Consider the following 72,089-nt stretch of genomic DNA (forward strand, 5'->3'; position numbering starts at 1 on the left):
AGGTTGAATTAAATTGACTCCTGGTATCAATGGAGCTGGACACAGGCGTGAGCCGATCCATGATGAGCAAAAAGACTTTCGATAAATTGTGGTGCAGCAAGGCCTCAAGGCCAGTCCTGACTCCCATTCGCACTAAACTGAGAACTTACACAAAGGAACTGATTCCTGTAATCGGCAGTGCTACTGTAAAGGTCTCCTACGATGGAGCGGTGCACAAGTTACCACTCTGGGTGGTACCGGGCGATGGTCCCACACTGCTCGGCAGGAACTGGCTGGGAAAGATACACTGGAACTGGGACGACGTCCGAGCGCTCTCGCTTGTCGACGACACTTCGCGTGCCCAGGTCTTAAACAAGTTCCCCTTGCTTTTCAAACCAGGCATCAGGAAGTTCCAAGGAGCAAAAGTGCAGATTCACCTAATTCCGGGAGCGCGACCCATCCATCACAAGGTGAGAGCAGTACCATATATGATGAGAGAGAGGGTAGAGATCGAGCTGGACCGGCTGCAACAAGATGGCATAATTTCTCCGGTCGAATTCAATGAGTGGGCCAGTCTGAGTGTTCCAGTCCTCAAGAGAGACGGCACTGTCAGTTACTTTGTAATCACCAGAGATTCTATCAATCGTTTCTCCCTGCAGCATCAATACCCACGACCAAAGGCAGACGACCTTTTTGCGACACTGGCGGGAGGAAAGACGTTCACGAATCTGGACTTGACCTCGGCCTACATGACACAGGAGCTGGAGGAATCATCAAAGGGCCTCACCTGCATCAACACGCACAAAGATCTCTTCATTTGCAACAGATGCCCGTTTGGGATTCGATCAGCCGTGGCGATATTCCAGAGAAACATGGAAAGCTTACTGAAGTCGGTCCCGCGCACCGTGGTCTTCCAGGACGACATCTTGGTTGCAGGTCGGGACACAGTCAAGCATCTGCAGAACCTGGAGGAGGCTCTTAGTCAGCTCAACCGTGTGGGGCTCAGGTTAAAACGATTGAAGTGCGTTTTCCTGGTGCCTGAAGTGGAGTTCCTGGGGAGAAGAATCGCGACAGACAGCATCAGGTCCACCGATTCGAAGACGGAGGCAATCGAGAACATACCGAGGCCACAGAACGTGACGGAGCTACGGTCGTTTCTGGGACTCCTGAACTACTTTGGTAACTTCTTACCGGGTCTCAGCACACTGTTAGAACCACAGCATGTCTTACTGTGTAAAGGAGACGAATGGGTATGGGACAAAAGCCAAGAAATAGAAACATAGAAAATAAGTGCAGGAGTAGGCCATTCGGCCCTTCTAGCCTGCACCGCCATTCAATGAACATGCAACTTCAGTACCCCATTCCTGCTTTCTCACCATACCCCTTGATTCCCCTAGTAGTAAGGACTATATCTAACTCCTTTTTGAATATATTTAGTGAATTGGCCTCAACAACTTTCTGTGGTAGAGAATTCCACAGGTTCACCACTCTCTGGGTGAAGAAGTTTCTTCTCATCTCAGTCCTAAATGGCTTACCGCTTATCCTTAGACTGTGACCCCTGGTTCTGGACTTCCCCAACATTGGGAACATTCTTCCTGCATCTAACCTGTCTAAACCCGTCAGAATTTTAAACGTTTCTATGAGATCCCCTCTCATTCTTCTGAACTCCAGTGAATACAAGCCCAGTTGATCCAGTCTTTCTTGATATGTCAGTCCCGCCATTCTGGGAATCAGTCTGGTGAACCTTTGCTGCACTCCTTCAATAGCAAGAATGTCCTTCCTCAAGTTAGGAGACCAAAACTGTACACAATACTCCAGGTGTGGCCTCAACTGTAGCAATACCTCCCTGCCCCTGTACTCAAATCCCCTCGCTATGAAGGCCAACATGCTTTTGTAAAAGCTAGAAAACTGTTATGCTCAAACAAATTGCTTGTGTTGTATGATCCATGTTAGCGTTTGGTACTAGTATGTGATGCGTCATCATACGGTGTCGGGTGTGTATTGCAACAATCTAATGAATCTGGGAAATTGCAACTGATTGCTTATGTATCCAGAAGTATGTCTAAGGCTGAGAGGGCCTACAGCATCATTGAAAAAGAAGCGTTAGCGCGTGTTTATGGGGTAAAGAAAGTGCATCAATATCTGTTTGGGCTCAAATTTGAATTGGAAACTGACCATAAGCCACTGATATCCCTCTTTTCTGAAAGTAAGGGGATAAATACAAATGCATTGGCCCGCATCCAGAGATGGGCGCTCAAGTTGTCCGTATACAACTATGCCATCCGTCACATTCCAGCTACAAAAAACTGTACCGATGCTCTCAGTAGGCTGCCATTGCCCACCACGGGGGTGGAAATAGCACAGCCCGCAGATTTAGTCATGGTAATGGAAGCATTCGAGTGTGAGCAATCACCTGATACCGCCTGACAGATTAGAACCTGGACCACCCAGGATCCCTTACTCTCCTTAGTAAAAAAAACTGTGTGCTTCACGGGAGCTGGTCCAGTGTCCCATTAGAAATGCAGGAAGAGATAAAGCCGTACCAGTGGCGCAAAGATGAAATGTCTATACAGACAGACTGCTTTCTGTGGGGTAATCGGGTAGTGGTACCAAAAAAGGGCAGGGACACTTTCATCAGTGATCTCCACAGTACCCACCCAGGCATTGTAATGATGAAAGTGATAGCCAGATCCCACGTGTGGTGGCCCGGTATCAATGCGGACTTAGAGTCCTGCGTGCACAAATGTAACACAGTTGAGCAATGCATCCAGGGAGACGCCACTAAGTTTATGGTCTTGGCCCTCCAAACTGTGGTCTAGGGTCCATGTCGACTATGCAGGCCGTTCTTGGGAAAAATGTTCCTAGTGGTTGTAGATGCGTACTCCAAATGGATTGAATGTGAGATAATGTCGGCAAGCACGTCCGCTGCCACCACTGAAAGCCTGCGGGCCATGTTTGCCACGCACGGCCTGCCTGATGTCCTTGTAAGTGACAACGTGCCATGTTTCACCAGTGCCGAGTTCAAAGAGTTCATGACCCGCAATGGGATCAAATATGTTGCATCTGCCCCATTCAAATCAGCATCCAATGGTCAGGCAGAGAGAGCAGTGCAAACTATCAAGGAAAGCTTGAAGAGGGTAACTGAAGGCTCACTGCAGACTGGCCTATCCCGAGTCCTGCTTAGTTACCATACGAGACCCCACTCACTCACTGGGATTCCACCCGCTGAACTGCTCATGAAAAGGGCACTTAAGTCAAGGCTCTTGTTAGTCCACCCTGATCTACATGAACAGGTAGAGAGCAGGCGGCATCAACAAAGTACATATCATGATAGCACAAATGTGTCACGCAAAATTGAAATCAATGATCCTGTATTTGTGTTGAACTATGGACAAGGTCCCAAGTGGATTCCCGGCACTATCATTGCCAAAGAGGGGAGTAGAGTGTTTCGGGTCAATCTTTCAAATGGATTCATTTACAGGAAACACTTGGACCAAAGCAAACTCAGATTCACGGACGATCCAGAGCAACCCACATTAGACCCTACCTTTTGTGACCCCCTAACACATATACCCGTGGCAACCGACACAGCAGTTGACAAAGAAGTAGAACTCATCACCCGCAGCAGCCCAGCAGGACTCACCACACCAGGCAGCCCAGCAAGGCCAGCTGCACAGCAGCCCAACAAACGACTCACTAAAAGCAGCTGTCGCACCGAGACGATCAACCAGGGAAAGGCCCCAGATCGACTCACATTGTAAATGATTACACTATTGACTTTGGGGGGGGCGGTGGGGGGAGTGTGGTTATATATGTAAACATGTAAATACCTTGTGTGACCACCAGAGGGCGCATATCCTGGAGTCCCAAGGGATCCCACAGTCGTGTTTGTAACCTTCATGTAACTGTAACCTTCATGTAACAACACTGTATACTGTATACACCTAAGAAATGCACACCTTGACCACAGGGGGTGAACTTGTGGGAGACACTCCTCACCTGGTCATCCAAGTATATAACGGGAGGTCCCACGCAGGGTCATCACTTCTTGGTCCTGTGAATAAAGGTACAGGTCACAGAGTGACCTTGACTGCAGAATGTGCCTCGTGTTGATTTGCTGCAGGGTGTAAGGACACAACATTTGGCGACGAGAAATGGGAATGAATGACTCACGAGAATGGCCACCGGTAACACAGAGGAATGGTACTGTGTTGGTGAGGACTGGGACGATTTCGTTGAGAGGCTCCAGCAGAGCTTTGTCATGAAGGATTGGCTGGGAGAGGCAGCGGCTGACAAGCGAAGGGCGCATCTACTGACCAGCTGTGGACCTAAGACGTACACGCTGATGAAAGACCTGCTCGCACCCGAGAAGCCGGCGGACAAAACCTTTGAGGAGCTCAGCAAACTGATCAGTGAGCACCTCAAACCGGCGAGCAGTATACACATGGCCCGACACCGATTGTATACGCGCTGACGTCGGGAAGGACAGAGCATACCAGACTTCGTTGCGGACCTTCTGTCATGTTTGTAACCTCACATAACTGTAACCTTTATGTAACAACACTGTACACTGTATACACCTGAGAAATGCACACCTTGACCACAGGGGGTAAACTTGTGGGAGACACTCCTCACCTGGTCATCCAGGTATATAAAGGGAGGTCCCACGCAGGGTCATCACTTCTTGGTCCTGTGAATAAAGGTACAGGTCACAGAGTGACCTTGTCTCCAGTGCCTCGTGTTGATTTGCTGTAGTGTGTAAGGACATATCATTTGGCGACGAGAAACGGGAATCAACGACTCACGAGAATGGCCACTGGTAGCGCGGAGGAACGGTACTGTACTGGTGAGGACTGGGATGATTTCGTTGAGAGGCTCCAGCAGAGCTTTGTCATGAAGGACTGGCTGGGAGCGGCAATGGCTGACAAGTGAAGGGTGCATCTACTGACCAGCTGTGGACCTAATATGTACGCGCTGATGAAAGACCTGCTCGCACCCGAGAAGCCGGTGGACAAGACCTTCGGGGAGCTCAGCAAACTGATCGGTGAGCACCTCAAACCGGCGAGTAGTATACACATGGCCCAGCACCGGTTCTATACGCACCGACGTCGGGAAGGGCAGAGGGCATACCGGACTTCGTTGCGGACCTTCGGCGCTTGGCCAGCCTCAAAGTTCACAGACGCCTGCAGGGGGGAGATGTTACGGGATTTCTTCATTGAGGGCATTGGTCACGCTGGGATTTTTAGGAAGCTAATTGAGACCAAGGACTTGACCTTGGAAGCAGCGGCGTTGATGGCTCAAACCTTCATGGCGGGGAGTGGAGGAAACCAAGATCATATACGCACGCAACTCTGCTCCCAACGTGGCGATGGAGCAGGGAGTTAACATGGTAAACGCGACTCAGAACCCCGCAGGCAGGCAAGGGCAATTCAACACCAACCAGGCAGTAACAGACTCTAGGGTGGGCCCGCAACAGAGACAATGGCAGGTTGAACAGACATTTACACCATCACAAGGGACAATATGTCCGGGGATGGAACCATTGACACCCACAAACACAGTGCTCAAGAGTAATCAAAGAGACAATCAGAGAGGAATGCCTGGTAACAGCTCTACAACAATCTCAGCTCCTGCTGAAGGTGCGGGGGCAAACATGCTGCGAAGACCTGCCGGTTCCAACAACTCATCTGCAGAAATTGTAACGTGAGTGGACGTTTAGCCAGGATGTGCAGGAAGCCCACAGCGAGGCTGGTTTACGAAGTGGATAAACCACAAGAGGGGTCTGCAAGGCAGGGGTATGCCTGGGACACAGCAATGGACGCTGAAGTTTAGCGGGTCCAGGTGGCAAACATCCACAGCTCATACACAAAAATGCTAACTATGACGATGAGAGTACTGTTAAACGGCATCCCGGTACGCATGGAGCTGGACACAGGAGCCAGCCAGTCACTTATGAGTGTCCAACAATTCGAGAAACTGTGGCCACTCAGAGCTAGCAGACCCAAACTAGAACGCATTGACACGCAATTACGGACGTACACCAAAGAGATCATCCCAGTGCTAGGCAGTGCAATGTTGGTGGTCACACAATGGATCTCAGAACCGGCTACCACTCTGGATTGTCCCAGGAAATGGTCCCGCGCTTTTGAGGAGGAGCTGGCTAGCCGAGATGAACTGGAAATGGGGGGTTGTGCACGGCATTTCATCTGTGGAGCGAAGTTCATGCTCACGGGTCCTACTAAAGTTCGAGTCATTATTTCAACCTGGCGTCGGGACTTTCAAAGGCACCAAAGTAAGGATACATATCACCCCGGACGCCACACCAGTGCACCACAAAACCAGAGCTGTGCCGTATGTGATGTGAGAGAAAATTGAGAGTGAGTTGGACAGGTTGCTAAGAGAGGGCATAATTTCGCCCGTTGAATTCAGCGACTGGGCAAGCCCCATCGTCCTTGTTCTAAAAACGGATGGCTCGGTCAGGATCTGTGGCGACTACAAGGCCACCATCAACCAAGTGTCCCTTCAGGACCAATACCCGCTTCCGAGAGTGGAGGATCTTTTTGCCACGCTGGCAGGCGGCGAGCTGATCACCAAGTTGGACCTCACTTCGGCATACGTGACCCAGGAACTGGCCGAAGAATCCAAGCTACTGACCACCATCACCACGCACAAGGGGCTGTTTGTCTACAGTAGGTGTCCGTTTGGCATTCGTTCAGCAGCCGATATCTTTCAGAGGAACATGGAAAGCCAGTTAAAATCCATCCCCGGATCAATTGTATTTCAGGACGACATCCTTATCACGGGTCGAGACACCAAGGAACACCTCCACAACCTGGAGGAGGTGCTACGCCGACTGGACCGGGTAGGCCTGCGACTAAAGCAGCCCAAGTGTGTGTTTTTGGCCCAGAGGTCACGTTTTTGGGCAGGAGGGTTGCCGCAGACGGGATCCGGCCTACCGAATCCAAAAAGGAGGCGATTCGCCGTGCGCCCAGGCCCGGCAACACATCGGAGTTGCGTCCATTTCTGGGACTCTTGAACTATTTCGGGAACTTTCTGCCGAACTTAAGCACATTGTTGGAGCCGCTACACGTGCTCCTGCGTAAGGGTTGCGATTGGTTTTGGGGGGACTGTCAGGAACGGGCTTTCAATCGGGCGCGGAACCTGCTTTGTTCTAATAAGCTGTTGACCCTGTACAATCCCTGTAAGAAATAGGTTTTGACATGCGATGCATCATCCTATGGGGTTGGGAGTGTGTTGCAGCAGAGTAATGATGAGGGCCAACTCCAACTTGTGGCTTTTGCCTCCAGGTCGCTCTCCCAGTCAGAACAGGTATATGGGATGGTCGAAAAGGAAGCACTCGCATGTGTTTACGGGGTGAAAAAGATGCACCAGTACCTCTTTGGCAGAAGGTTCGAGTTAGAAACGGACCACAAGCCGTTAACATCCCTGTTGTCAGACAGCAAAGCTGTCAATGCCAATGCGTCAGCTCGCATACAGCGATGGGCTCTCATGCTGGCTGCATATGACTACACCATATGGCACCGTCCAGGTACCGAAAATTGCGCTGATGCACTCAGCAGGTTTCCACTGGCCACCACTGAGGGGCAGCGGAGCAAAGCGCTGAGATGGTAATGGCTGTCGATGCTTTCAACAGTGCAGGCTCCCCCATCACGGCCCTCAAGATCAAAATCTGGACCAACAGAGATCCCCCTCCTATCCTTGATTAAGAAATGTGTCCTGACTGGGGATTGGGCGCCCGCACACGGAGCATGCCCTGAGGAGGTCAGACCGTTTCACAGATGGATGGATGAGCTCTCCATCAAAGCCGACTGCCTACTGTGGGGCAGCCGGGTAGTCATGCCCCAGAAGGGAAGGGAAGCATTCATCAGGCAACTCCACAGCGAGCACCCAGGCATTGTGCTAATGAAGGCCATTGCATGTATGGTGGCTGGGAATTGACTCAGAACTGGAACACTGTGTTCGCAGGTGCATGACGTGTGCCCAGCTGGGCAATGCCCCCAGGGAGGCCCCACTCAGCCCATGGCCCTGGCCCACCAAGCTATGGTCATGTATTCACGTAGACTACGCGGGCCCGTTCATGGGAAAAATGTTCCTCATTGTGGTTGATGCGTACTCGAAATGGATCGAGTGCATCATATTGAATTCGTGCACGGCATCCACCACTGTGGAGAATCTGCGTGCGTTCTTTGTGACCCACAGCTTGCCGGACATCCTGGTTAGCGACAACGGCCCGTGTTTCACTAGCTATGAATTCCGGGAGTTCATGTCGGGTAATGGCATCAAACATGTCAGGACAGCACCGTTCAAGCCGGCTTTCAATGGTCAGGTGGAACGTGCGGTCCAAATCATAAAACAAGGCATGCTCCGGATTCAAGGACCATCCCTTCAATGCCGCCTATCGCGCCTCCTGCTGGCCTATAGGTCCCGACTGCATTCGCTCATGGGAGTCCCGCCCATGGTACTCATGAAACGCACCCTTAAACTCGGCTGTCCCTCATTCATCCAGTCCGATCAGACATTGTTGAGGGCAGGCGCCAGTCCCAAAATGAGTGCCATGACCATAACTCAAAGGGGAGATGTATAGAAATCGATGACCCTCTATTTGTTCTTAATCAAGCTTTGGGGCCCAAGTGGCTCGAGGGTACTGTAGTTGGCAAAGAGGGGAATAGCGTCATAGTGGTCAGACTTAACAATAGACAGATATGTAGCAAGCATCTGGACCAAGTAAAAAAAAGGTTCAGCATGGACACTGAAGAACCTGAGGAAGATCATGAGATGCTGCCCACACCACCGGCAGTGAACGAGCAATAAGAACTTTCAGCAGCCTGGACAAGCCGGAATCACCACGGGTGACAGAGATGCATGTCAAGGCTCAACAGCCAGAGCTCCATGAGAGAGCATCGACCGCCCGAAAGACTTAATCTTTGACCGCATAAGACGTTGCGGGGGGGGGAGGCGATATGTTTGTAACCTTCATGTAACTATAACCTTCATGTAACAACATTGTACACTGTATACACCTGAGTAATGCACACCTTGACCACGGGGTGAACTTGGGGGAGACATTCCTCATCTGGTCATCCAGGTATATAAAGGGAGGTCCCACGCAGGGTCATCACTTCTTGGTCCTGTGAATAAAGGTACAGGTCACAGAGTGACCTTGTCTGCAGAATGTGTCTCGTGTGAATTTATAGTATAATGTAAGGACACAACATTTGGGGCGGGGGGGGGGGGAGTGTGGTTATATATGTAAACCTGCAAATACCTTGTGTAAGAACATAAGAACATAAGAATTAGGAACAGGAGTAGGCCATCTAGCCCCTCGAGCCTGCTCCGCCATTCAACAAGATCATGGCTGATCTGGCCGTGGACTCAGCTCCACTTACCCGCCCGCTCCCCATAACCTTTAATTCCATTATTAGTTAAAAATCTATCTATCTGTGACTTGAATACATTCAATGAGCTAGCCTCAACTGCTTCCTTGGGAAGAGAATTCCACAGATTCACAACCCTCTGGGAGAAGAAATTCCTTCTCAACTCGGTTTTAAATTGGCTCCCCCGTATTTTGAGGCTGTGCCCCCTAGTTCTAGTCTCCCTGACCAGTGGAAACAACCTCTCTGTCTCTATCTTGTCTATCCCTTTCATTATTTTAAATGTTTCTATAAGATCACCCCTCATCCTTCTGAACTCCAACGAATAAAGACCCAGTCTACTCAATCTATCATCATAAGGTAACCCCCTCATCTCCGAAATCAACCTAGTGAATCGTCTCTGTACCCCCTCCAAAGCCAGTATATCCTTCCTGAAGTAAGGCGACCAAAACTGCACGCAGTACTCCAGGTGCGGCCTCACCAATACCCCATACAGTTGCAGAAGGACCTCCCTGCTTTTGTACTCCATCCCTCTCGCAATGAAAGCCAACATTCCATTCACCTTCCTGATTACCTGCTGCACCTGCAAACTAACTTTTTGGGATTCATGCACAAGGACCCCCAGGTCCTGCTGTACCGCAGCGTGTTGTAATTTCTCCCCATTCAAATAGTATTCCCTTTTTTTGCTTTTTTTCCCAAGGTGGATGACCTCACACTTTCCGACATTGTATTCCATCTGCCAAACCTTAGCCCATTCGCTTAACCTATCTAAATCTCTTTGCGGCCTCTCTGTGTCTTCTACACAACCCGCTTTCCCACTAATCTTTGTGTCATCTGCAAATTTTGTTACACTACACTCTGTCCCCTCTTCCAGGTCATCTATGTATATTGTAAACAGTTGTGGTCCCAGCACCGATCCCTGTGGCACACCACTAACCACCGATTTCCAATCCGAAAAGGACCCATTTATCCCGACTCTCTGCTTTCTGTTAGCCAGCCAATTCTCTATCCATGCTAATACATTTCCACTGACCCCACGTACCTTTATCTTCTGCAGTAACCTTTTGTGTGGCACCTTATCGAATGCCTTTTGAAAATCTAAATACACCACATCCATCGGTACACCTCTATCCACCATGCTCGTTATATCCTCAAAGAATTCCAGTAAATTAGTTAAACATGATTTCCCCTTCATGAATCCATGCTGCGTCTGCTTGATTGCACTATTCCTATCTAGATGTCCCGCTATTTCTTCCTTAATGATAGTTTCAAGCATTTTCCCCACTACAGATGTTAAACTAACCGGCCTATAGTTACCTGCCTTTTGTCTGCCCCCTTTTTTAAACAGAGGCGTTACATTAGCTGCTTTCCAATCCGCTGGTACCTCCCCAGAGTCCAGAGAATTTTGGTAGATTATAACGAATGCATCTGCTATAACTTCCACCATCTCTTTTAATACCCTGGGATGCATTTCATCAGGACCAGGGGACTTGTCTACCTTGAGTCCCATTAGCCTGTCCAGCACTACCCGCCTTGTGATAGTGATTGTCTCCAGGTCCTCCCTTCCCACATTCCTGTGACCAGCAATTTCTGGCATGGTTTCTGTGTCTTCCATTGTGAAGACCGAAGCAAAATAATTGTTTAAGGTCTCAGCCATTTCCACATTTCCCATTATTAAATCCCCCTTCTCATCTTCTAAGGGACCAACATTTACTTTAGTCACTCTTTTCTGTTTTATATATCTGTAAAAGCTTTTACTATCCGTTTTTATGTTTTGCGCAAGTTTACCTTCGTAATCTATCTTTCCTTTCTTTATTGTTTTCTTAGTCATTCTTTGCTGTCGTTTAAAATTTTCCCAATCTTCTATTTTGGCCTTGGCCACCTTATACGCATTGGTTTTTAATTTGATACTCTCCTTAATTTCCCTGGTTACCCACGGCTGGTTATCCCTTCTCTTACCGCCCTTCTTTTTCATTGGAATATATTTTTGTTGCGCACAATGAAAGAGCTCCTTAAAAGTCCTCCACTGTTCCTCAATTGTGCCACCGTTTAGTCTGTGTTTCCAGTCTAATTTAGCCAACTCTGCCCTCATCCCACTGTAGTCCCCTTTGTTTAAGCATAGTATGCTCGTTTGAGACACTACTTCCTCACCCTCAATCTGTATTACAAATTCAACCATACTGTGATCACCCATTCCGAGAGGATCTTTTACTAGGAGATCGTTTATTATTCCTGTCTCATTACACAGGACCAGATCCAAGATAGCTTGCTCCCTTGTCGGTTCTGTATCATACTGTTCTAAGAAACAATCCCGTATGCATTCTATGAATTCCTCCTCCAGGCTACCCTGTGCGATTTGAGTTGACCAATCGATCTATAGGTTAAAATCCCCCATGATTACTGCCGTTCCTTTTTCACATGCCTACATTATTTCCTTGATTATTGCCCGCCCCATCATGAAGTTATTATTTGGGGGCCTATGAACTACGCCCACCAGTGACTTTTTCCCCTTACTATCTCTAATCTCCACCCACAATGATTCAACATTTTGTTCATTAGAGCCAATATCGTCTCTCACAACTGCCCTGATATCATCCTTTATTAACAGAGCTACCCCACCTCCTTTCCCTTCTTGTCTATCTTTCCGAATCGTCAGATACCCCTGTATGTTTAATTCCCAGTCTTGGCCACCCTGCAACCACGTTTCTGTAATGGCCACCAAATCATACCCATTTGTAATGATTTGTGCCGTCAACTCATTTACTTTATTTCGAATGCTGCATGCGTTTAGGTAGAGTGTTTTAATACTAGTTTTTAATCCATGATTTTTAGTTTTGACCCCTCCTGCAGCCCCTTTACATTCAGTGGGCCTTTTTATTTTTTGCCACCAGAGGGCTCATCCCCTGGAGTCCCAAGGGATCCCACAATCCCTTGGGAGCACCTATGCTTAAGGAGGCCTCACAGGCTGGAGAGGCACTCTGAGACCTGTAATAAAAGACTCAGGTCATACTTTACTTTGAGCTCACAGTATCTGGTCAGACTCTTTATTCATACATAATAGCTTGAACCTACAACCTTCTGACTCAGAGGTGAGTGTGCTATTACTGAGCAAAGACTGGCACCTTATAGGAGGTGGAATGGTTCAAGGAAGTAATGCCAAAGTGTGGGCTTCGGTGTAGCGGAGAGTTTGGGGGAAGCTGAGAGGCCATAAAATAAGAACATAACAACATAAGAAATAGGAACAGGAGTAGGCCATAAGGCCCCTGAGCCTGCTCTGCCATTCAATACGATCATGACTGATCTGATCATAGACTCAGCTCCACTTTCCTGCCCGCTCCACATAACCCCTTATTCCCTTATCATTTAAGAAACTGTGTATTTCTAACTTAAATTTATTTTAATGTCCCAGTTTTCACAGCTCTCTGAGGCAGTAAATTCCACAGATTCACAATCCTCTGAGAGAAGAAATTTTTCCTCATCTCAGTTCTAAATAGGCGGCCCCTTATTCTAAGATCATGCCCTCTAGTTCTAGTCTCCCCCATCAGTGGAAACATCCTCTCTGCATCCACCTCTCTGCATGCCCCCTCATAATCTTATACGTTTCGATAAGATCACCTCTCATTTTTCTGAATTCCAATGAGTAGAGGCCCAACCTACTCAACCTTTCCTTTGAAGTCAACCTCCTCATCTCCAGAATCAACCTAGTGAACCTTCTCTGAACTGCCTCCACAGCAAGTATATCCTTTCGTAAATATGGAGACCAAAACTGCACGCAGTATTCCAGGTGTGGTCTCATCAATACTCTGTATAACTGTAGTAAGACTTCTCTGTTTTTATACTCCATCCCCTTTCCAATAAAGGCCAAGATTCCATTGGCCTTCCTGATGACTTGCTGTACCTGCATACTAACTTTTTGTGTTTTATGCACAAGTACCCCCAGGTCCCGCTGTACTGCAGCACTTTGCAATCTTTCTCCATTTAAATAATAACCAAGGAGAAAGCATAAAAATGTAGGTATGGGAGAAATTATTATACACCAAGATTTATTTGTATTTGCATTAAACCTTCTGTTTTTTGTTTTTAATCTTTCGTTGCCAATCTTTCCAATTCTTTGTCAAATCACAAACGCCAGAGGTCACCTTGCACACATCAAGGATCACTCTGCGCCAATGCTCTTAGCCAAAAGGCCGAGAGCCACTGCACCGTTCCTGGAAGTACTGCAATACCAGGTTCGTGCCATGGAGGTGGATGGATCAGGCCCCCCATACACCTACGTGGAGGTGGATGGGTCAAGCCACCCCACCCACCTCACTGTTTTTTTTTTGAAATTCGTAGCCAATCGTTCCAATTCTTTGTCAAATCACAAACGCCAGAGGTCACCTTGCACACGCCAAGGATCACTCTGCGCCAATGCTCTTAGCCAAAAGGCCTAGAGCCACTGCACCGTTCCTGGAAGTACTGCAATACCAGGTTCGTGCCATGGAGGTGGATGGGTCAGGTCCCCCACACACCTCCGTGGAGGTGGATGGGTCAAGCCACCCCACCCACCTCCTGTTTCCAAAAAAGCAAGCATATACCTTCCTGATCCAGGGAGAAACCACCCGGAGGTCATGGTGGCTGGACAGGTCAGTTACGCATGACTGTTGCATCAATGGCACTTGACATTGTGCCCAGGGTCAGCACAGTGAGATTGCTGGCTGAGTTCCAGAGGTGCTGCATTCCCTCTTCACGTGATCATGGTCCCTTCCACCCCGGCTTCATCAGTGCTCCCGGGACACGTGATCAGAGCGTGCGGAAATCCTAGATGCGGACGCACCGATTGGTTGGTCTGACGCGGTTGCTCAGGTAACGACCTGCACATGTGATCGTCGTACTTCCGGTCGTGTGAGAATAACGTAGGTCGGCGGCCATGCTGGTTTTGAGGAAGTGGGTGGGTGAGTGAGTAAGTATGTATGTATGTAAGTGGCAGGCGTTGACCATTGTGATTCTAATGTGAGGTGGGGAGGAGAAGTTGGGCGCGGGTCCGCTACCGCCAACAGCAGGGCAGCTGGGGTTAATTACCCGGGCCTGGGCGGGTGACTGGTGCTTCGTGCTACTGTTAACCGGTGTCCGGCACTCGTCTGCGGGTCAGAGGTCAAGCCCTCCCCCCGGGCATGGCAGCCCCGCCGGTGTCACCGCACCAGCCCCATTGGTGTTCCCAGCCTCTCCTACCCCCTGGCATGGACTGAATCCCCAGTTGTTGTCTCCGGTACTACCAGAATTCCCTTTCCCTGTGAAGGTTAAGTGTATGACAGTCACCAGGAAACAGTGCTTTCCACAAAGTGATCAACAGCTGGTCGGCTGCCAGGTTGAGGCCACGATACTGGATTCATTTGAGACAGTTTGATGCTGTAATGAGAGGGTAGGGATGATATTCTGGAAGGAGATCAAATGGAACGTCGGGTCTGTTTTGCCAAAACCTATTTCAGTTAAAAGTAAACACTACCCCAGCTTAACATGTGCTTAAATAGTTTTACAATTTGCAAATATCATTTATACCATTTCCCCATCAAAACTATCTCTATACCCAGAACTGTGTAGGTTGGAACCATTTGGTATCACAATCAAGAGGATGCTGATGAACACAATTTTTCAAACTGAGGAACAGCGATTTGGTCCAAACAAGTTTGTTCATAATTTTTCATCACCCCCTCAATCCTGTTGCTACATTTTTGGAGTGAACATGAGAACATAAGAAATAGGAGCAAGAATAGGCTATTTAGCTCTTTGAGCCTGCTCTGCCATTTAATACGATCATGGCTGATCTGATCATGCACTCTGTTCCCCTTCCCTCCCCAATCCCCGTAACCCTTTATTCCCTTATCGCTCAAATCTGTCTATCTCAGCCTTAAATATATTCAATGACCCAGCCTCCACAGCTCTCTGGGGCAGAGAATTCTATAGATTTACAATCCTCTGAGAGAAGAAATTCCTCCTCATCTCAGTTTTAAATAGGTGACCCCTTATTCTATGACCCCTAGTTTTAGTTTCCCCCATGAGTGGAAATATCCTCTCTGCTTCCACCTTGTTGAGCCCCCTCATTATCTTATATGTTTTGATAAGATCACCCCTCATTCTTCTGAATTCCAATGAGTAGAGGCCCAACCTATCTTTATAAGTCAACCCCCTCCTCTCTGGAATCAACCCAGTGAACCTTCTCTGAACAGCCTCCAATGCAAGTATATCCTTCCTTAAATACGGAGACCAAAACATCGCTGTAATCTTGGAGTGACCTCACCAGTACTCTGTATATTTGTAACAGGACTTCTCTGCTTTTAAACTCTACCCCCCTTGCAAAAAAAAAAAAGCCAACATTCCATTTGCCTTCCTGATTACTTGCAGTACCTGCATACTATTTGTGTTTCATGTGCAAGGACCCTCAGGTCCCTCTGTCCTGCAGCACTTAGCAATTTTTCTCCATTTAAATTATAATTTGCTTTTCTATTTTTTTCTGCCACAGTGGATGACCTCACATTTTCCCACATTATACTCCATTTGCCAAATTTTTGCCCACTCACCGAGCCTGTCTATATCCCTTTGCAGATTTTTGTGTGTCCTCCTCACAATTTGCTTTCCCATCCATCTTTGAATCATCAGCAAACCTGGCTCCATTGCATTCGGTCCCTTCATCCAAGTCATTAATATAGATTGTAAATAGTTAAGGCCTGAGAGCTGATCCCTGAACTTTTATCTTGTACAGTAACCTTTTATGTGGCACCTTATCGAATGCCTTCTGGAACTCCAAATACACCACATCCACTGGTCCTGCACTTAATCCACCCTGCTCGTTGCATCCTCAAAGAACTCCAGCAAATTTGTTAAACATGATTTCTCTTTCATTATACCATGTTAACTCTGCTTGATTGAATTATGATTTTCCAAATGTCCTGGTACTGCTTCCTTAATAACTGACTCCAGCATTTTCCGATACAAAATATTTGTTCAAAGTCTCTGCCATTTCCCTGTTCTCCTTTTATTAATTCCTGATTGAGGTGTATAAAATTATGAGGAGCTGGATAGAGTAGATAGGAAGGACCTGTTTCCCTTGGCAGAGGGGTCAACAACCAGAGGGTGTCGTTTTAAAGTAATTGGGGGGGGTGGGGGGGCAGGGAGGCTTAGAGGAGATATGAGGGGAAATTTCTTCACCCAGAGGGTGGTGGGGGTCTGAAACTCACTGCCTGAAAGGGGGGTAGAGGCAGAAATCCTCACCACATTTAAAAGATACTTGAATGTGCACTTAAAGTACCATAACCTACAGGGTATGGAACAAGAGCTGGATAGCTCTTAGTCGGCCGGCTCGGACATGATTGGCCGAAATGGCCTCCTTCCGAGCTGTAAATTTCCATGATTCTATGAACCCCAGGTCTCTTTGGTCCTGTACCCACTTTAAAATGATACCATTTAATTCATATTGCCTCTCATACTTCCTACCAAAATGTATCATTTTGCACTTGGAACATAAGGAACAGGAGCAGAAGTTGGTCATATGGCTGCTTGAGCCTGCTCTGCCATTCAGAAAGATCATGGCTGAACTTCTACATCAGCTGTACTTTCCAACCCTATCCCTCAATCCCTTGATTCCCTTAGTGCCCGAAAAGTTATTGATCTCAGCCTTGATTATACTAATCGACTGAGCATCCACAGCCCTCTGGGGTAGAGAATTCAAGAGATTCACTACCCTCTGAGTGAAGAAATTTCTCCTCATCTCAGTCCTAAATGGCCAACCCCACATCCTGAGACTATGACTCCTAGTTCTCGACTTTCCAGCCAGGAGAAACAGTCTTTCAGCATGTAACCTGTCAAGCCGCCTTAGAATTTTATACGTTTCAATTGGATCACCTCTCATTCTTCTTAATTCTAGAGCATATCGGCCCATTCGACTCCATCTCTCCATACTAATACTCTCTCATCCCAAGATTCAATCTAGTGAACCTTTGTTGCACCCCCTCTCAGACAAGTATATCCTGCCATAAGTAAGGGGACCAACATTGTTCACAGTAATCCAGGTGTGGTCTCACCAAAGCCTTATATAATCCTTTTATACTGAAAACCCCTTACAATAAAGGCTAACATACCATTTGCCTTCCTAATTTTGTGCAGTACCTGCATGTTAACTTTCTGTGATTCGTGTTGAAGGACACACAAATCCCTCTGAATCCCAACATTTACTAATCTCTCTCGTTTTAAGAAATATTTGGCTTTTCCATTCTTCCTATTAAAGTGGATAATTTCACACTTCCCACATTATACTCCCATCTGCCACCTCCTTGCCCAAGCACTTCACCAGTCTATATCCCATTGCAGCCTTTTCATGTCCTCCTCACAGCTTACTTTCACAATTAGCTTTGTATCATCGTCAAACTTGGATATATTACATTTGATCCCCTTATCTAAGTCATTGATGCAGATTTCAAATAACTGAGGCCCAAGCACTGGTCCTGGCAACACTCCAGAAGTTACACCCTGCCATCCTGAAAATGACCTGTTTATTCCGATTCTCTGTTTTCTGTCCGTTAACCATTGCTCAATCCATGCTAATATATTACCCCAATCCTTAATCTTATGTAACAACTTCTTATGTGGCACCTTATCAAATGCCTTTTGAAAATCCAAGTATACTACATCCAGTGGATATGGTAGCATTGTGGGTCTGTTACTGGACTAGTAATCCAGAGGCTTGGACTAAAGATCCAGAGATGCGAGTTCAAATCCCACCATGCAACTGTGGAATTTAAATCAGTTAATTAAATAACTGGAATAAAAAGCTGGTGTTGGTTAGCTAATGGTTCCCTGTTATCTACCCTGCTAGTTGCACCCTCAAAAAAACTCTTAATAGATTTCTCAAACATGATTTATCATAATGTCCTTTCGGGAAGGATATCTGCTGTCCTCGATGTGACTCTTAATTGCCCTCTGAAATGGCCTAGTAAGCCACTCCATTGTATCAAATCGCTACAAAGAAGTATGCAGCACTGTGGGAGTGCCTTCACCCCTGGACTGCAGCGGTTCAAGGTGGCTCACCACCATCTTCTCAAGGGTAATTAGGATGGGCAATAAATGCTGGCCTTGCACATCCCGTAATTAAAAAAACATCCTCTGGTTACATATGCTGCCTTCCAATCCACGGGAACCGTTCTAGAATCTCTGGATTCTGGAAGATCAAACTCAATGCATCCACTATCTCTGCAGCCACCTCTTTTAAAACCCTCGAATGTCAGCTATCAGGTTCTGGAGATTTGTTGGCTTTTAGTCGACACTTGTCTGCACTTTTGCTTTAAATTACATCTGCCATGTGACTACTCATTTCATCAGTCTTCCTGCTGCAACGTATTTCTGTGAAACTGTTTTAAGATTGCTTTCCCAAAAATGTTGAGTTCTTATATTATCAGAAATAAATTCTCGTCGTTACTAGGAAATGCACAGCATCTGAAAGACCAATCTGGTCATCAGTCATGTTAATCAAGCTAGCTGCTTTAGCTGTGACATTTGGGGGTCCCGTTCAACCGGCTGGCCGGTTTTTGAATAGAATGGGCCGTGCAGCCCCCCCCCCTCCCCAAAAAAAAAATTAGAGGGAACATTGGCTGTGAACCTTAGCCAACACACCTCCTTTCTTACCTCTTGTTGCTTTTCCATTCAGGGCTTCCTGCACAGAGTGGCACCTTTTCAAAATGCAGTCGTCGTTCAGCTGGGTCCCATTCCTGGAACAAATAGGGGCTATACCAACAGTGCCGGGGGAAAGGGGGAAACCAACAGCACCTATGAATAGGGGTGAGGATACCTACAGCACCGGGGAAGGGGGATGCAGATACCAACAACGCTGGGGGGGGGTGAGGATATCAACAACACCGGGGATGGGGGATACCAGCATACCAGGGGAAGTGTGGGGGGGGAATGGAAAGGAGCTACAAATAATCCTGGACCTGCCATCACAGTGTCCCAACTGATTCCAGGATTATTGCTTCTATGCTGAAATTCATTCAATGTGTTAATCTTCATGTGATGGATAACTTCCTGATAGTGTAGTGGTTGTGTTACTGAACCAGTAGTCCAGAGGCCTGAACTAATGATCCACAGAACATGAGTTCAAAACCCAACATGATAGTTTGAGGACTTGAATCTGTTTAAAACAATATATATAGATGGAGATAAAAAGCTGGTATCAGTAAAATGACCATGAAGCTGAAGAATTGCTGTAAAAACCCAACTGGTTCACTATTGTCTTTTCAGGAAGGAAACCTGCTTGGTCTGGCCGATATGTGATTCCAGTCCCACACCAACATGGGTGACTCTTAACTGCTCTCTGAAGTAGCCTAGCAAGCCACTCAGTTGAAATGAGGGATGGGCAATAAATGCTGCCCTTGCCAATGATGCCCATCTCCTGAGAATGAAAAAAATAACATCAGCCCTTTGAACCTGTACCCTCTTATGCTACAGTCCCAGTGGAAGTGTCCCTTCAGATTGATATATTCAGTTCTGATTATTTTATTCAACTACACAGCACATGTGCAATGGTTATCTCTGTAATGTATTTGCTTCATAGGTTCTTTGCTTAAGAATTCATAGCAACACATTGCTATTAAGAACTAGTTGGTTTATTAACAAAGGTTTAACAATCAAACTACACATTACCAGTTCATCCACTAGGCTCACAACTGCATCATCATGGATGATCTAGACTCAACTGACTGGGCTTGTATTGAGTCTTGTGAATGCAACAACTCTAAACTAAATCAAGTGCCCCCTTTTGTAAGGACACAAATGTCCACAAATGAACTAACAAACACTAAAGGGTACCTTACAAACGGTATTAAATTAAAATTTTGTTCCCTGTTAAAATGATGCACTCCAGTCCCTCTGGTGCCCACCTCTTGCAACAGCTGTACAACTATTTTGTGAACAAAATAAAACATTAAATCAAGTGTCCCCTGGCTAAAAAGGGGGTGGGGGGGAGCACTAAAACCGGCACAATAAACAAATTAAATTTTAGACATTTAAAATCAAATTAAAATTTGGTTGCCGGGGGTGATGATGCACTCCAGTCCCTCCGGCGCCCACCTCTTGCAGCAGCTGTACAACTCTTTTTGGGGACACAAAATAAACATTAAATCAAGTGCCCCCCGATCTGGGGGACACTCAACACTTTTCACATGCCCTTTTTTTTTGGTGATTTTTGTGGGGGGTTTTTTTGGGTAGTAAAACAAGAGATATATATACAAGTGCCCCCTATAAAAGGGGAGGGGGACACTAAAACCCAGCAATTAAAACAAATTAAACTTTAAAACGTATAAAATCAAATTAAAATTTGGTTGCCAGGGGTGACGATGCACTCCAGTCCCTCCGGCACCCACCTCTTGCAACAGCTGTACAACTCTTTTGGAGTAAACAATATTAAACATTAAATCGTGCCCCCCGATCTGGGGGACACTCTAAACATTTCCCAAGGCCGTACAAACCTGTGAGTATACTCACAGGTGCATGCATTACAATCTCAATCATGTCATTCCATTGCTGTACCTGGGCCATCCTATTACTTCACTGTTGCTCACTCCTCAACATTCAGAAGCTTTAATTCATACACCAGTTTGGCTCAGTGGCAGGAACCTGGGTCACATGGTTGCCGTTTCAAGCCTCACTTCAGGATTTGCGCACATAGTCTAGACTGATGCTCCAGTGCAATAGTGAGGGAGTGCTACATTGTTGGAGGTGCTGTCTTTTGGATGAGATGTTAAACTAAGGCCCAATCAACCCTCTCAGGTGGACATTAAAGATCCCATTGTGTTATTCGAAGAAGAACACAGGAGCTCTCCTGGTGTCTTGGCCAACATTGAACCCTTGGCAAAAACAATAAAAAACAAATTAACTGGTCATTAATTTCTACTGTGTGTAGGATCTTGAAGGAGGAAATGGCTGCACACTACTAATGTCCGATTGTATGTTTGTATGAAGCCTTGCTCAGACCCCCTCTGGAGTATTGCATTAGTTTTGGGCACGCACGTCGGGAAAGATATTTGGAGGCAGTACAGCACAAATTCACCAAAATAATAACAGGGCTAAAGGGTTAAATTATGAGGACAGGTTCCATAACACTTGGCTTGTCCTCCCTTGAGTTTAGATGGTAGAGGTGTAATCTAATCGTGGTGTTTAAAATGATAAAATAATTCGATAGGGTGGATACAGGTAAGCTATTTCCTCCAGTGGGGGAATTGAAAACAAGGGGACGTAATCTTAAAATTAGAGCGAGGCCATTTAGGAGGAAAATCAGGAAGCAATTTTTCATGCAAAGGGTAGTGGAAATCTGGAACTCTTTGCCACACCGACCCCTCCCACCTCCCCTCTTAAAAAGGCTGTGGATGCTGGGTCAATTGACATTTTCAAGACTGAGATCAATAGATTTCCATTGTTAAGGGTATCAAGGGATATGGAGCAAACAAGTATAACTGGAGTTGAGGTACAGATCAGTCAGTATCTAATCTGGCAGTATTGGCTTGAAGGCCTGCCTCCTGTTAAGTACTATGAGACATTTTAACACAATAAGCCATCACTGTAAACGCATGTATTCATTTTAATTGTCATGTATTCAACCAGCATTGTAACCCATGTATAATCTGACCTAAGTTGTTCACTGTGAGAACAATGACCCTAGGTGGTGAACTTTTCGGAGACACTCCTAACGAAGCTCCACCCACTTTCATCACTTGAGTGCTAAGGAATAAAGGACAGGTCACAGATTGACACCTCAAGCATGGGCCTCGTGTGCATTTATACTGTATAGTAAGGACGTATCAATATCACAATATCTGTTTTTGCTTTAGGTGTCGTAAGATGTGACTTTAAAGGTGTTTCCATCCAACAAAGATGGCGGCTCGGTTGTTACGCAGATGCACGCGGCATCTAGGTACTTCATTCCTCACCGTGCCAGCTCCTGCCACCGTGCTAACTCCCTGCAGACGGAGCACAACAGAACTATACCAGTCACCGGTACTGCTGGCTGGGGTCCACACGTCTGCTCGCTGTCACCCACCCGACTTGTCTCCCGCCGCCGAGCAGACCTTCACCCACGTGCCAGAGCGTACGAAGGTGGATGAGCTGATTGAGTCGGCCTCGAGCACAGAGGAGCTCCTGCAGATTCCCTCGGGCCGAAACGTCACTGGGAACCAAGCGGCCGCACTGCTCGTCCGCGTGTGCCGCCAGGTGGTGGAACAGAAGCTGGAGACGCAGGATGTCACAGGAGACAGGCGCTTCCAGCATCTGTTGAACACAGTCGACAGCCAGGTTAGTGGCTTTCTTTTCGTGTGAAATTTGTGCTCATCAAGTGTTCAGAGCCATTAACAACGGTAGAATATTATGTAATTTGTTCGGTCCATTGGTTTAGGAACGATGATTGATACAGTATAGTGTTTATGTTACTGGACCAGTAAGCCAGAGAATGTGCGTTCAAATCATGGCAGTTTGAGAATTTGAATTCAGTTTTTCAAAATCTGGAAATAAAAAGCTGGTACAGGGTAGTAAAAGTGACCATGAAGCTGTCAGATTGTCATAAAAATCCAACTGGTTCGCTAATGTCCTTTAGGGATGGAAACTGGCTGGCCTTACCAGGTCTGGTCTATATGTGACTCCAGTCCCACACCTGAGCCCCAGGCCATCGCTGCAGGAGTTCCTCAGCGCACTGCCCTAGGCCCAACCATCTTCAGTTGCTTCATCATTGACCTTTTTTGAGGATGTAACGAGTAGGGTGGATAAGGGGGAACCAGTGGATGTGGTGTATTTGAATTTCCAGAAGGCATTCCATAAGGTGCTACAAGGTTACTCCACAAGATAAAAGTTCACGGGGTTGGGGGGTAATATATTCGTATGGATAGAGGATTGGCTAACTAACAGAAAACAGAGATTCGGGATAAATGGGTAATTTTCCGGTTAGCAAACAATAACGAGTGGGGTGCCACAGGGATCGGTGCTGGGGCTTCAACTATTTACAATCTATATTAATGATTTGGATGAAGGGATCGAGTGTAATGTAGCCAAGTTTGCTGATGTTACAAAAATGGGTGGGTGAGCAAATTGTGAGGAGAACACAACAAATCTGCAAAGGGATATTGACAGGCTAAGTCAGTTGGCAAAAATTTGGCAGATGGAGTATAATGTGAAAAAATGTGAGGTTATCCACTTTGGCAGAAAAAAATAGAAAAGCAAATGATAATTTAAATGGAGAAAAATTTCTAAGTGCTGCAGTACAGAGGGGCGTGGGGGTCCTTGTGCATGAAACACAAAAAGTTAGTATGCAAGTACAGCAAGTAATCAGGAAGGCAAATGGACTGTTGGCCTTTATTGCAAGGGGGATGGAGTATTAAAGCAGAGAAGTCCTGCTACAACTGTACAGGGTATTGGTGAGGCCACATCTAGAGTACTGCGTACAGTTTTGGTCTCCGTATTTAAGGAATGATATTCTTGCCTTGGCGGCTGTTCAGAGAAGGTTCACTAGGTTGATTCTGGAGATGAAGGGGTTGACTTAAGAAGATAGGATGAGTAGGTTGGGCCTATACACATTGGAGTTTAGAAGAATGAGAGGTGATCTTATCGAAACATGTAAGATAATGAGGGGGCTCGACAAGGTGGATTCAGAGAGGATATTTCCACTCATCGGGGAAACTAAAACTAGGGGTCATAGTCTCAGAATAAGAGGTCGTCCATTTAAAACTGAGATGAGAAGGAATTTCTTCTCTCAGAGGGTTGCAAATCTGTGGAATTCTCTGCTGCAGAGAGTTCTGGAGGTTGGGTCATTGAATATATTTAAAGCGGAAATAGACAGATTTTTGAGCGATAAGGGAATAAAGGGTTATGGGGAGCGGGCAGGGAAGTGGACCTGAGTCCATGATCAGATCAGCCGTGATCTTATTAAGTGCCGAATCAGGCTCGAGTGGCTTATGTTCTCATGACCCTCCCTCCATCATAAGGTCAGAAGTGGGGATGTTCACTGATGGTTGCACAGTGTTCAGTTCCATTCGGAACTCCCCAGATAATGAAGCATTTCATGCCCACATGCAGCAAGATCTGACGACATTCAGGCTTGGGCTGATAAATGGCAAGTAACATTCGTGCCACACAAATGCCAGGCAATTACTATCTCCAACAAGAGAGCGAATCCCCCACCATCAACATCCTTGGGGTCACCATTGACCAGAAACTTGACCAGCCATATAAATACTGTGGCTACAAGAGCAGGTCAGAGTCTGGTATTCTGTGGTGAGTAGCTTACCTCCTGACTTCCCAAAGCATTTCCACCATCTACAAGGCATAAGTCAGGAGTGTGATGGAATACTCTCCACTTGCCTGGATGAGTGCAGCACCAACAATACTCAGGAAGCTTGACATCATCCAGGACAAAGCAGCCTGCTTGATCGGCACCCCATCCACCACCTTAAACATTCACTCCCTCCATCACTGGCACAATGTGGCTGCACTGTGTACCATCTACAAGATGCACTGCAACAAATTACCAAGGCTTCTTCAGCAGCACCTCCCAAACCCGTGACTTCTACCACCGAGAAGGACAAGGGCAGCAGGTGTCTGGAGCACCATCACCTGCAAGTTCCCCTTCAAGTCACACACCATCCTGACTTGGAACTATGTCGCTGTTCTTTCATTGTCACTGGGTCAAAATCCTGGAACTCACTCCCTAACAGCACTATGGGAGTACCTTCACTACACGGATTGCAGTGGTTCAAGAAGGCAGCTCACCACCATCTTCTCAAGGGCAATTAGCGATGGGCAATAAATGCTGACCTTGCCATCAATGCCCACATCCCAGGAACAAATACAAAAACTCTCATACACTCCCTTCTCTTGCATTCTCTCCCTTTCGGACTGCCCAGAAGAAAGGGTTAATTAGGAACATGGTCATAAACTATCAGAGATACTTTCTGCTGGACTGGGCTGTGAAATACTTATGTAGGGCAATGACCCAGCCTTGCCTTATCTCTGTGCGGTTAGGACCCTGGAAATTTCCCTGACTCCTCTGAATCTGAGCGACGCTTCCAAATTACCCTGACTCCCAAAGCATGCGGCTGCCAGCTTACTCTTCACTGTACCAATAACCTCTGTGTGTTATTGTATTCTCTTGAAAGTACCATGTAACAAACTGAACAGCAAAGTGTATGTAAGGACTCTGGGGGTTTAAAAAAAAAGCAGCTGGATGCTATGGGTGGTGAGGCTGTAAGTGCTTCCCTCTGGGCTGAAATCGGGTAGTGCAATACAGGTTGAACCTCTCTTATCCGGCACCCTCGGGATCTGGCCTGTGCCGGACAAGAGAATTTGCCGGACGACAGGAGGTCATGCCTCAACTTACCCGGTCCTGATGACAGCGCTTGTGTCCCAGACCTCCTCCACCACGCTCCAGCTCCAAAACTCCCACCACGCTCCTCCGCACTGCTTTATTGAACATTGCCTCACAAGATGGCGACCCGACCCCGAAGCTGGATTTGCGCATGCACTGCGCAGAAAGGTACTGCGCAGCATTGTGCAGAAGCCTAGTGCACAGCATTTCTGGCCCAGTGACCGTTTGTGTGTGTGTGTGTGTGTGTGTGGGGGGGGGGCGGGGGAGGGGAGGGGGGAGCGTTTGGGGACGCCGAAAAGAGAAGGAAAGATTTAAAGAACAGAAAGCGGCTGCTGTATTAAACGTCGACGGAAGGGTATTGCTGACAACGCTGCTGTCAACGACCCGGCTGCATTCTGCGCATGCGCCCCCCGCCCCCTGGGCCGGGAGTGATGGTAGACAATTGAGGTTGCTGATAAATGAATGCAGGTTTTGAGGGGTTCAACCTGTATAACATCAAGCATTTCACAGTTACACTGTCACCAAATGGGGAAATTAAGTACTACAGTATATTCCCAAGGAGGATCTCCTGCTGATCCTGGCCCTTGCATTCAACAGGTTGTATGATCTGTGGTTTAAATGCTTTTCCTTTCAGATTTCTGCAGTGTGGAATGGGAACCTGATCAGCCTGCTGCGGAGCCTCTTTGTGATCAGACTGGATGCCAACAACCACGTCCTACGGTCCGTTGAAAACGAGGTTCACTGGCGGTTGAGGCGTCTGACCTTTAAAAACCTCACCTCTCTGGCCGACTACTACGGCAGCTATGCACGGACAGACGGGCAGAAAGTGTTGCTCAGTGACATAATTAAAAATGTGGAGTTGCGGTGGACGGAGGTCGCAGATGCAAAGACTGTGGCCAAGTTGATGACTAAGCTCGGACCCCTGTCCGATGCACTGATGGACAGATTGGAGGATAAGGTATACACAACCCACGTAGTGCGTTTTATCATCAACACAAGAATGTTGCACCCCAGTAATAGTGTGTTATGTTATACTCAGTAACACACAAGTTATGTATAATTGTGCTATTGTATGATATATGTGTTATATACTGGAGCGTTGCACCCAGGAACACACAGTGTGTTGTATACTGTGTTACATGCATTTAACCTAAGAACATAAACATAAGAAATAGGAGCAGGAGTAGGCCATACGGCCCCTCGAGCCTGCTCCGCCATTTAATACGATCATGGCTGATCCGATCATGGACTCAGGTCCACTTTCCTGCCCGCTCTCCATAACCCCTTATTCCCTTATCGTTTAAGAAACTGTCTATTTCTGACTTAAATATATTCAGTGTCCCAGCTCTCCGAGGCAGCGAATTCCACAGATTTACAACCCTCAGAGAAGAAATTTCTCCTCATCTCCCTTATTCTAAGATTATGCCTTCTGGTTCTAGTCTCCCCTATTAGTGGAAACATCCTCTCTGCATCCACCTTGTCAAGCCCCCTCATAATCTTATACGTTTCAATAAGATCACCTCTCATTCTTCTGAATTCCAGTGAGTAGAGGCCCAACCTACTCAACCTTTCCTCAAGTCAACTCCCTCATCTCTGGAATCAACCTAGTGAACCTTCTCTCAACTGCCTCCAAAGCAAGTAAATCCTTCTTAAATATGGAAACCAAAACTGCACGCTGTATTCCAGGTGTGGCCTCACAACTGTAGCAAGACTTCTCTGCTTTTATACTCCATCCCCTTTGCAATAAAGGCCAAGATTCCATTGGCCTTCCTGATCACTTGCTGTACCTGCATACTTGCCTTTTGTGTTTTATGCACAAGTACCCCCAGGTCCCGCTGCACTGCAGCACTTTGCAATCTTTCTCCATTGAAATAATAACTTGCTCTTTGATTTTTTTTCTGCCAAAGTGTATGACCTCACACTTTCCAACATTATGCTCCATCTGCCAGTTTTTGCTCACTCACTTAGCCTGTCTATGTCCTTTTGCAGATTTTGTGTGTCCTCCTCACATATTGCTTTTCCTCTCATCTTTATATCGTCGGCAAATTTGGCTACGTTACACTCAGTCCCTTCCTCCAAGTTGTTAATGGAGATTGTAAATAGTTGGGGTTCCAGCACTGATCATTGCGGCACCCCACTGGTTACTGATTGCCAACCCGAGAATGAACCATTTATCCTTACTCTCTGTTTTCTGTTCGTTAGCCAATCCTCTATCCATGCTAATATATTACCCCCAACCCCGTGAACTTTTATCTTGTGCAGTAACCTTTTATGTGGCACCTTGTCAAATGCCTTCTGGAAGTTCAAATACACCACATCCACTGGTTCCCCTTTATCCACCCTGTTCGTTACATCCTCAAAGAATTCTAGCAAATTTGTCAAACATGACTTCCCTTTCATAAATCCTTGCTGACTCTGCCTGACCGAATTTTACTTTTCCAAATTTCTTGCTCACTGCTTCTTTAATAATGGACTCCAACATCTTCCCAACCACAGATGTTAGGCTAACTGGTCTATAGTTTCCTGCTTTTTGTCTGCCTCCTTTTTTAAATAGGGGTGTTACATTTGCAGTTTTCCAATCTGCTGGGACCTCCCCAAAATCCAGAGAATTTTGGTAAATTACAACCAATGCATCCACTATCCCTGCCACTACTTCTCTTAAGACCCTAGGATGCAAGCCATCAGATCCAGGGAAGCTAGATAAGTACACGAGGGAGAAAGGAATAGAATAATATGTTGATATGGTGCGATGAAGTAAATAGAGTGGGAGGAGGTTTGTGTGGAGCATTAACACCAGCATAGAGTATTTGGGCCACTGAATTACACTGAAAATTCTTTGTTACACACATTGTGTTATATACTGGAGCGTTACATTCTATAACATGAGGTATGTTATATACTGGAGGGATGCACCCAGTTACACATGTTATATACTGTCTACGTTCACAAATGAAGAGTGTGCACTTAGGCAGCGTACTGCATCACAGATGGCACCTATCTACTAACTCACCAAGAGCATTGAGGATGGGAGAAAATTTATGTAAGGGAGGGAAACGCATACCAAAAAATGGAATTGGAAGAATCTGCAGGAGAGGCACTTGCAAAGGACTCTGAGCCCATGCAAATCCATCAAGCTGGTCCCAAAGTTTGAAAAATATCATGCACTACTCTACCTCTTATATGCAATTGTTCTGCCAAATATCTATCCAGTTTGCTTTTGAATTAGCAGACTGCTCCTACATTCACTGCCATCAGTGTGAAATACTTAAACCTGGCCTACCTGTTCACAGCTCAGCTGTCAGGCTTGGCTCAGTGGTAACAAGTCCCACTCCAGAGACTTGAACAGATAATCTAGGCTGACACCTCAATGCAATACTGAGGGAGTGCTGCACTGCTGGAGATGCCATCTTTTGCATGAGGCTTTATACAGTATTAGGCCCTATCTGCACTCTCAGATGGATGTAAAAGATCCCCAGGCACTATAGGAAGAACAACAGGGGAGTTCTCCTGGTGAATTGGCCAACATTTATCCGTCAGCCAACATTACTAAAACAGATGATCTAGTCATTATCTCGCTGCTGATTCTGGAACCTTGCTGTGCGTAAATTGATTGCCATGTTTCCTACATTACAACAGTGACTGCACTTCAGAAAGTACTTAATTTACTGTAAACCCCTTTGTGATGTCCTGAGATCGTGAAAGGTGCTATATGAATACAAGTTCTTTTCTCTCTTCTGAGTCTGTGTAAAGTGTGCATTTTGACTGTACATTTGTCAACTTTATGTTTCAGGGTTTGGAACTGGCTGAGTATTTCACTCCCGATGACACAAGAAAGGTGGCGCTAGCCTTGGCTATACAGAATCGGCGCTCCATTCCCTTGCTCCGTGCCCTCTCATACCATTTCATGCAGAAGCATTTTGACCTGAAGACTGGAGTACTGATTGACATGGCATTCGCTTACGGTTAGTGAAAGTCCGAAGTCTCTGACTGATGAGAAGCATTGCGATAGTGCAGTGCCACAAACTAGGACCAAAACAAGCAAAACGTTTCTTGTGACGGCGCCTACAAACAGTGTTTAACAGATAGAAAGCATTACAAGTGCTGGAATTCTGAAATAAAACCAAAATGCTGGAGAGACACAGCAGGTCCATCAGCATCTCGGTGAAAACCTTTCGTAAGTAGTTCTGTCGTCCGATGAAAAGAGTACAATCAGAAAGTTACAGCGTCTTTTTTTGCTGAGGGACCTGCAGGCATATTTCCAGCACTTTCTGTTTTAAACACCGTATCGCTGACATCCGAGAGTGAGTTACAGGCTGAAAACTACTCGAGAGGTTCGGGTATTTATATATAGAACAATAGAAGAAAGGAAGAAAGAACTTGCATTTATATAGCGCCTTTCAGAACTCCGGTCATCCCAAAGCGCTTCACATTCAATAAAGTGTAGTTAGTCATTGTTGTAATGTAGGTAAATGCAGCAGATAATTTTTCACACATCAAGGTAACAGAAATAACAGTGAGATAATGACCAGATATTGGCCTAGAAATCACGGCCTCCCCGGGTCTGTACTGTGTGTGTACGGACCCGGGAAGGCATTGCAAAAGCCGGTTTTCAGCGCATAATGCGCATGTGCTGAAAACCAGCTTTTCCGATCTGTCAACAGATCGTCCGTATCTCCACAATCAGGACATTTGCATGGGCAAGATTACAATATTTACCCATATCTTGCCCAGCGGCTGTCTTGAAAACACTTGCACCTGATAAAAGCAGGCGCATAGCCTATTTTTATAGGTGTAAGAGTTTTAAAACATATAAAAACATAGTAAAATAACATTTTTAAAACACATTTTAATGTTTAAAAACCCTGCCCACAAAGGTAAGTTTATTTTTAACCATAATTAAAAAAAAACTTTTTTAAAAATCGGGAAAATATGTATTTTTTAATAAGATATTTATTAACTAATTTAAATTAATCTTAAATATGTGGTGTATTTTTTCTATTTTTTTTATTTGTGTTTGTTGGGGGGTGGGGGAGGTGTTTCTCAATCATAGTGAGAACTACTTACGGAGTTCCCATTATTATGAGTGAGAAAATATTGCACCTGGATTGGCTATCCAGCATACGGATGTCCCGACGTGCACGCGTTCCGATGCGTGGGGAGTGGAGGCCTCGGGCCCGGAATCGCTGGTGGGTGCAGCGGGAACAGATTGGTGCGCATCTTTTTTAACCTTTTTCTGTCGAGCGCCCACGGGAACCAGCCGACTGGGATTTCTAGGCCAATGTGTTTTTATTGATGTTGTTTGAAAAGGCAGACAAGGCTTCAGTTTAGCATCTCATCTGAAAGAAGGCACCTCTGAAAGTGCAGCACTCACTCAGTACTGCACTGAAGAGTCGGCCTTGGTTATGTGTTCTGGAGTTGGGCTTTAGTCCATGGCCTTCTGACTCAGGTGATGGTGCTACCACTGAGACACCCAGGCGGGAAGCAGTTGAGGCTGGCTCATTGAATGTTTTCAAGTCAAAGATAGATAGATTTTTAAGCAATAAGGGAATTAAGGGTTACGGGGAGAGGGCGGGTAAATGGAGCTGAGTCCACGACCAGATCAGCCATGATCTTATTGAATGGCGGAGCAGGCTCGAGGGGCTAGATGGCCTACTCCTGTTCCTAATTCTTATGTTCTTATGAATTACAAAATGGAAACTAATCGAGAGGTTTGGGTGATTCATATGTAGAATAAGGGATACCAGGGAATAAATTATAGGTTGGGATTTAATTGAGGGGTTCAGGTGGTTTATATATAGAATTACAGATATCCAGGAGTGAGTTGCAAGCTGGGATCTAATCGAGGGGTATGGGTAGTTTATATATAGAATAACGGATACCTTGGTGTGAGTTACAGGCTAGAATCTAATTGAGGGATTCAGTTGGTTTTATAATAGGACGCGACTGCTGCCAACGAACCGGAAGCTGCGTAGAAGTGTTTTACGCCTGCGCGCTTCCGGGTAGTTACGGTAGCTGGCTTGTTAAAAAAAAATTAAGTGCCGGAGAAGGAAAGGAACGAGTTCTGGGGGAAAGTGCCGGAGAAGGAGCTGGCTCCTTGAAAAAATGCCGGGGAGGGAGCGGTCTCGTGTAAAAAAAAAAGTCCTCTTCTGCACATCTTCCAGTCTTTGGCAGCAATCACTCCGTTTATTAATAAATGATGATTGATTCCTGGGTATTATTTCTAACCAGGGTCACTAGATAGTGATCAGGAGCAGGAACCTTGGCTGAATTCCTCCTTCCCCCTCCCTACTTACTTGAACTATTCACAACCCAATTTCCCAATTTCTTAGCCTATTATTTGAGCTTTGGCTCCAGCCAGACTGCCCACAGTCCTGCTTGCCCCTCCATTCTTAACTCTTTTTAAATGTGACTGTGTATTTTCTCTGCACCTAGCTTGTTCTTTCAAGGCTTTCCTGGGCCAGGCTCCACTCGCAGCCCAATAAAGAGAATGCAGAAGTTGTGAGCGAGCTGCTACAGTGTCTCTGCTAATGACGTTGGGAAGCTATACAGTTTGACTCTGTCATGTTTCTTCACCCACCCTGTTAGGAAGTGCCTTGGCCCTGATTGGCAGCTCCCCATAGCGATGCAGCAACATTGAGAACTATGAAGAGCCCTGAAGTAAACAGAACTGCCTGGTCGGGGTCTGGAGTACATCATCATATTGGAACATTTAAAAAAAAAGTTTTATCTGCTTTCCAAAAAAAGATTCCTTCATTAAATAAAACATAGGATCTACGGAAAAGTTTTCATTTGCTTTCTGATGTTCCTGCAGGGAAGCTGAATTTCCAGCAGACGCAGGTTTTCCAGCGGTTAGCAGCCGAGCTTCTCCCCAGGGTACCGGAGCTGAGCCCCATTGACGTCATGCGATGCACAAAGTCATTTGCTTATCTGAAGTGGCTCAATCTGCCTCTGTTTGAGGCTTTGGCACAGGTGAGGTAGCAAAGATTAACATAGATTTTGGAGCTTGCTTTTTAAAGCCAAGTTCCACCCCCTATATGTGTTATGTTAGCTGGTCATATCCCAAGTTCCTGTTCACGTGGTGGGAGAAGAGTATGGTGAGGTGATTGGAGGCTAAATAGCCTATTGAGAAGGCCTTTGAAGGTGGGAGAGATATAGTGAGGAGAATTCCAGAGGGAAGTGACAGGGCTAAAGGTTATGAAGGTGGAACAAAGAGTGCAGGGATATATGGTGGGCCAGAGCTGGAAGAGTGGGAGCTGGACCTTGGGTTGGAGGGTGTTGCAGAAGTCAAGTTGAATGAGCCCCTGGAAGGGATTGTAAACAAGGTCCAAAAAGGAGGAGGTCAAAGAGGACAGGGGTGATAGGCGAACGGAATTTCATGCAGGCGGTGGAGGTTGGAATTTGTGTAGCATACAGTTCAGGAACCCGATGAGAACAGAAATTAGCTGAGATTCCTACTAGAAAGTGCATGTGTTTGGACAATGGGTGGTGAGTATAGGATAAGCCTTCACCGTTAGCTTGAGTGAAGAATGGTGGCTTGGGAGGAATTACCCCAGATTGACAGTGCCTGCAGGAGAAGTGGGTAACCAGATAGAAGTTGGATGACACAAAAAATACTGGTAATGCATAGCAGCTCAGATGGCGAAAGGGAAAAGACTCCATCAGAACCATACATTACATTCAGCAAGCATTTTATTCGTACACTGCAGCTGAAACACAACAATCTTAAAAAAGGAAACAAACAAGTCATTTAATGCTAGGTGCTTCTGAGCTGCAGTTTGAAACTGACAATCATCTTCCAACCTACATATCGCTCGCCAAACAATTAAACTGATTGACCTGATCCTTTGTTTATTTTATGACCTTAACAGGGCACAGCTCCATCTTTAGCAGCTAATAATATGTTGTACGTTACCTAGTCTAACATTCCTCTCCTTATAAAAGTGTTTTGTCTGATTTACTGTGAGCAAGGAGTTTAACTCTGCATCTAACCCGTGCTGTACTTGATGTGGGAGTGCTTGGGTGCCAAAATAAAAATAGTGGGAATAGGGCATTAGTTCAGCTCCCAGCAATGCTGAAATTAAACTGAGGAAGGAAAATATAAGCTGACACTTTGAATTACAACTCCATTCATAATCCTGTGTTGATTTGCCGAGAAAACTTAAAGCCACTAATTCCTGTCTTTGTTTAAACTGCTTTAGTTAATAGAACTTAATCTAAAAAATAAATTCTGTCACTCTTCAATCACGTAAGAACATAAGAAATAGGAGCAGGAGTAGGCCATTTGGCCCCTCGAGCCTGCTCCGCCATTCAATAAGATCATGGCTAATCTGACCATGGACGCAGCTCCACTTCCCTGTCCGCTCCCCATACCCCTTTATCGCTCAAAAATGTCCATCTCCGCCTTAAATATATTCAATGACCCAGCCTCCACAGCTCTCTGGGGCAGAGAATTCCATAGTTTTACAACATTCTGAGAGAAGAAATTTCCCCTCATCTCAGTTTTAAATGGACAGCCCCTTATTCTAAGACTATGTTCCCTGGTATTAGTTCTCCCTGAGTGGAAATATCCTCTCTGCATCTACCTTGTCGAGCCCCCTCATTATCTCATAAGTTTCAATAAGATCACCTCTCATTCTTCTGCACTCCAATGTGTATAGGCTCAACCTATCCTCATAAGTCAACCCCCTCATCTCCGGAATCAACCTCGTGAACCTTCTCTGAACAGCCTCCAATGCAAGTATATCTTTCCTTAAATAAGGAGACCAAAACTGTACGCAGTATTCCAGGTGTGATCTCATCAATACCCTGTACAGTTGTAGCAGGACTTCTCTGCTTTTCTACTCTATCCCCCTTGCAATAAAGGCCAACATTCCATTTGCCTTCCTGATTACTTGCTGTACCTGCATACTAACTTTTTGTGTTTCATGCACAAGGACCCCCAGGCCTCTCTGTACTGCAGCACTTTGCAATTTTTCTCCATTTAAATTATAATTTGCTTTTCTGTTATTTCTGCCACAGTGGATAACCTCACATTTTCCCACATTATACTCCATCTGCCAATTTTTTGCCCTCTCACTTAGCCTGTTTATATCCCTTTGCAGATTTTGTGTGTCCTCTTCCATAATTTGCTTTCCCACCCATCTTTGTATCATCAGCAAACTTGGCTACATTACACTCGGTCCCTTCATCCAAGTCATTAATATAGATTGTAAATAGTTGAGGATCCAGCACTGATCCCTGCGGCACCCCACTAGTCACTGTTTGCCAACCGGAAAATTACCCATTTATTCCGACTCTGTTTTATGTTAATTAACCAATTCTCTATCCATGCCAGAAAATCTCCCAGCCCCGTGAACTTTTATCTTGTGCAGTAGTCTTTTATGTGGCACCTTATCGAATACCTTCTGGAAATCCAAATACACCATATCCAATGGTTCCACCTTATCCATCCTGCTCATTACATCCTCAAAGAACTCCAGCAAATTTGTCAAACATGATTTCCCTTTCATAAAACCATCCTGCCTCTGCTTGATTCAATTCTGCTTTTCCAAATGTCCTGCTACTGCTTCCTTAATAATGGACTCCAGCATTTTCCCAACGACAGATGTTAGGCTAACTGGAAGGGAACGGTTTTCCGATCTGCTGGGACTGCCCCAGAATCCAGGGAATTTTGGTAGATTACAACCAATGCATCCACTTCTCTTAAGATCCTAGGATGTAAGTCATCAGGTCCAGGGGACTAGTCCGCCTTTAGTCCCATTATTTTACCGAGTACTACTTCATTAGTGATAGTGATTGTATTAAGTTCTTCCCTCCCTATAGCCCCTTGATTATCCACTATTGGGATATGTTTAGTGTCTTCTACCATAAAGACTGATAGAAAATATTTGCTCAACGTCTCTGCCATTTCCCTGTTCTCCATTATTAATTCCCCAGTCTCATCCTCCAGGGGACCAACATTTACTTTAGCCACTCTTTTCCTTTTTATGTACCTGTAGAAACTCTTACTATCTGTTTTTATATTTTGTGCTAGTTTACTTTCATAATCTATCTTCCCTCCATTAATTTTTTAGTCGTTCTCTACTGGCTTTTAAACATTTCCCAATCCTCTGGCCTCCCACTAGTCTTGGCCACATTGTATGCCTTTGTTTTCAGTTTGATACCCTCCCTTATTTCCTTAGTTAGCCACGGATGGTTATCCCTTCTCTTACAGTCTTTCCTCCTCATTAGGATATATTTTTGTTGCGAGTTATGAAATGTCTCCTTAAATGTCTGCCACTGCTCATCATCCCCTCCCCTCGACCCCCGCCCCTCCCCCTGCCTCCTTCCCCCCTCGGCCCTCTCGCCTCTCCCCCCGGCCACCTCCTATTACTTTCAATTTAGTAAACTGTATTCACTGATTACAATGCCGGCTTCTCCACATTGGAGAGACCAAATGCAGATTGGGTCATCCATTCAGTCCACAAGCTTGAGCCTGAGCTTTCGTCGCCTATCATTTTAATTCTCCGCCCCACTCCGACTCTGACCTCTCTGCCCTCAGCCTCTTACACTGTTCTAATGAAGCTCAAGAGAAGCCTTCTGGATGCAACTTCGACAATTTCAGATCATAACCACTGCTCCCATTTTTCAGACAGATGGTTCTGTTGTTGTCATTTACACCTTCTCTAGACCCATCTTTTGTTTCTTTACTTGCCCCATTACCGTCCTCTTTTTGCCTGCACAATCATCCCTTTTGTCATTTAATCTCTGCTGCCTTCCATCCCATCACAGACTTTTCCTTTTGTTCTTTGCTCCCCTCTCGCCCCCCCCCCCCCTTCTCAGTCTCTGTACTTCTTACATTTGTAACTTTTTATAGTTCTGATGAAAAGACATCGACCTGAAACTCTGTTTCTCTTTCCACAGATGCTGCCTGACCTGCTGAGTATTTCCAGCATTTTCTGTTTTTTATTTCAGATTTCCTGCATTCGCACTATTTTGCTTCTGTAAATTTCGCCTTACATCTGCTCCTGTCAATCAGCAAGGGAGATTGGGAAGGGAAAGTGCATCCTGTGGAATGGTTTCTCCACTCGCGCACGCACACACACTGGGGGGTGGGGGTGGGGCGGTGACTGATTGGACAAGCTCATCCGTAGTCAGTTTTCTCCTTGTTCTTGCGGCCACCTTGTTGCTTTACTGGTTTGCGCAACATCTCTCTCTGAAATCTGAATATGGTCATCACTAGTTAATTCAGGGACTGAGGAGAATTAAACTAATGCTTGCATAGAGTGAAGCTTTATATTTTAAAAAGGGCAGATTACTCAAATCAGATTAAGGTATGGAGGGGAAACTGCTTAGTGATTTTATTTTTTAGAGTAAGTGTCTCTGTTTTAATCAAGGCAATTCACTGATGTCAGATTAAGGCACAGAATGTGATGTAACCCAAGTGCTTTGGTAATTATTGCTAAAGCTCCTTTATCTCTTTTTAAAAAAAAACAAGCTGCTACATATAACAAACTGAGGTACAAATGGTTCATATAGAATATATTGTACACAAGAGTGAGTTATAGATGGTATCGAATCAAGGGATTCAGATGGTTTATATGTAGAATAATGGATACCTGGGAATGAGCTACAGGCTGGAATCTAATTGAGGGGGTTCAGATGGTTTATATATTTTTTTAAATGGCTACTCTGGAGTGAGTTACAGGTTGGAAGCTAATAGAGAGTTTAGATGGTTTATAAATATATATAGACTGACAGATTCTATTTACAATAGTGAGATTCTGTGTGTTGAACTGTTTTGAAGAAGGCAAACAATCCAGGTGGATTAATGTATTGTGTTATCTCATACAGTATGTACTTGAGCACTGTGACAAGATGACTGATGTGCAGCTCTGTAACATTATCATGGCCTTCGCTCGTCTCAATTATCAGCCAACCACAGGAAAGGCCTTCTACACAAAGGTAGGGATGGTGGTGATTGGTCGCAGAGTATGTGGGATATTTGTGTCAACCTTAGCTCAGTGGTAGCACGCTCATCTCCGAGTCAGAAAGTTGTGACTTTAATGGAGAGTAGAATAGGGTAGGGTGTAACACTAGCATTGCACACAACGGGCAGATACGGTTAAAATTGACCCCATAATGTTAGCACAAATGCTACAATTAGTTTCCTAGGAACAGGAGCAGGGTATTCAATCTTTTGAGCCCGCTGCACCATTCAGTTATATCATGGCCAATCTATACCTCAACTCCATCTGCCTTAGCTCCATATCCCTTGATACCCTTACCTAACATAAATGTAGCGATCTGAGTCTTGAATGCTCCACACCCTTTTTGGGGGGGAGAATTCCAGATTTCTATTAGCCTTTGTGTGAAAAAATGCTTTCTGATTTTGGTCTGAAATGGCCGAGCGCAAATTTTAAAATTGTGTCCCCTTGTTCTTGATTCCCAAGGGAAATAGTTTCTCTGTATCTACCCTATTGAATTATTTTAACATTTTAAACATCTCGATCAGATATCCCCTCAAACTTCTATACTCAAGGGAATACAAACCAAGTTTATGCAACCTGTCCTCAACCTTTAAGCCCAGTATTATTCTGATGAATCTGTGTTGCACTCCTTCTAAGGCCAATATATTCTTCCTGAGGTGTGGTACCAAAACTAAACACAGTGATGGAGTCTGAGCAAGATTCTGTATAACTAAAACATAACTTTCTCCCCTTTGTATTCCAGCCCGCTTAAGGTAAAGTTTAATATTCCATTAGCCTTTTTGATTACTTTTTGTACCTGTTGACTAACTTTAAATGATTTGTGTACTTAGACTCCCAAATCAATTTGCTCCTCTACAGTTCCTAGTTTCTCATCATTTAGAAAATATTCCAATTTATCTTTGTTTGGTCCAAAGTGGATGACCTCACACTTGACCACATTGTCTCATCCTTTCCCTGGCTTTGGAACAAAGAAATTGGCTCTTCATTGCTATACACTAAGCCCCCGAAGTGTGTGTTTGTGTGAGAGCAGGTCCAGGATGCAGCTGTGATGACCACCCTCACGGTCAAATATCGTCTTGGTGCCTGCTGTCTGTACTCGCCCACCAAGAACGACCACTTTGGTGAGGTAACAGGGCAGCTGGCACCAGGGAGAGGGTGGAGGAAAAAGAGAAGGGGAAGAAAGTAACTGATCCAAAACTCAAGACCTTGGGCCCACTGGCCTTGTATTAGAAGCAGTTGGGATGATCAGCGGGTGTTGTCAGTAAATGTATCCTTTTTATTTAAACAATCTTTTTTTTTCTGTAGATTCATGAAAAACTAAATAGTACCCTGATGGAGATGGAGCCGTTCCTGCTGGTTGATTTGGTCTGGTCTCTCTGTATATTACAAGAAGTTAACCCTTTTTACCTCAATCAAGTACTTAAGCCCCATTTCTTCCAAACAATTACAGGTATGTCTTATATTTTGTTTTTAAAAAAACTGTTATGGTACAGTGTGGTTATGGTACTGGTTAGCTAACCAGAGGTCATGAGTTCACAACCCAGCATAGGAAATTATGAAGTTAAATAAGTCTGCTAATTTGTGGGCCGGCACCAGAAAAATAACCATGGAAATTGCCACATTGTAATAAATACCCAACTGATTCACTAATGTCCTTCAGGGGACTTGCCATGGGCGTGCATGTGACTCCAGTCCCACACCAACATCACCAAAACAGATTAACTGGTCACTGCTGTTTGTGGGAACTTGCTGTGTTTGTCTACAAAACAACAATGACTACACTTCAAAAGTAATTCATCGGCTGTGAAGCATTTTTGGGGCATCTCAAGCATGTGAATAGTGACAAATGACGCAAGCGCTTTTGTTTCTGCATGGTTTTATGAAAGGGAAATCATGTTTGACAAATTTACTGGAGTTCTTTGAGGATGTAATGTGCAGGGTGGATAAAGGGGAACCAGTGGATGTGGTGTATTTGGATTTCCAGAAGGCATTCAACAAGGTGTCACAAAAAGGTTACTGCACAAGATAAAAGTTCACGGGGTTGGGGGTAATATATTAGCATGGATAGAGGATTGGCTAACTAACAGAGAGTTGGGATAAATGGGTCATTTTCAGGTTGGCAAACTGTAACTAGTGGGGTGCTGCAGGGATCAGTGCTGGAGACTCAACTATTTACAATCTATATTAACGACTTGGAAGAAGGGACCGAGTGTAATGTAGCTACATTTGCTGATGATACAAAGGTAGGTGGGAAAGCAAGATAAGAACGTAAGAAATAGGAGCAGGAGTAGACTATTTGGCCCCTCGAGCCTGCTCCGCCATTTAATAAGATCAAGGCTGATCTGATCTTTGGCTCAGCTCCATTTCCCTGCCCGCTCCCCATAACCCTTCACTCCCTTATCGCTCAAAAATCTGCCCATCTCCTTAAATATATTCAATGACCCAGCAGAGAATTCCACAGATTTATAACTTTCTGAGTGAACAAATTCCTCCTCATCTCAGTTCCAAATGAGCGACCCCTTATTCTTAAACTATGCCCCCTAGTTCTAGATTCCCCGACGAGTGGAAACATCCTACCTTGTCGAGCCCCCTCAGTCTCTTATGTTTCAATAAGATAACCCCTCATTTTTCTAAACTCCAATGAATATAGACCCAACCTACTCAACATTTCTTCAAAAGTCAAACCCTTCATCTCGAGAATCAATCGAGTGAACCTTCTCTGAACTGCCTCCAATACAAGTATATCCTTTCTTAAATAAGCAGACCAAAACAGTATGCAGTACTCTAGGTGTGGCCTCACCAGTATCCTGCATAGTTGTAGCAGGACTTTTGCGCTTTTATACTCCATCCCCCTTGCAATAAAGGCCAACATTCTATTTGCCTTCCTGATTACTTGCTGTACCTGCATATTAACTTTTTGTGTTTCATGCACAAGGACCCCAGGTCCTTCTGTACTGCAGCATTTTGTAGTTTCTCTCCATTTAAATACTCATTTGCTTTTTTATTTTTATTGCCAAAATGGATCAAATCACACTTTCCCACATTATAGTCCATCTGCCAAATGTTTGCCCACACACTTAGCCCGTCTATATCCCTTTGCAGATATTCTGAATCCTCCTCACAACTTGCTTTCCCACCCATTTTTGTATCATCAGCAAACTTGGCTCCATTACACTCGGTCCCTTCATCCAAGTCATTAATATAGATTGTAAATAGTTGAGGCCCCAGCACCGATCCCTGTGGCACCCCACTCGTTACCGTTTGCCAACCAGAAAATGACACATTTATCCCTACTCTCTGTTTTCTGTTAGTTAGCCAATGCTGACTTTGCTTGACTGCATTACGCTTTTCCAAATGTCTTGCTACTGCTTCCTTAATAATGGATTCCAGCGTTTTACCAACGACAGATGTTAGGCTAACTGGTCTATAGTTTCCTGCTTTCTGTCTGCCTCCTTTTTTAACTAGGGCCGTTACATTTGCGGTTTTCCAATCTACTGGGACTGCTCCAGAATCCAGGGAATTTTGGTAGATTACAACCATTATCTCTGCAGCCACTTCTTATAAGACCCTAGGATGCAGGCCATCAGGTCTAGGGGACGTGTCCACCTTTAGTCCCATTATTTTACAGAGTACTTTTTCTTTAATGACAGTGATTGTTTTAAGTTCCTCCCTCCCTATAGCCCCATGATTATCTATTATTGGGTGTTTTTGGTGTCTTCTACCGTGAAGACCGATACAAAATATTGGTTCAAAGTCTCCGCCATTTCCCTGTTCCCCATTATTATTATTTGTGAGGAGGACGCAAAGAATCTGCAAAGTGATATAGATAGGCTAAGTGAGTGGGCAAACATTTGGCAGATGGAGTATAATGTGGGAAACTGTGAGGTTATCCACTTTGGTAGGAAAAATAAAAGAGCAAATTATTATTTAAATGGGGGGAGATTATAAAATGCTGAGGTACAGGGGGATCTGGGGGTTCTTGTACATGAAACACAGAGTTAGCATGCAGGTACAGCAAGTAATTAGGAAGGCAAATGGAATATTGGCCTTTATTGCAAGAGAGATGGAGTATAAAAGTAGAGAAGTCTTGCTACAATGTACTTGGCGTTGGTGAGACCACACCTGGAGTACTGCGTACAGTTTTGCTCTTCTTATTTAAGGAGGGATATACTTGCGTTGGAGGCAGTTCAGAGAAGGTTCACGAGGTTGATTCCTGACATGAAAGGGTTGTCATGAGGATAGGTTGAGCAGATTGAGCCTATACCCATGGAGTTTAGAAGAATGAAAGGTGATCTTAGTGAAACGTATAAGATTCTGTGAGGGCTTGACAGGGTAGATGCAGTGAGGATGTTTCCCCTCGTGGGGGAATCTAGAACTAGGGGGCATAGTTTCAGAATAAGGGATCGCCCATTTAAAACGGAAATGAGGAAGAATTTCTTCTCTGAGGGCGGTGAATCTTTGGAATTCTCGACCCCAGAGAGCTGTGGAGGCTGGGTCATTGAATATATTTAAGGTGGCGATAGACAGATTTTTGAATGCTAAGGGAGTCGAGGGTTATGGGGAGTGGGCAGGGAAGTGGAGTTGAGGCCAAGATCAGATTAGCCATGATATTAAATGGTGGAGTCTAGAGAGGCCAAATGGCTTACTCCTATTTCTTATGTTTTACATAGTTGAATTGACCTAGCAAGCTGTTTCGTCATACAATCGCTTACCACTTTCCCAAGGTAACTAGTGATGGGAATTAAAGCAGCCTTACTGGTTTTGCACATATCTTGAGAACAAATAAAAGTATCGTCTCCAGCTGTCTTGATGGCCCAAGCTAAAAATAACTTGAGCTTGTACAGAGGATGTCCTCCATTACCATTGATACCTTCAGATGAGACGTTAAACCGAGGCCCCATCTGGTCCCAGCCTCCATTATAGAGCAGGGTGTTTTCTTGGTGTCTGGGCCAACATTGTTCCCTCAACCAACAGCACCAAAAACATGAAATCATTGCGGTCTGTGGCATGTTGCTGGTTGAACACAGGTTGTCGTATTTGCCTACTTAATATCAGTGACTGCACTACAAAAGTAATTTGCTGTGTGCATCACCTTGTGACGGATATTGGATGTGTATCAGCTACATGTGGAAATCAGATCTCAAAGTAGAGAAGCAGTTCCTCGGTGGGATTGGTGCAGTGGTCTTCGCTAATGTCTTTCTTTGTTTCTGTTTCCGCTGTTACCAGAAGGGACCAAGCCTCAGAAAGTGGAGAACTACAAGCTGAAGTTGGTCCATATCAATGCTGCAGCCCAACTCGAGTGCTCCGACTATAGTGGTCCCTTTTTGCCAAGTCATTGCCTGGATTCCTGGACCTCATTAGTCAGGAAGAAGCCGAGTCAGCTGGGTAGTGGCGTGCGCGAGGCGTTGCAAACGGCCCTCGGAGACCAGGAAAAATATCGCTGCGGAGTTGACACTGTGTACGGTTGGGTGATCGGTGAGTCAGTAGAATTAGTTACCTTTTTCCCCTGCTAGTTTTAACCCCTCCTGTTCTTCTCTTGAACTGTTTTCGGGCTACACTGGTGCCAGTTGCTGTCTCACCCTCACCCAAATGGCAATTCTTCACGTGTCTAGTAAGTGAATGCCAGCAAGCTATTCGGTCTTGCTGGGCATTGCAATCGAGCCTGATCCTGTCCTCGACCAGAAGCTACCACAAGCACAAACTCAGCAGGAGTCACTGAATAATGTGCAGAGATTCAGTGCCTGACTGACTTTCCCCTTCCAAACCCCACATATGTACAGGATAAACTGTCCAAGCATACACTTAAGTGCACTACTGAGGGGACGTGCATTGCTGGAGGTGTTGTCCTTTTGAAAAAACATTAAAGCAGGTGCTGTTTGTTGGTGATCCTGGGTGCTCATCAAGCAGGCAGTTGACCTAGTTCACCAAAAACAGATTAACTGGCTATTCATCTCATTGCTGCTTGTTATGCAGAGTGTAGCTTTTTGTAGGGGGATCGTTAATGAGTGAATAATTCTGAAAGTAAAGTTGATTAATGACCCCATGTGTTCAGTCCCACTCTCAGAAATCAGAGTATTGACTGGGTACAGCACAGATCACATCAATATCATAGAGGTTTACAGCACAGAAGGTGGTCATTCAAGTCATTGAGCCTGTGCCAACTCTTTGCTCAAGCAATTGAAATTTAATCCCACATAAACTTGAGCACATATTTGAGGCTGACACCCCAGTGCAGTACTGATGGAGTTCTGCATTGTTGGTGGTGCCCTCCTTTGACTGAGATATTAAACCAAAGACCAGTTCAGATGGATGTAACTAGAGGGGCTTCAACTAAAGATTAGCATCAAAAGAATTAGGGAAAGGTCAGGAGAAGTTTGGCACAAGATGGTTGCTAGTATATGGGATGCCTTACGAGAAACATGGTGAAAGCACAATCCATCATAGGTTTTAAAAGGGAAGTTATAATTATTTGGAGGGGGGATTAAAAGTTTCTGGGGAACGGGACTAAGTGGAGAGCATTTTCAGAGATCCGTGGGCTGAAATATTGCCTTCTGTGCTGTTAAGGTCTGATTCTGTGACATTAAAGATCCCATGACACTATTCAAAGAAGTGCAAGGAGTTCTCCCAATAAACTGGCCAACATTCTCCCTCACCAACATTAAAATAGCTGCCCATTCATTGCTGTTTGTGGAGCGTTGCTACTGCAGGATGTCTGCTGAGTTTGTTTACAGAACAACAAGTCCCTGTGCTTTTAAGCCATTTCAACATGGTAAGATGCTATTTAAATATTTTTCTCTCAAATACCCTGACTGAGCATGGCTAACGCAGGCAATCATTAATCTTCAGTGCTGAGTACCTGAAAGATCCTTTTGATTTAATGCTGGTTTTCTTTTCTTCCCGGTAGCCTGTCTGTATTTAAAGTAGTGGGCATGCCCAAGAGAGGGAACTCGTGACTTTGGGTGGGGATTGTGACCAGCACTCGCCCGTGTCATGTTGGTCCATGGCACTGCGATTAGAACTCTACTCTTGTGGATGGTTAATGTGTCTTTTCTTTGTGTATAGATGGAGAGGTTGTGATTGACTCTGAGAATAAGCCTCTTGCACTGCAGGAGTACGCTGCTTCACACATACCTCAGCCAGAGGGGACAAAGCCACTGCCCTTTGGAGCCAAGAGGTAAGGAGGGAACATGCACTGGATAGTAGGAGTCGACAATGAAAATGATTATCTCTGTATTGAGTGGAATTTACTAAGACTCCCCTAAATCTAATTGGAAGAACTGTGTGCGTTCCAAACTACCGTTAATTTAACACTTTGCAGACACCCTCCCCATCAGTAATATATGGCTTGGTCAGCGATTCTCCAGAAAAACGTGCAAGAAAATAAGACTTTTCTGTTTTGGGTACTATGCAGGGCAAAGCAGTCTGTTTGATCGACTCTTCGTCCACTAGCCTAAATTCCAACTCCTCCTCCTTCATGGGCGAGCCGAGATATTCAGTATTGATTCAGACTGCTTGCCCTTGGTGCGGGTAGGGAATGGTAAGTATCACCACAATGAGTGTCTCCTCACCTGACATCCGCACAAAGACATGCACTTTACAGCAGCGACCAGATAAGGACCAGGAGCAGGGACATTAGCTTTTTGCCTGTTACATTTGTTTTCAGTTTTTCCGCTTTGTAGAATCTCACAGCTTGGGATTACTCAGATCGTGAACTGAATTTGGCAGGTGTGTTCATAAGAACATAAGAAATAGGAGCAGGAGTAGGCCATACGACTCCTCGAGCCTGCTCCGCCATTTAATACGATCATGGCTGATCCGATCATGGACTCGGGTCCACTTCCCTGCCCACTCCCCAGAACTCCTTATTCCCTTATCGGTTAAGCAACTGTCTATCTGTCTTAAATGTATTCAATGACGCAGCTTCCACAGCTCTCTCAAGCAGTGAATTCCACAGATTTACAACCCTCTAAGAGAAGAAATTCCTCCTCATCTCAGTTTTAAATGGGCGGCCCCTTATTCTAAGATTATGCCTTCTAGTTCGAGTCTCCCCTATCAGTGGAGACATCCTCTCGGTAAATATTAGAATGTTCCAACCAGCAGAACATCACAGGAAATCATTTAAAGAGTACTGTTTTCAGAACAAAATAAGATGGTGTTAAAGGGGCCTCATCATTGCCAGTGTATTAAGAAAGCTTTTGCTTTTGTCGCGGGACTGCCTATGTTGATGATCATGATGATGACGACAACTTTACAACGATTGGTAGTGGGGGTAATATCGCCCCTCAGTGGCTCAAGGGGAAAATTATACAGCTCAGTACTGAGCTATGTCTTGTTGTGTGCAAAATGGATGCCATGAGTACGGTAGCATAGCGGTTATGTTAGTGGACTAGTAATCCAGAGAGCCTGGACTAATGATCCAGAGACGCGAGTTCAAATCCCACCATGGTAGCAAGGGGAATTTAAATTCAGTTCATGAAATAAATCTGGAATTTTTTTTTTAAAAAAAGCTCAGTACTGATCTCTACTCGGAACTCCTTCACAGCAAACGAGCCAAAGTTGGGCAGAGGAAACGTTACAAGGACACCCTCAAAGCCTCCCTAAGTGGAGGAAGTGCATCCGGGGGGGCGCTGAGCACCTCGAGTCTCATTGCCGAGAGCATGCAGAAATCAAGCACAGGCAACAGAAAGAGCGTGCGGGCAAACAAGTCCCACCCTCCCTTACCCTCAATGACTATCTGTCCCACCTGTGACAGGGACTGTGGCTCTCATATTGGACTGCTCAGCCACCTAAGGACTCATGTTAACAGTGGAAGCAAGTCTTCCTCGATTCCGCGGGACTGCCTATGATGATGATTTACACCGAACACACCAAAAGTTCGATCTCTGGTGTGGTATGGGCAACTGATTTCAGACCTGGTAGTGAATTGGTCTCAATGCCCTGAGATGGGGTGGTGGTGGAGGAGCAATCAGCCAGGGTTTCCCTGCTATTATTTAACAAGACCTGCTGGCAAGCGCACACTTGTAGATTTCAGCCGAGGGTCGGAGTAGGCTTAATTGCCCTGCCCACTACAGTTGAACACTCAATGTCTAGAATCTCACACGAACAATGACCAGTTGAGTGAGAGGGCTGCTGCTTGTGGTTACTCACAACAGCATGAGTTAGCACCACCGTAAGAGGAGAGGGAAGGCTAAATAACAGAAATATAACTTGGGTGTGCATACTACGCCATTCCCTCCTCCCCCTCCAAAAATAAGCATTTATCTTAGCCTTCCCTGTAATGCAGTTTCAGAACATAAGAACTAGGAGCAGGAGTAGAACATACGCCCCTCGAGCCTGCTCCGCCATTTAATACGATCATGGCTGATCTAATCATGGACTCAGGTCCACTTCCCTGCCCGCTCCCCATAGCCCCTTATTCCCTTATCGTTCGGTCTTAAACTTATTCAATGTCCCAGCTTCCACAGCTTTGAGTCAGCTAATTCCACAGATCCACAACCCTCAGAAGAAATTTCTTCTCATCTCAGTTTTAAATGGGCGGCCCCTTATTCCAAGATAATGCCCTCTAGTTCGAGTCTCCCCTATCAGTGGAAACATCCTCTCTGCATCCACCTTGTCAAGCCCTCATAATCTTATACGTTTTGATAAGATTACCTCTCATTCTTCTGAATTCCAATGAGTAGAGGCCCAACCCACTCAACCTTTCCTCAGAAGTCAACCCCCTCATCCCTGGAATCAACCTTGTGAACCGCCTCCATATCCTTTCTTAAATATGGAAACCAAAACTGCACGCAGTATTCCAGGTGAGGTCTCACCAATACCCTGAACAACTGTAGCAAGACTTCCCTGCTTTTATACTCCATTCCCTTTGCAATAAAGGCCAAGATTCCATTAGCCTTCCTGATCACTTGCTGTACCTGCATTCTAACCTTTTGTGTTTCATGCACAAGTATCCCCAGGTCCTGCTGCACTGCAGCACTTTGCAATCTTTCTCCATTTAAATAATAACTTGCTCTTTGATTTTTCCTGCCAAAGTGCATGACCTCACACTTTCCAACATTATACTCCATCTGCCAAATTTTTGCCGACTCACGAGCCTGTCTATGTCCTTTTGCAGATTTTGTGTGTTCTCCTCACACATTGCTTTTCCTCCCATCTTTGTATCGTCGGCAAACTTGGCTACGTTACATTCAGTCCCTTCCTCCAAGTCGTTAATATAGATTGTAAATAGTTGAGGCCCAGCACTGATCGCTGCGGCACCCCACTGGTTACTGATTGCCAACCCGAGAATGAACCATTTATCCCTACTCTCTGTTTTCTGTTTGTTAGCCAATCCTCTATCCATGCTAATATATTACCCCCAACCCCGTGAACTTTTATCTTGTGCAGTAACCTTTTATGTGGTACCTTGTCAAATGTCTTCTGAAAGTCCAAATACACCACATCCACTTGTTCCCCTTTATCCACCCTGTTCATTACATCCTCAAAGAATTCTAGCAAATTTGTCAAACATGACTTCCCCTTCATAAATCCAAGCTGACTCTGCCTGATTGAATTTTGCCTTGCCAAATGTCCCGCTACTGCTTCTTCAATAATGGACTCCAACATCTTCCCAACCACAGATGTTAGGCTAACTGGTCTATAGTTTCCTGCTTTTTGTCTGCCTCCTTTTTTTTTTTAAATAGGGGCATTACATTTGTAGTTTTCCAATCTGCTGGGACCTCCCAGAATCCAGGGAATTTTGGTAAATTGCAACCAATGCATCCACTATCCTTGCCGCTACTTCTCAAGACCCTAGGATGCAAGCCAGGGGATTTATCTGCCTTTAATCCCATTATCTTACTGAGTACCACCTCCTTAGTGATTATGATTATGTTAAGTTCCTCCCCCCTATAGCCCCTTGACTATCCACTGTTGGAATATTATTAATGTCCTCTATCGTAAAGACTGATACAAAATATTTGTTCAGCGTTTCTGCCAATTCCATGTTCCCCATTACTAATTTCCCGGTCTCGTCCTCTAATGGACCAATTAGCCACTAATTAGCCACTCTTTTCCTTTTTATAAACCTATAGAAACTCTTGCTATCTGTTTTTATATTTCGTGCTAGTTTGCTAGAACTAGGAATATACTCTTTGTCTCAACATCAATGGAAAACTGGCCTGCTCCCTTGCCACAGTATATAAATAGGGGCTTTTCCTTCACTGAAGCCAGACTATCCACACTGGGAATTCGGTTGGCAATGACCCTTCTTAAAAGGGGACTGCAACTATTTATTTCCACTGTGAGGACTGAAGTTAATGGTGCAGGAATGAGCATGCAACTCTCTATACCATGTAGACACAGCCCCAGTTGGGATGTTTTTGAGGAATTTGAAATGGTGAGGGGTGAAGGATTTTCCACAGATCCAGTAACGGGAATTTCCCCAACTTCTGATGCAGTTGGCTCAAGTTAGTATATGATGCCACAGGTGCCAACAGGCCACGAGAACACAAGACACTAGGACCACTTATGAGGGTGACCACTATTGCTGTACACAGGAGAATATCAAAGGCAGACCTGAAACTTGCATCAGGGACTGTGGAGGAGGAATGGACTTCGCTGAACTGATGTTCTGCTTCCAGCCCAGCTGTGTCTCTTTGATCGGGCAAGACTAAAAACGCACTGGCACACAGTGCTTCGAGGTTGGAACTGGGTTTGCTGGTTCAAGCTTCACTGTGAAATTTTAGCTCATCAAAACCAAATGGAAGATAATGATTGCCTGTACACGTGCAAATAGTGCCATTCTTCCCTCATCCTCTCAAAGGAAAATTTCCCAAACTACAATTTTTCAACACACTTCAATTTTTCTCGCACCCATTCATAGAAACATAGAAAATAGGTGCAGGAGTAGGCCATTCAGCCCTTCTAGCCTGCACCGCCATTCAATGAGTTCATGGCTGAACATGCAACTTCAGTACCCCCTTCCTGCTTTCTCGCCATACCCCTTGATCCCCCTAGTAGTAAGGACTTCATCTAACTCCCTTTTGAATATATTTAGTGAATTGGCCTCAACTACTTTCTGTGGAAGAGAATTCCACAGGTTCACCACTCTCTGGGTGAAGAAGTTTCTCCTCATCTCGGTCCTAAATGGCTTATCCCTTATCCTGAGACTGTGACCCCTGGTTCTGGACTTCCCCAACATTGGGAACATTCTTCCTGCATCGAACCTGTCCAAACCCGTCAGAATTTTAAACGTTTCTATGAGGGCCCCTCTCATTCTTCTGAACTCCTGTGAATACAAGCCCAGTTGATCCAGTCTTTCTTGATATGCCAGTCCCACCATTCCGGGAATCAGTCTGGTGAATCTTCGCTGCACTCCCTCAATAGCAAGAATGTCCTTCCTCAAGTTAGGAGACCAAAACTGTACACAATACTCCAGGTGTGGCCTCACCAAGGCCCTGAACAACTGTAGCAACACCTCCCTGCCCCTGTACTCAAATCCCCTCGCTATGAAGGCCAACATGCCATTTGCTTTCTTAACCGCCTGCTGTACCTGCATGCCAAACTTCAATGACTGATGTACCATGACACCCAGGTCTCGTTGCACCTCCCCTTTTCCTAATCTGTCACCATTCAGATAATAGTCTGTCTCTCTGTTTCTACCACCAAAGTGGATAACCTCACATTTATCCACATTGTGGGCCCAAGTTTCCACAAGGAAAAAAAAACGAGCACCCCTCCGAGCTGGGCGCCCGTTTTTCGCGCCTAAAAGAATCCTCAGTATTCTCCACCTACTTACAGGTCCTGTGGCACTCGGCGCAGCCAGCACGAGCTGTGGGGGGCGGAGCCAGGTCCCGGCGCTGAAAACAGTGCCGGGACCTCTGCACATGCGCGCTACAGTGGGCACGCAAGTGCAGTAGCTCCAGGTGCCGAACTGTGTGGGAGGGGCCCAAAGCACGCAGCCCCTAGCCCTGGCCCGATGGCCTCACTGGGGCTGCGTGAATGAGGCTCCTCCCACGGCCAGCTCCTGCTTCCCCCCGCCCGACCAGACCCGACACCCGCTACCCCCCCCCCCGCCCCGACCCGAGACCCGCTTCCTCCCCCACCCCGACCCGAGACCTACTCCACCCCCGCCCCGACCCGACACCCGCTCCCCCGACCCGACCCACGCTCTTCCCCCCCACCCCCGACCTGACACCCGCGCCCCCCCCCCCCCCGACCCGACACCCGCTCCGCCCCCCCGACCCGGTCCCCCCCCACCCCCCCCCCCTCCCGGCCCGCGCTCCTGTTCCCCGACCCGACCCCCACCCGCGCCGCCCTTTCTCTCTCTCTCAGCGACACGAACGGCTTTCGTGCGCTCCGCGCCTCCGCCCCGCTCCCCCCCACCTCGCCTCCCGCCTCCCGCTCAGCGGCACGAACGGCTGCAGAATTCTCCCTGGTTGAAGCACTTTCACACAGGTAGGAAGATGGTTTGTTTAATCTTTTCTTGGCTTATAAATGTTTATTCAGGTTGGATTTATTTGTATAATATTTGTAGAAGTATAAATAAGGATTTATTGTCGAATTTAATGAGTTCCCTTCCCCCCCCCCCCCCCCCCACCACCTCGTTCTGGACGCCTAATTTGTAACCTGCGCCTGATTTTTTAATGTGTAGAACAGGTTTTTTCAGTTCTACAAAAATCTTTACTGGCTCCATTCTACTTTAGTTTGGAGTACATTTTCACTGTGGAAACTTTCAAATCAGGCGTCAGTGGCCGGACACGCCCCCTTTTGAAGAAAAAATTCTGTTCTAAACTAGAACGGTTCTACCTGACTAGAACTGCAGAAAAAAAAATGTGGAGAATTGCGATTTCTAAAATAGTCTGTTCTCCACCAGTTGCTCCTAAAAATCAGGCGCGAATCATGTGGAAACTTGGGCCCTATACTTCATCTGCCATGCATTTGCCCACTCACCTAACCTATCCAAGTCACTCTGCAGCCTCATAGCATCCTCCTCGCAGCTCGCACTGCCACCCAACTTTGTGTCATCCGCAAATTTGGAGATACTACATTTAATCCCCTCGTCTCAATCATTAATGTACAATGTAAACAGCTGGGGCCCCAGCACAGAACCTTGCGGTACCCCACTAGTCACTGCCTGCCATTCTGAAAAGTACCCATTTACTCCTACTCTTTGCTTCCTGTCTGACAACCAGTTCTCAATCCACGTCAGCACACTACCCCCAATCCAATGTGCTTTAACTTTGCACATTAATCTCTTGTGTGGGACCTTGTCGAAAGCCTTCTGAAAGTCCAAATATACCACATCAACTGGTTCTCCCTTGTCCACTTTACTGGAAACATCCTCAAAAAATTCCAGAAGATTTGTCAAGCATGATTTCCCTTTCACAAATCCATGCTGACTTGGATCTATCATGTCACCTCTTTCCAAATGCGCTGCTATGACATCCTTAATAATTGATTCCATCATTTTACCCACTACTGAGGTCAGGCTGACCGGTCTATAATTCCCTGTTTTCTCTCTCCCTCCTTTTTTAAAAAGTGGAGTTACATTGGCTACCCTCCACTCGATAGGAACTGATCCAGAGTCAATGGAATGTTGGAAAATGGCTGTCAATGCATCCGCTATTTCCAAGGCCACCTCCTTAAGTATTCTGGGATGCAGTACATCAGGCCCTGGGGATTTATCGGCCTTCAATCCCATCAATTTCCCCAACACAATTTCCCGACTAATAAGGATTTCCCTCAGTTCCTCCTTCTTACTAGACCCTCTGACCCCTTTTATATCCGGAAGGTTGTTTGTGTCCTCCTTAGTGAATACTGAACCAAAGTACTTGTTCAATTGATCCACCATTTCTTTGTTCCCCGTTATGACTTCCCCTGATTCTGACTGCAGGGGACCTACGTTTGTCTTTACTAATCTTTTTCTCTTTACATATCTATAGAAACTTTTGCAATCCGTCTTAATGTTCCCTACAAGCTTCTTCTCGTACTCCATTTTCCCTGCCCCAATCAAACCCTTTGTCCTTCTCTGCTGAGTTCTAAATTTCTCCCAGTCTCTGGGTTCGTTGCTATTTCTGGCCAATTTGTATGCCACTTCCTTGGCTTTAATACTATCCCTGATATCCCTTGATAGCCACGGTTGAGCCACCTTCCCTTTTTTATTTTTACGCCAGACAGGAATGTACAATTGTTGTAGTTCATCCATGCGGTCTCTAAATGTCTGCCATTGCCCATCCACAGTCAACCCCTTAAGTATCATTCGCCAATCTATCCTAGCCAATTCACGCCTCATACCTTCAAAGTTAGCCTTCTTTAAGTTCTGGACCATGGTCTCTGAATTAACTGTTTCATTCTCCATCCTAATGCAGAATTCCACTATATTATGGTCATTCTTCCCCAAGGGGCCTCGCACAACGAGATTGCTAATTAATCCTCTCTCATTGCACAACACCCAGTCTAAGATGGCCTCCCCCCTAGTTGGTTCCTTGACATATTGGTCTAGAAAACCATCCCTTATGCACTCCAGGAAATCCTCCTCCACCGTGTTGCTTCCAGTTTGGTTAGCCCAATCTATGTGCATATTAAAGTCACCCATTATAACTGCTGCACCCTTATTGCATGCACACCTAATTTCCTGTTTGATGCCCTCCCCAACATCACTACTACTGTTTGGAGGTCTGTACACAACTCCCACTAACGTTTTTTGCCCTTTGGTGTTCTGCAGCTCTACCCATATAGATTCCACATCATCCAAGCTAATGTCCTTCCTAACTATTGCATTAATCTCCTCTTTAACCAGCAATGCTACCCCACCTCCTTTTCCTTTCATTCTATCCTTCCTGAATGTTGAATACCCCTGGATGTTGAGTTCCCAGCCCTGATCATCCTGGAGCCACGTCTCCGTAATCCCAATCACATCATATTTGTTAACATCTATTTGCACAGTTAATTCATCCACCTTATTACGGATACTCCTTGCATTAAGACACAAAGCCTTCAGGCTTGTTTTTTTTAGCACCCTTTGTTCTTTTAGAATTTTTCTGTACAGTGGCCCTTTTTGTTCTTTGCCTTGGGTTTCTCTGCCCTCCACTTTTCCTCATCTCCTTTCTGTCTTTTGCTTTTGTCTACTTTTTGTTTCCCTCTGTCTCCCTGCATTGGTTCCCATCCCCCTGCCATATTAGTTTAACTCCTCCCCAACAGCACTAGCAAACACTCCCCCTCGGACATTGGTTCCAGTCCTGCCCAGGTGCAGACCGTCCGGTTTGTACTGGTCCCACCTCCCCCAGAACAGGTTCCAATGCCCCAGCAATTTGAATCCCTCCCTGCTGCACCACTGCTCAATCCACATATTCATCTGCGCTATCCTGCGATTCCTGGTAGCAATCCCGATATTACTACTTTTGAGGTCCTTTTCAATTTAGCTCCTAGCTCCTTAAATTCGTCTCTTAGGACCTCATCCCTTTTTTTTACCTATGTCGTTGGTACCAATGTGCACCATGACAACTGGCTGATCTCCCTCCCTTTTTAGAATGTCCTGCACCCGCTCCGAGACATCCTTGACCCTTGATTTATTTTTTTCTGCCAAAGTGCATAACCTCACACTTCAACATTATACTCCTTCAGCCAAATTTTTGCCCATTCACTTAGCCTGTGTATGTCCTTTTGCAGGCTTTTTGTGTCCTCACACATTGCTTTCCTTCCCATCTTTGTATCGTCAGCAAACTTGGCAACGTTACACTCGGCCCCTTCATCCAAATCGTTAATGTAGATGGTAAATAGTTGGGGTCCCAACACTGATCCCTGCGGCACCCCACTAGTTACTGATTGCCAACCCGAGAATGAACCATTTATCCCGACTCTGTTTTCTGTTCGTTAGCCAATCCTTTATCCATGCTAATATATTACCCCCAACCCCGTGAACCTTTATCTTGTGCAGTAACCTTTTATGTGGCACCTTGTCAAATGCCTTCTGGAAGTCCAAATACACCACATCCACTGGCTCCCCTTTATGCGCCCTGTTCGTTACATCTGTTCAGTCTGTCTCGCTGTAGTGCTGAGCATTGGAGTACTGATGTTGCAAAAACACACTATCCTCGCTCGTATTAGCTAAACATGCCTCTAATTAACCTGTTACAACTGGCATGTATCATTGGTTGCTGCATGTAACGTTAGGATTACGGACTCCTGGGTCAGGTACAGTCCCCAAGCGTTTGATACAGATCAGTCAACTGACCCCTTGCTGGGAAGTGCGTTTGTGGGGCTGTTGGTGAGGTCAGAATTGGGTTGTGATGTTCTCCACGTAAGCATTTAGAAATGCATGCATTAGTCAAGGTAAGCCAGCAAGGATTTTCTAAATGAAAACAGAAAATGCTAGAAATCTCAGCGGGTCAGGCAGCATCTGTGGCGAGAAACAAATTTAACTTTTCAGGATTTTATAAAGGCAAATCATATTCGACAAATCTGAAAGTCTGTTTCTTTGAAGAAGTGACTGATAGGATAGATAAAGCAAATACAATACAGGTACAACGTCCAGAATCTTGGGACCAAGTCCGTATCAGTTTTTATTTTGTTCTGGATTTTAAACAAAAATAATCAGTCGTCTGAAATCCGGAATCCTTGACCGAATCCATTCCGGATTTCAGGTTTTGACTCAAAAATGTCTGGTTTTCGGACAATAATTCAGGATTCCAAACGACTCCATCAGCCACGCGCAAAATGTAAAATTTTTTGACAATTCTGGTTTTCGGAGTTCTGGATTCGGGACGTTGCACCTGTAGATGTAGTTTATATGGATTTTCAGACTGTGTCTGATGCGGTGTCTCGCTCGGGAAGGTGGTATGAAAAGGAAATGTAGCAGCGTGGATAGAATGTTGATTGACAGATGGGAAGTAAAAGCTTTGGTTTAATGAATGGTGCTCAGACTGGAGGTGGTGTACCCCAGAGCTCAGTGCTGGGTCCACTTTTTTTCTCGGTAATTATAGATGATTTGGATTTGAACATTGGAACACAATATTGAAATTTGCTACCGATACATAAGTAGGAGGTTTAAGCAAACAATGAGGAGGGGTGTAAAAAACCTCAGTAGCACAAAGATTGGTGTTATATGCAAGTTAATGTAGAATAGTTCGAGGTGATATATTCTGGGAAGACTTTATTTCGCCTTCTCTCCTGTTCGCTTGGTGGTTTCCTTGTACCATGGGCCTTGGTTCGTCTACGTTTCTCAGTTCCATTCTCGATCTGAACATCCCTTAACTCTACAGGTTGGCGTTTGTGGCTCGAGAGTTCCCAAACTACAACTCACGGAGCCGGGACCTGCTTGGACGCTTCGCTATGGCTCGTCGGCATTTGCAAGCCGCTGGATTCTTGGTCGTGGATGTAAGTTTCTGACTCTTTTTGTGAAGTGGCAGGGGTCAAGCTTTCTAAAAGTCCAGAAGTTTGCTGGGTCAGATCCGTATCAGTGCCGTGACCAAGAGTGTGTAGCATGTAGATTCTGACTTGAGAGAGAGGTGCAAAAATGCATTTAAGCCAGAATACCTAAATGCCCTCTTAATTGCAGCTCAAGTTTCGCAGGGACAGCATCCAGAATTGTACTGGAAACACACAGCAGGTCAGTCAGCATCTGTGGAGAGTAATAGACAAATTAATGTTTCAGGGCCAACCCTTCATCAGCATTGGAAAAGTCAACTGCATTTAAAAAGGGTCAGAACCCCAAAACTCAAGGGACAGTCACTGTATTTCTTTGCAGCACTCTACACACCTTAATTATAACTTCTCCTTTCTTCATAATGTGGGATAGCTGTTTCGGCATAGGTACTTGGGTTGGAGACCCTCCATTGTCACACTGCTAGCAGGTGAATCTGTGTCCTTACTGTTGGCCTGTTTGCCTTCTCTTTGCTGCATTCGGTTGTTTTGCCAGCTTCCCCTGTATAAATTTCGGATCTCACTTGCCCCTCACTGCCTCTGCTATTCACACCTTTCGTGTCTCCCTCATGTCTTTCATTTCTTTTATTATGCTTCTTCCCATCATCTTATGTAAATATCACTTAAGCCACTTAACTATCTTGATCCTTTTACCCACACTCCTCACCCCTATACGTGCATTATTTTTACCTGCCCATTCCTTGTTCTGATCCTATTTAAATGCTTTTTATTTTCTCAGTCCTGATGATGGGTTACAATCGATTGTTAACTTGTCTGTTCTCTCCACAGACAAACTGTGTGTTTATGTTTCCAGAATTCTCGGTTTCAGAATTTCAGCATTTGCCTACACTTGGCTGTATACTTTCTTTTGTGATTCCTTCCCTGAGATTCCAGCGTGTAACAAATTCCCGGGTATCAATTATTCTATGTGTAAACCATCTGAACACCTTAGATTCCAGCCCGAAACTCATCCCTGGGTATCTATTGTGTATACATAAAGAATCCAAACTCCTCTATTAGATTCTGGCCTTTAACTCATCCTGGGTATCCATTATTCTATATATAAATTACCTGAATCCCTTGATTAGGTTCCAGACTGTAGCTCACTCCCAGGTATCCATTATTTGATATATAAATCACCCAAATCCCTCAATTAGATTCCAGCGTAAGTTATGTATGTATAAAGGATTTTTTATGTGAAAACCTTGACTATTGAGAAAATGATCTTCACTTACTGTTCCCGCCCCGGGAACTCTCCCACTGCAGGTTCCGTATTATGATTGGCTGGAGTTGAAGTCTGAGTGGCAGAAGGTCGCGTACTTAAAGGACAAGATGAGTAAAGCCGTAGCCGAAGAAATGGCACGATGAAGCACAGAGACCCGCCTCAGTCCACCACTATACTGCTCTTGAAGAGATGGGATGAGAAACCTGAATGTTCCCCCCCCCCTCCAAAATCTGTGTGACAAAACAAAGTCAGTGGAGTCAGTGCTTGGTGAGATTTGTACTGTACAGAACATATTTTAAATTAAAAAGAACATGCTGGTTCCACAGCTAACGTTTGGGAGGTTCAGGCATTTTCTTTGCCAGCTAAACGCATCATATGCAGTCCTGTTTCACTATTTAAAGCCTTCTTCCAATCCCCTCCCGCTCCCCCACTTCACTTTTTTATCCACTTGCAAAGAGGTGAGATTCCTTTTATACAGGACTCAAACAAATGATGGGAGTGGAGACCAGCGGTCAGGAAGATTTTGAAAACCAGCTCAATGGAGCTCGAGTGCAGTTTGTTAATTAATTCCAAGTTTGAATTTTGTTTTTACTTGTGGAGCAGTAAACATTTTCCTCTGTAAGACCAGAAACTCTGAGTGAAGATTTCTCCTTTCCCCACCCCAGCCTGGGTTAGGAAGCTGGAATTGAATATGTCTGAGCATCAGACGAGGGCAGAATCAGGCACATCAGTGATTGCCTTCCATCCCCGGTTGAATAACCTGTCTGATTCATGAAAAGTGGCCACTGGGCTGAATTAAGAGCGGATGACCAATGGCTGTGGATTGGTACCCAGGAAGAATGAGCCTGTTCAGGAGAGGTGAAAATTTATGTACATAACAAATATACTGTAATAATTTTAATGACAATGTTTACTGCCTGAGTCATTCCATCAAGATCACTCTTAAACATCCCACCCCCACTTTCCTATAAGATGAATGAATGTAAATCCATAAAATCGGAGTTGACCAGTGTTATAGACACAACATTTACACTTGTACACTTTCATTGCAGAGAATTGATTGGGAGGTTTGACGCTTGCATCTGAAGTGTCAAACTTAGTCACCTTTGACTCTATTTACATAACCTAGACCAAAGCCCATTAACAATTACTCAAGCTCAGACTAATCACAACTGGCATGCAGCACTCAAGTGCAGTACTCCCATGTGCCAGCCCATAGGTCCCTATTACAGTCCCACCTCAGTGGCTGTATCACTCAATCTCATGGGGGTGGGTGGGAGTGGGGTGGGGGGGGGTTGCTGCGAATAGGATTATCTAAAGCAATTTGTCAACAAGACCCAGAGATTTACATTAAGATGGACACTTACCCTGCATTCCAGTTTCCCCTTTAAATCAGTGGGACTGATCCTGCTTTTTGAATGCTGGTTAAGTTGCTTCTTCAGATGTATTGTCATGTGAGCATTAAACTACCTCGGGGTGACAAAAAGTCACAATAAATTTGAGTTATGGTGCTGAGATTGTTACTGATACCTTAAGAAACTGGGTGGCACAGTGGAAATGTGCCAAGTGACGTTAACCCATACAGAGCAGGAAAGTACCAGGTTCAGTCTCCAGTCTGTGCTGAGTTGGATGATCTCGGATAGGGCAGTGGTGGGGATGTGATGGCTGGCCTTCATGCTCCCTCCCTGGGCATTGGCCAGAGTTTCTGCTCCTGATACTTTTGCAGTGGCACCAAGGAAAATATGTGAGAGTGGGTGCTCTAATTGAGGGCAGGATTAAGCTTAGCAGTGATGCTCTTGTATAGTGGAATAGCTCACTGGCATTCACTCACTAGCCTTGCAATCTGGTGTGGTACCAGAGGGCTGCCGTCACAGGAGCCCGTGACTAGGGGGTGGGGAAAGGAAAAACCGGGTCACATGACATCAAGAGCCGACCTCTCGCACAGGTCAGAAGGTTGTGGACTCAAGTCCCACTGCAGGGACATGAGCACAAAATCTATGACACACCAGTGCAGTACTGAGGGAGTGCTGCACTGTCGGAGGCGCTTCTTACAGATGAGATGTTAAACCAAGGCTCCATCTACCCCCTTAGGTGGATGTAAACGAGCCCATGGCACAATTCTAAGACGAGCAGGGGAGTTCTGTCCAATATTTAGCCTTCAACCAATACCTAAAAACAGATTATTTGGTCAATATTACTTTGCTGTTTGTGGGTCCTTGCTGTCTACAAATTGGATGCCACATTTCCTACATTACAACAGTAACTATAGTTCAAAAGTACTTCATTGGTTTTGGGAAGTTCTGAGGTTATGAAAGTCTTTTACTTGCACTTAACAATGTTTACACTATTGTAAATAACTGAATGTAAGCCCTTTGAGACATCTTGATGTTGAAGTGCTGTATAAATGCACCTGCTTTCTTTTACTCATAGATACAGCAGGTAAGTGAACTGAAGGGATTGTGTTGCCGTAACAGATTTTGTTTTTATACTATATGTTTTGCAGCCCCATTGCATGTCTGGATGAAATAAATTGAGACGAGGCTTACACAAAACGCGTTGTTGCTCTTGTAGTAATCCCATTTTCCTGATGGCTTCTTTGCTAGGGCCGGCAATTAGATCAGCTTTTTCTGCGATGACGCCAGTCAGAATGAGCAGGTGCTTGGATTTGCGACTCTGCCTGGCTACCCACGGGTGCAGGGCACACATGGCAATTAAGGCACCTATAGATCACCCAGGAGTGTTCTTCAAGCCCAAGGGTTTCCACTCCATCAATGTGCAGCTGGTGTGTAACCACAAAAAGATGTAATACAGACAGGTGTGCACAAGTTTGTCGGGCAGCTTGCCAAGATGATTTTATCCTGCATTAGTCCACCTTCCCTGATCTGTTTGTACCTCGAAGCAGAGTTACCGGCTGGCCTCTGAGATTAGGGATACCCACTTCAAACATGGCTGATGAAACCTCTGAGGAATGAGGCCAGGAGCAATACAATGAATATCAGATGTGTCATCAGCATGCTGAAGATGTGCTTCAGACGTGGCTGGACAGATCTAGCGACACCCTTCAGTAAGCACCAGCCAGTGTCTTGAGGATGGTTGTGGTGTGCTGCGCTCTGCACACATTGCACAGCAGCGAAGTTTGGACCTGCAGGAGGACCAGAGCACAGAGTCTCTTCGGACAATTTAGAGGAGGAAGGTGGCGATGTGGGCAATGCACCACCAGTGGCACACAAAGCTGCTCAGGATGCTCTCATTATTGCGAGGTTCACTTAGGTTCCACCAGTGGACCCATCTAACAACCACATGCAAAAGCCACTTTTGCACTCCCCACTTCCCAATACCACGAACACAAAGCTGTCCTGCAACAACCAGGCCTCCCTTTCACAGCTCCACCCCCCCACCCCCATTGCTCAGCGTGAATTCATGTCTTCCCATTCATCATCAAACAACTGAAAAGGCTGCTTGCCAGGCAATAGAATGCTATTTATGTGGCTCAAATATAAAACAGAAACAACATTATAACAATGTGTAACACACCCATGTGCATACAATTGTGCAACTGCAAATCTTTATTTTCCTAGCACTTTTACGTGGTGCAACCCCTGTGGCTTCAGCAGAGGTAGAAGCAGGCTGCTCAGATCTCTACTCTAACTGTTGAGATGCTATTGGCTGACATCCTCTGGGTTTTTGAGCCTGTCAGGGCCTTGCCATAGACTGCTCCACCTGTGCAGACTCTACCATCGGGACTTGAGGCAACATGTGAGGTGCTGATTGGGTGGGGCGGGTAATCAATGGCAGTGCTTTGAGCCAAGTTCCCATTTCCATGTCCACTTTCACCATCGTCCCTCTCATGGTCCAACTGCACTTCCCTGCTAGCCATCGTTTCCACGAAGCTGCGCTAAGGCAGCGGGGCGGCCCCGACCAGCGAGATACCATCAGCGGCCCTGTCAGCGGCAGGTTGGGGCCATAAAAGGAGCGGCGACCATGGCAGCATGGCGGCGTACCGCTGCAAGGTACAGTGCGAGCTGGTGTAGGAGGGCGACGGCAGCGAAGAGGGACGTCATCAAGTTCCAGGTCGGTGACTGGAGTGTGGGCAGATACAGCAGGAGCGGCGAGGTCGGGGCGAAGGAGCGGTGAGAGATTGTAGAGGCATGTGATCGGAGCCCAGGAGAGGTGCAAGTTTGGGGCCAGAAGAGGCGTGGGCCCAGGGGCAGCACGGGCGAGCGATATGTGTGCGCACTAGGCCCATACAGCAGAGCAGGTCTCCAGTAGTCTTGGTTAATCCTTGCCATTGGATCAAGACCAAGCTGTGTCAAGCCCATGTGGTGGCTGGTGTGTAACGGCCACCACACATTAAAAAAATACACACACAGGCAGCTTCCACCCTTCAATATGTAGTTCAGGACCTGGAATATTAGGTCCTTCATTGAAACACCTGTGAACTCATCCTTTTTTGGCGTGGAAGCAAGTCATCCTTGTTTCGAGGGACTGCCTATGACTGCCTAGGACCTCAAAAGTAGTAATCTCGGGATTGCTACCAGTGCCACGTGCTAGTCAGAGTAGGAATTGCAGGATATTGCAGATGAATACGTGGCTTGAGCAGTGGTGCAGCAGGGAGGGATTCAAATTCCTGGGGCATTGGAACTGGTTCTGGAGGAGGTGGGACCAGTACAAACCGGACGGTCTGCACCTGGGCAGGACCGGAACCAATGTCCGAGGGGGAGTGTTTGCTAGTGCTGTTGGGGAGGAGTTAAACTAATATGGCAGGGGGATGGGAACCAATGCAGGGAGACAGAGGGAAACAAAAGCAAAAGACAGAAAGGAGATGAGGAAAAGTGGAGGGCAGAGAAACCCAAGGCAAAGAACAAAAAGGGCCACTGTACAGCAAAATTCTAAAAGGACAAAGGGTGTTAAAAAAACAAGCCTGAAGGCTTTGTGTCTTAATGCAAGGAGTATCCATAATAAGGAGGATGAATTAACTGTGCAAATTGATGTTAACAAATATGATGTGATTGGGATTACAGAGACGTGGCTCCAGGATGATCAGGGCTGGGAACTCAACATTCAGGGGTATTCAACATTCAGGAAGGATAGAATAAAAGGAAAAGGAGGTGGGGTAGCATTGCTGGTTAAGGAGGAGATTAATGCAATAGTTGGGAAGGACATCACCTTGGATGATGTGGAATCTATATGGGTAGAGCTGCAGAACACCAAAGGGCAAAAAACGTTAGTGGGAGTTGTGTACAGACCTCCAATGAGAGAGGATTAATTAGCAATCTCGTTGTGCGAGGCCCCTTGGGGAAGAGTGACCATAATATGGTGGAATTCTGCATTCGGATGGAGAATGAAACAGTTAATTCAGAGACCATGGTCCAGAAGTTAAAGAAGGGTAACTTTGAAGGTATGAGGTGTGAATTGGCTAGGATAGATTGGCGAATGATACTTAAGGGGTTGACTGTGGATGGGCAATGGCAGACAGTTAGAGACCGCATGGATGAACTACAACAATTGTACATTCCTGTCTGGCGTAAAAATAAAAAATGGAAGGTGGCTCAACCGTGGCTATCAAAGGAAATCAGGGATAGTATTAAAGCCAAGGAAGTGGCACACAAATTGGCCAGAAATAGCAGCGAACCCGGGGACTGGGAGAAATTTAGAACTCAGCAGAGGAGGATAAAGAGTTTGATCAGGGCAGGGAAAATGGAGTACGAGAAGAAGCTTGCAGGGAACATTAAGACGGATTGCAAAAGTTTCTATAGATATGTAAAGAGAAAAAGGTTAGTAAAGACAAACGTAGGTCCCCTGCAGTCAGAATCAGGGGAAGTCATAACGGGGAACAAAGAAATGGCGGACCAATTGAACAAGTACTTTGGTTCGGTATTCACTAAGGAGGACACAAACAACCTTCCGGATATAAAAGGGGTCAGAGGGTCTAGTAAGGAGGAGGAACTGAGGGAATCCTTATTAGTCGGGAAATTGTGTTGGGGAAATTGATGGGATTGAAGACCGATAAATCCCCAGGACCTGATGGACTGCATCCCAGAGTACTTAAGGAGGTGCCCTTGGAAATAGCAGATGCATTGACAGTCATTTTCCAACATTCCATTGACTCTGGATCAGTTCCTATGGAGTGGAGGGTAGCCAATGTCACCCCACTTTTTAAAAAAGGAGGGAGAGAGAAAACAGGGAATTATAGACCGGTCGGCCTGACATCGGTAGTGGGTAAAACGATGGAATCAATTATTAAGGATGTCATAGCAGTGCATTTGGAAAGAGGTGACATGATAGGTCCAAGTCAGCATGGATTTGTGAAAGGGAAATCATGCTTGACAAATCTTCTGGAATTTTTTGAGGATGTTTCCAGTAGAGTGGACAAGGGGGAACCCAGTTGATGTGGTATATTTGGACTTTCATAAGGCTTCGATAAGGTCCCACACAAGAGATTAATGTGCAAAGTTAAAGCACATGAGATTGGGGGTAGTGTGCTGACATGGATTGAGAACTGGTTGTCAGACAGGAAGCAAAGAGTAGGAGTAAATGGGGACTTTTCAGTATGGCAGGCAGTGACTAGTGGGGTACCGCAAGGTTCTGTGCTGGGGCCCCAGCTGTTTGCACTGTACATTAATGATTTAGACGAGGGGATTAAATGTAGTATCTCCAAATTTGCGGTTGGGTGGCAGTGTGAGCTGCGAGGAGGATGCTATGAGGCTGCAGAGTGACTTGGATAGGTTAGGTGAATGGGCAAATGCATGGCAGATGAAGTATAATGTGGATAAATGTGAGGTTATCCACTTTGGTGGTAAAAACAGAGAGACAGACTATTATCTGAATGGTGACAGATTAGGAAAAGGGGAGGTGCAACGAGACCTGGGTGTCATGGTACATCAGTCATTGAAGGTTGGCATGCAGGTACAGCAGGCGGTTAAGAAAGCAAATGGCATGTTGGCCTTCATAGCGAGGGGATTTGAGTACAGGGGCAGGGAGGTATTGCTGCAGTTGTACAGGGCCTTGGTGAGGCCACACCTGGAGTATTGTGTACAGTTTTTGTCTCCTAACCTGAGGAAGGACATTCTTGCTATTGAGGGAGTGCAGCGAAGGTTCACCAGACTGATTCCCGGGATGGCGGGACTGACCTATCAAGAAAGACTGGATCAACTGGGCTTGTATTCACTGGAATTCAGAAGAATGAGAGGGGACCTCATAGAAACGTTTAAAATTCTGACGGGGTTAGACAGGTTAGATGCAAGAAGAATGTTCCCAATGTTGGGGAAGTCCAGAACCAGGTGACACAGTCTAAGGATAAGGGGTAAGCCATTTCGGACTGCGATGAGGAGAAACTTCTTCACCCAGAGAGTGGTGAACCTGTGGAATTATCTACCACAGAAAGTTGTTGAGGCCAATTCACTAAATATATTCAAAAAGGAGTTAGATGAAGTCCTTACTACTAGGGGGATCAAGGGGTGTGGCGAGAAAGCAGGAATGGGGTACTGAAGTTGCATGTTCAGCCATGAACTCATTGAATGGCGGTGCAGGCTAGAAGGGCCGAATGGCCTACTCCTGCACCTATTTTCTATGTTTCTATGCCTATGTTTCTATAATGATGATAAGCTGCATGGCATATGTACGCGCAGCTCTCTGCCGGTCCTGCACAGTCCAGGATCAGCTATTCCAATGTTCAATTTTGCGCGAAACTGAATGGGTCATGCACCTAAAAAATAATGAAGGGGAACATTGCTGCCAGCAATGTGCTGGAGAACACTTTTTGCTGCAGATCAGTCCGGCGATGAAAAGCCAAGGCTATGGTCATTCAGCTTATTTAAGATGGCATTCTATGGGCTGGATTTTCGGCATTGCTGTTTTCGGGCGATAACAGAGATGGGGTGGACAAGTTACCGCCCGGGTAACGTTTGCACTGTGTGAAGTAATTTTTGCCATCTGGGCCCTGTGTCAGTGCAAATAGAGGCATTGTACGACTTTCGCAGTGCAAAAATGGGATCCTTGCCAACTAAAGTGCGGGGCCGGGAGCAGTCCAAGAGAGGCCTGAGGCGGGGGCGGGGAGAAAAACCAAAAAACGAATTCAGAATAACATTCAACAAACATTGCCCACACTACATCACAAATCGCTACAAAAAAATAAAAGAATAAACACACGAACTTGCCTTTTTTGCAGTTTATCTATCTCACCACCACCGGCAGGGCTGGACAGCTGTGTTTTCCCTGGCGGTCATCACGGGGCGCATTTCGGGGCATACGGGTCAGGTTTGAGTGCAAACTACTGTCGGTGTCGCAATGAAAGCCATTGCACACCCGGCGCAGCTCTTCTCATCGGTACTTCTAAACACCGCCGCAAAACCCGACCGGAGGATCGCGACCGGACGCAAAAGATCTCGCCGCCCCATTTTCCGCCACGTAGAGTCAAAACCTGGAGTGCAAACAACCCGAAAATCCAGCCCATAGTATGCAAGCCATTGGGGAAGACCTACATGCAATCATGGGATTGATGCATTTGATGCTCCGTGCAGTTGGCCACTCTTTCCATGGAAGAAGACATTGCAAAGGCCTGCAACATCATTGCTGCTCATGCTTGAGACATTCTTCTCCAATCTTTCTGCAATCATGCACAGTGCGGCTGGATGCCTGCTAGTACATCGCACGTTTTCTGATGCTACTCAAGAAGTATCCTGTTCATTGATGGACCCCGAGGTACAGCAACCATGTCTAGCTGAACAGAGCTTGGAGCAGCGGATTCTCTACTGCTATTCCTGACTCTACCATCTACTCTTGCTCAGTCGTGAAATACGAGTCACCATGCGAAAACCCAACAATCTTTCTAAGTTCTCCCACTGAAGTTCGAGTATCTGAGCTGGTGCATAAGACCATAAGAACATAAGAAATAGGAGGAGGAGAAGGCCATACGGCCCCTCGAGCCTGCTCCGCCATTTAATACGATCATGGCTGATCCAATCATGGACACAGGTCCACTTCCCTGCCCACTCTCCATAACCTCTTATTCCCTTGACGTTCAAGAAACTGTCTATTTCTGTCTTAAATGTATTCAATGTCCCAGCCTCCACAGTTCTCTGAGGCAGCGAATTCCACAGATCCACAACCTTCTGAGAGAAATTTCTCCTCATCTCAGTTTTAAATGGGCGGCCCCTTATTCTAAGATCATGCCCCCTAGTTCTAGTCTCCCCTATCAGTGGAAACATCCTCTCTACATCCACCTTGTAAAGCCTCCTCATAACCTTATACGTTTCGATAAGATCACCTCTCATTCTTCTGAATTCCAATGAGTAGAGGCCCATCCTACTCCAGCTTTCCTCATAAGTCAACCCACTCATCTCTGGAATCAACCTTGTGAACCTTCTCTGAACTGCCTCCAAAGCAAGTATACCCTTTCGTAACTGTATGTCTCACCAATACCCTGTACAACTTTAGCAAGACTTCCCTGGTTTTATACTCCACCCTCTTTGCAATAAAAGCCAAGATTCCATTGGCCTTCCTGATCACTTGCTGTACCGGCATACTAACCTTTTGTGTTTCATGCACAAGTACCCCCGGGTCCCGCTATACTGCAGCACTTTGCAATCTTTTTCCATTTAAATAATAACTTGCTCTTTGATTTTTTTTTCTGCCAAAGTGCATGACCTCACGCTTTCTAACATTATACTCCATCTGCCAAATTTTTGCCCACTCACTTAGCCTGTCTATGTCCTTTTGCAGATTTTGTGTGTCCTCCTCACACATTGCTTTTCCTCCCATCTTTGTATCGTCGGCAAACTTGGCTACATAAGTCCTGTGACGGTGCCTCCTCAGATGGAGTGAGCTCTGAGGAGTCATCGTCATCCTGAGTGATCTGGACCACCTCCTGGTAGACGCGTGAAGGCCCTGTGAGAGATAAAAGACATGAATGACTACTGTGAAGGGTAAAAGTTATTATGCACATGATTGTGATGTATGAAATGATACAATGAACTCCGTACAGTGAGCCAGTGACTTGGTGTAACCTGGTCAGTCTTTAATGGCTTCCAGAAGTAGGGATACAAAGGTGAAGTTCAGGTTATATACCGGGCCCAGCACGAGTGTACCTGTGACCCTAGGATTTCCGACGGTAGTGTCCCCTGGTGGTGGGCAGACCCTGCGTACATACATTACATCATTTCCCCCCCCCCCCCCCCCCAGTTCTTGGCACAAGTCCATATTACAAGTTCAGACAATCCGGAGCCCTTTGCTCCCTGGTTGACCGTCTCAGTACAATCCCAGTGCTTTCCGAGTCTCTCACGACTTGGGGCTGGGCATTGACCACAGTGGGTTCTTCTGATGGCTGGACGTGAGTTGGTTGGTTGTCTAAGCTCGCGGTATCTTCTTCCAACTGTTCCGGTTCGTCAGTGTGTCTTAGCTTGATTTGATCAATGTGTTTCCTGCATATCTGCCCATTCTTGAGCTTAACCATATACACCCGGTTACTCTCCTTATCCGTAACATTGCCCGGGAGCCACTTGGGCCCTTGACCATGGCTAAGTACATACTCTGGGTCATTTACAGATATGTCGCGTGAAACTGCGGTGCATTCGTGATACCACTGCTAGCGTTGACGTCAGATTTCGACATGATCGTTACTATTGTGTTCCTAACACAGATGGAGCTGCACACAGGGAATTAAAGTAACAGTGACCAGAGTGAGGAACAGGCCTTAGTGGCCGGCTTCCATACAGTGCTCCCAAGGGATGCTGAGATCCCTTGGGACTTCAGGGGATGAGTTCCCTGGTGACAGAACATGGGAGTGCATGCTTTACAGATATGCAACATCACTCCCCCCCCCAAAGTCAAAGTGAAAACTATTTACAAGGTGAGGCGGTCGGGAGCCTTTCTTTCTGTGGTGGACCGCCTCAGTACAAATGTCTGTTCTGGTGTGTTGGCTGTGTCCTCGCTGGGCTGGCATGTTGTTGGCCCTGCAGGGCTGCCAGGTGAGCCTGGCCTTGCTGTGCTGTTGGGCGTGATGGGTTTGATTACCTGGTCCGGCGTGGTGTCGTTGATCCTTTGGGTGTGTGTTGTGGGCTCGAAAAAGGTGGTGTCTGCTGTGGGTTGTTCAGAGCAGTCTGTGAACCGCAGCCTCGTTTGGTCCAGGTGCTTTCTACAAATTTGTACATTGTCTAGTTTGACTACAAACACCCTATTCCCTTCTTGAGCTATCACCATGCCCGTGATCCACTTGGGACCATGTCCATAGTTTAGCACATACAAAGGGTCATTCAGATCAATTTCCCGTGACACAGTGGCACGACCATCGTTTACATTTTGTTGCTGCCGCCTGCTCGCTACCTGATCATGCAGGTTGGGGTGAACCAGTGAGAGTCTGGTTTTAAGTGTCCTTTTCATGAGTAGCTCAGCCGGGAGCACCCCTGTGAGCAAGTGGGATCTCGTGCGGTAGCTGAGCAGTACTTGGGACAGGCGGGTTTGGAGTGAGCCTTCTGTGACTCGTTTAAGGCTCTGTTTGATGGTTTGTACTGCCCGCTCTGCCTGCCCATTGGAGGCTGGTTAAAATGGGGCCGAGGTGACATGTTTGATCCCATTGCGGGTCATGAATTCTTTAAATTCGGCACTGGTGAAGCATGGCCCGTTGTCACTGACCAGTATGTCAGGCAGACCGTGGGTGGCAAACATGGCCCTCAGGCTTTCAATGGTGGCGGTGGCGGTGCTTCTCGACATTATTTCACATTCAATCCATTTTGAAAAAGCATCCACCACCACCAGGAACATTTTACCGAGAAACGGGCCCGCATAGTCGACATGGATCCTCGACCATGGTCTGGAGGGCCAGGACCACAAACTTAGTGGTGCCTCTCTGGGCGCGTTGCTCAATTGAGCACATACGCTGCATTGCCGTACACAGGACTGTAAGTCAGAGTCGATACCGGGCCACTACACGTTGGATCTGGCTATCGCTTTCATCATTACGATACCTGGGTGTGTGCTGTGGAGATCCGAGATGAACGTCTCCCTGCCCTTTTTTGGTAGCACTACGCAGTTACCCCACAACAGGCAGTCTGCCTGAATGGACAGCTCGTCCTTTCGCCGCTGGAATGGCTTGATTAGCTCTTGCATTTCAACGGGGATGCTGGCCCAGCTCCCATGTAGTACACAGTTTTTTTACTAGGGACAGCAGAGGATCTTGGCTGGTCCAAGTCCTAATCTGGTAGGCCGTGACAGGTGATTTATCATTTTCAAATGCTTCCATGACCATCAACAAGTCTGCGGGCTGCGCCACCATCAACAAGTTTGCAGGCTGCGCCATTTCAACCCCTGTGGTGGGCAATGGTAGCCGACTGAGAGCATCCGCACAGTTCTCGGTGCCTGGCCTGTGGCAGATGGTATAGTTATATGGTGATAGCGCGAGTGCCCACCTTTGTATGCGGGCTGAGGCATTAGTATTTATCCCCTTGTTTTCAGCAAACAGGGATGTGAGGAGCTTGTGATCAGTTTTCAGCTCAAATTTGAGGCCAAACAGGTACTGGTGCATTTTCTTTACCCCGAACACACACGCGAATGCCTCTTTCTCAATCATGCTGTAGGCCCTCTCGGCCTTAGACAAGCTCCTGGAAGCATAGGCGACAGGTTGCAACTTCCCCGCAACGTTAGCTTGTTGTAATACACACCTGACTCCGTACGACAACGCGTCACATGCTAGCACAAGTCTTTTCCACGGGTTATACAATACAAGCAGCTTGTTGGAGCATAAAATGTTTCTGGCTTTCTCAAAAGCAATTACTTGTTTTTTTTCCCCATACCCAGTTCTCACCTTTGCGCAATAACACATGTAGGGGCTCTAAGAGGGTGCTTAACCCCGGTAAGAAGTTACAAAAATAGTTGAGGAGTCCCAGGAACGACCGCAACTGTGTGACATTCTGTGGCCTGGGCGCGTTCCTGATAGCCTCTGTCTTGGTGTCTGTGGGCCGAATGCCGACCGCCGCGATCTTTCTCCCCAAAAACTCCCCTTCTGTTGCCATGAAGATGCATTTCGACCTCTTCAGCCGCAGCCCGACGTGATCCAGTCGCTGGAGGACCTCCTCCAGGTTTTGTAGGTGCTCGGCTGTGTCCCGACCCGTGACCAATATGTCGTCCTGAAAGACCACCGTGTGTGATACCGACTTGAGTAGGCTCTCCATGTTTCTCTGGAAGATTGCTGCAGCCGACCGAATTCCAAACCGGCATCTGTTGCAGATGAACAGTCCCTTGTGCATGTTGATGCAGGTGAGGCCCTTCGAAGACTCCTCCAGCTCCTGCGCCATGTAGGCCAAAGTCCGGTCGAGCTTCGTGAACGTCTTGCCTCCTGCCAGCGTCGCAAATAGGTCGTCTGCCTTAGGTAGCGGGTATTGGTCCTGTAGCGAGAAACAATTAATAGTTACTTTATAATCGCCGCAAATCCTGACCGTGCCATCACTTTTGAGTACTGGAACAATTGGGCTGGCCCACTCGCTGAATTCCACTGCGGAGATGATTCCCTCGCATTGCAGCCTGTCCAGCTCGATTTCCACTCTCTCCCTCATCATGTGAGGTACCACTCGCACCTTGTGGTGACTGGGTCGTGCCTCTGGGACCAAGTGGATCCGCACCTTCGCCCCGGAAAAGTTTCCAATGCCTGACTCCTTCTCCGTCCAGCTCCATGGCTACACAGTACTGGTCTAGCCTTCGACATAGGCTTCCCAGTTCTCACCCTCCGAGAACTTCTCCAGGATGGCCACAGTTTGCTGCATCTTTGCGTTGGATTCATATTCTCGTCGCCAGTTATTGTGTTCCTAACACAGATGAGGCTGCACACAGGGAGGTTAAAGTAACAGTGACCTCAGTCTTTAATGAGACACTCCAGAGTGAGGAACAGGCCTTAGTGGCCGGCTTATATACAGTGCTCCCAAGGGATGCTGGGATCACTTGGGACTTCAGGGGATGAGCCCCCTGGTGGCATAAGAACATACATAAGAATTAGGAACAGGAGTCGGCCATCTAGCCCCTCGAGCCTGCTCCGCCATTCAACAAGATCATGGCTGATCTGGCCGTGGACTCGGCTCCACTTACCCGCCCGCTCCCCGTAACCCTTAATTCCCTTATTGGTTAAAAATCTATCTATCTGTGACTTGAATACATTCAATGAGCTAGCCTCAACTGCTTCCATGACAAGAGAATTCCACAGATTCACAACCCTCTGGGAGAAGAAATTCCTTCTCAACTCGGTTTTAAATTGGCTCCCCCGTATTTTGAGGCTGTGCCCCCGAGTTCTAGTCTTCCCAACCAGTGGAAACAACCTCTCTGCCTCGATCTTGTCTATCCCTTTCATGATTTTAAATATCTCTATAAGATCACCCCTCATCCTTCTGAACTCCAACGAGTAAAGACCCAGTCTACTCAATCTATCATCATAAGGTAACCCCCTCATCTCCGGAATCAGCCTAGTGAATTGTCTCTGTGCCCCCTCCAAAGCCAGTATATCCTTCCTTAAGTAAGGTGACCAAAACTGCACTCCAGGTGCGGCCTTACCAATACCCTGCACAGTTGCAGCAGGACCTCCCTGCTTTTGTACTCCATCCCTCTCGCAATGAAGGCCAACATTCCATTCGCCTTCCTGATTACCCGCTGCACCAGCAAACTAACTTTTTGGGATTTATGCGTTTCCGTCTCCAAAAGAGTTTCATGCGTTTCCGTAGTGCAGTGGTTATCACGTTCGCCTCCCACACGAATAGTTTCTGGTTCGAAACCGGACA

General features: G+C 46.0%; 1 protein-coding gene across 3 annotated transcripts; it reads left to right on the forward strand.

The window, feature by feature from the left end:
• The first annotated feature begins 14,233 nt into the window (after positions 1–14,233).
• Positions 14,234–58,237, forward strand: tbrg4 (transforming growth factor beta regulator 4). Of its 3 annotated transcripts, none has more exons than XM_070894799.1 (11): positions 14,234–14,313; positions 22,223–22,682; positions 26,375–26,698; positions 29,531–29,702; positions 32,552–32,709; positions 37,573–37,683; positions 39,015–39,159; positions 42,936–43,184; positions 44,772–44,883; positions 55,952–56,066; positions 57,378–58,237. In XM_070894799.1, the coding sequence occupies exons 2-11, from the start codon at positions 22,266–22,268 to the stop codon at positions 57,477–57,479; spliced, it is 1,905 nt and encodes a 634-aa protein (XP_070750900.1). In that variant the 5' UTR covers positions 14,234–14,313; positions 22,223–22,265; the 3' UTR covers positions 57,480–58,237. The 3 variants fall into 3 exon arrangements, with proteins under 3 accessions (XP_070750900.1, XP_070750910.1, XP_070750903.1); XM_070894809.1 differs by having other exon boundaries at positions 14,282–14,305; XM_070894802.1 differs by lacking the exon at positions 14,234–14,313 and adding an exon at positions 14,517–14,772.
• Positions 58,238–72,089: the final 13,852 nt, after the last annotated feature.

This window comes from Pristiophorus japonicus, chromosome 1 (genome assembly GCF_044704955.1).
Source record: "Pristiophorus japonicus isolate sPriJap1 chromosome 1, sPriJap1.hap1, whole genome shotgun sequence".
NCBI lineage: Eukaryota > Metazoa > Chordata > Chondrichthyes > Pristiophoridae > Pristiophorus > Pristiophorus japonicus.

Excerpts from the sequence above, each read along its gene's own strand:
- tbrg4 (XM_070894799.1), top strand. The coding sequence starts at position 22,266 with ATGGCGGCTCGGTTGTTACGCAGATGCACGCGGCATCTAGGTACTTCA. Across the intron at positions 26,699-29,530 it reads TGGACAGATTGGAGGATAAG|GGTTTGGAACTGGCTGAGTA; the intron begins GTATACACAACC and ends TTTATGTTTCAG. Across the intron at positions 43,185-44,771 it reads TGTGTACGGTTGGGTGATCG|ATGGAGAGGTTGTGATTGAC; the intron begins GTGAGTCAGTAG and ends CTTTGTGTATAG.